Raw genomic sequence first — 72,089 nt, 5'->3', positions numbered from 1 at the left:
CCCACCTGGGAGGCTGGTGTACCTCATTGTTCTTCAGGATTGTGCTGTAGCAGAGCAGAACATTTTGGATAGTTTAGGAAAAGTTCAAAGCATCATTATGGCTGTTCCTCCAGATCTGCACAGCTCAGCAAGCCAGGCCTCCTGCCTGAGGATGCAATGCCTTGCAACACAGTGGCTGTCCTACCAAACGCTCAGGAGCCACAGTGAAGCCGTTGCAAGCTCAGTGCTTTCTGTGGCCTCCTCTGCGTATGTGGAAAGGCAAGGAGCCTGAAATGGTCTTATCCTGCCTCTGAAACCCAGGTGACCATTTGGTGAGGGGCCCTGTTGTAGGGCCTGTGCCAGGCTGCAGGCCTACGCTTAGGTTAAGGGCCTGGAGGTGCTGACAGGATTCACACAGACACTAGCACTTGCTTCTGACTAAAATCTGTAGAATTTGTGGAGAAAAATCCCGGAGTCTATGAGGGACTCTGCCATTGAGCTTAGACCACTGCCTGCTGATGTCCCAGTGTTCTCCTGCCTTAGCTCCCTGGGCTGCTGGGAAGGGCAGGTGTGTGGGCAGGGCCTGCCAGGCCTGTGAGGACATCCTATGGGGCCTACAGAACACACATACTTTTACTTCAAAGTAACATTTTTGCCAAGTAAATGCAGTATTCCTCAGGACTGTAAATACATCCCTGTGTAGTGTAATTAAGTAATGTGATAAACATTGTTCAAGCAGCTCGCTGTAAGCACAGAGCTGATGCACAGACAGGTGTCTTGCTCAGCATGGCTGTCAAGAGGACGGGACGAAGCCTTGCTGCGATGTCCTATCCTCCCATCCCTAAGGAGGTGCTCAGCCCTGCTGTGGCTGCCTGCCTGGCAGGCATTCCTCCTGTGGAGGCAGCCCTGTGCACCTCAGTGGTCATCTAGCTTGCAACAGAAACACACTCAATTCTGCATTGTAATGGTGCCTTAATGATGACCGAAATGTGTTTTGTAGTGGATGTTGACAACTAAATACTTACTCCATATATAGACATTCAGGTAATTGAAAATTGTTATAGCCTGGGTACAGTTTAGATGGCTAGAGAGTATCTTAGTATTGAAGGTTAAAATCAATAGAGTGTGTTCTGGTTATTTTTCAGATTTCTGTTGTATATTTAACATGGTATATTTGTATCATGGGCTCTCATTCCTGTAAATCTGAGCTCTCTTTCTTGAATGAACGAGGAGATAAACAATTGAGTTTGAAAGGTACTTTATGCAACAGAAAAGCAATTTTGTCCCTGGTTATCAAAGGGCAAGAAGCAAACTAACAACTGGATGCTCAGTGTTTATAACCCTTATGTTGCTGGTTTACCCTGCACCTTATAGGAGCTCTGTTTTTTGGCTGTGCATGTTCCCTGTGGCCAGGGGGCCCTGCTGCCCTGTGAAGGCGAGCTCCACTTGGCATAGGCTGCTGCTCTGAGTGTTCACTGGTTGAGGGGGTGCTGGCTGCTCTGGCTGCTGTTCAGACCTTTGTAACCTGTCTGGGAGGGTGTTGGAACCCAAGGAAAGCAAACGTGGCTGGGTTTGGCACAGACACTGTTTACGCTGGTAGTGTTTTAGCACCTTTGACTTTGTAGTTCTAGGAGACTTGAAAAAATAGTTAAAAAGTTATGACAGAAGCAATTGTTGAGATTGAAGTTGTCTGCCTAGCTGTGTGTCTCTGCAGTGGTGTAACTGAGCTGTGGCCTTGGATAGCATTTGATCCCAATAGCTGTGATTATACTTAGATGTATTTAATAACAGTAGTTAGTTAGTTGAAGTGTTTCATACTTTAACCTTAGACTTCTATTAAAAACAAAAACAAAACTTAATGCTAGGAAGCTTGGAATTGGGGAAATAATACTTAAAGTAGGACCTGGATGTGCAGATATTTGTGGAGGCCTGGAATAACAAGAAAAGCTATTTAAGGACCAATCTGAGAGAGAAAATAACATAATTGTCAGCAATATAGCTTTACCCAGACAGTGGTCCAAAGCAAAGTAACATTTTACTTGAGAACTTGAGATTTTTCCATCTGCCCTTTGCACTGGGGTTTCAGTTCCATGTGTTTTGAGAGGCCTGTCCTACAAGGATATCTGAAGCCCAGTGGCTGGCAAAGGCGCTGAAGCTGGGACCTGGTTGTGCTCAGCCAAGGGACGCTGCAAACTTGAATTTAAAAATTAAAATTTAAACTCTTTGTAAAAAACAAACAAACAAAAAAAAAAACATTATTAGAGCATTTTTTTTTTTATTACTTTATTTTGATTCTGCAAGAGTACTTTCCAAAGTCATAGAATCGTAGAAACACAAGGTTGGAAAGGACCTACAAGATCTCTAGTCCATTTCCCCTATCACCACTACTACCCACTAAGCTACTAAATCATATCTCGTAGCACCTTCTCCAGGCACTTCTTGAACACTGCGAGGGACGGTGATTCCACCACCTCCCTGGGCAGGCCATTCCAGCACCTGGCCACTCTTTGAGAGAAAAAGTTTTTCCTGATATCTAATCTAACTCTCTCCAGGCACAACTTGTGGCCATTTCCTCAAGTCCTATCACTAGTTATCTGAGAGAAGAGGCCAACCACCTCCTCATCACAACCTCCCTTCAGGAAGTTGTAGAGTGCAATAATGTCTTCCCTGAGCATCCTCTTCTCCAGACTAAACAATCCCAGCTCCCTCAGCTGCTCCTCATTAGTCTTGTTGTGTTCCAGACCCCTCACCAGTTTTGTTGCCCTTCTCTGGACATTCTTCAGGGCCTCAATATCGTTCTTGTAGTGAGGGGCCCAAAACTGAACACAGTACTCGAGGTATGGCCTCACCAGAGCAGGGTACAGTGGGGTGATCACCTCCGCACTCTTGCTGGCTACACTATTACACTACTACTCTATACAGGCCAGGATGCCATTGGCCTTCTTAGCCACCTGGGCACACGACTAGCTCATGTTCAGCCCAGCATCGATCAAAACTCCCACGTCCTTTTTCTCTTCACAGTCTTCTAGCCACTCTGCCCCAAGCCTATAGCACTGAATAGGGTTGTTGTGGCCAAAGTGCAGGACCTGGCACTTGGCTTTGTTAAACCTCATCCCATTTGCCTCAGCCCAGCAGTGTAGCCTATCCACATCCCTCTGAAGGGCCACCCTACACTCAGGCAGATTGACACTACGTCCCAACTTGGTGTCATCTGCAAACTTACTGAGGGTACACTCAATCCCCTCATCTAGGTCATCAATAAAGATATTAAACAATGTAGGCCCCAGTACCGACCCCTGGGGGATGCCACTTGTAATGGGATGCCAGTTGGACTTAACTCCATTAACCACAACCTGCTGGGCACGGCCCTCCAGCCAGGTCTTTACCCAGAGAAGAGTATACCTGTCCAGGCCACGGGCAGCCAGTTTACCCAGGAGAATACTGTGAGAGTCCATGTCAAAGGCTTTGCTGAAGTCAAAGTAGACTACATCAGAAGGAGATGAGGTTGGATAAGCATGACCAGCCTTTCATGAACCCGTGCTGGCTGGGCCTGATCCCTTGGATGCCATGCAAGTGCCGTGTGATCTCACCCAAGATCATTTGATCCATAACTTTCCCTGGAACTGAGGTCAGGCTGACAGGCCTGTAGTTCCCCAGGTCCCCTTACGGCCCTTCTGGCAGATGGGAGTCACATCAGCAGTCTGTATAATTCGTATCAGTAGTTGTTTCTTGACTGAAACATTACAAAAATTGAAAGCAAAACAAACAAAAGACAAAATAACAACAACAAAAAAGAATCTAAGTAGAATTACACTAGATACTTATGTCAGCTTTTTTAATAGGAGTGAAAAACTTTTTCTTATGAGCTGTGTGCTCTCAATAACAGAAGGTTTTTCACACCAGCTTCCCTTTTATTTAAAGGACAGCTTTCAAAATGTTAGCAACAAGTATTACCCATGTCTCTTTTCTCCAGTGTCAGCAACAGTGACACAGAAAAGAAAAATTAACAAAATTCAAAACTGCCTAGCAGTAAGTACTAAGGTAATAATATCTTGAAATCAGTTGTCTCAGACACAGTTCAGATACCTGTTTGAAGGTGAAGAAAAAATATTTTTATTTCTATAGTCATGATCAGTTAAAGCTGGTAAATCACACTTCTTTGTACAGCTACTTCACATAGTACTCTAGGCTCAAGTTTATCTTATTTTGGGCTGTTTTGTTAGTGGAGTTTTACCTGTGTGAGGACAGTGTTTAATTTGATTTCCATCTTTTCTTTGAAGAGGAGTAATAGATGGTTTTATACTTTATTTTCAAGTCCTAATCAGTTTTAGAGACTACTGAGAGTAAAGTAAACTTCTAGAAATGAAATTGTGTGTATGAGCAAATTTGAAATTGAGATCTACAAAGTCAATGGAACCTGCATGTGTTGAGATTCATGTAGACTGTGACAGGTTTAGTTTGATGGTTTTTATGTATTTCATTATGAGATTACAGCTTCTTCCTGATCTCTTTTTTGGGTAATGGATGCTAGGAAAATGCAAGCACAATACTATATGCTAAATATACTTTTTTTTTTTTTTTTTTTTTTTTAATAATTCTTTATCTAGTTATAATATTTTAGAGATTTTGTTAATATATGAAGATACTGGAACTGGGGTAGTACCAGAGGGCTCTTAGGATGCATCTGCATCAAACTATGGAGCTGCTATGTGTGAGAAGTGGTACTAGAGCAGGTCCTACAGAGATGCAGGTTCGTGTTTGGTAAACAATAATTACTAGCATTGCCTCAGCTTACAGCTCTGAACTAGTTAACAGGGCAAATTCCCTCAGTGTTCTGTGGCAAAGGTTTTGGGTATTTTTCAAAGAAAATGAATGCACTTTGCTTATCCTTTGTCAATGGTAGTTACAAATAGAACTACAATTTCATGTAATAGCTATAAACCATTACTCTAATGGTTTGACAAATACCTGTGAGGATAGACTGCAATATTTCATCTGAGAAAGGGCTGAATATTAAATAAATGTAACCTCCCATTGGGTCTTGCCTTAACCTCCTACTGGTTTTGGAAGGTGAATTTAAGAGCTGAAAGCATTTTAGATTAAATGTTAGGGGAAAGGTTCAGTAAGACCTAGACAGCAGATTAGCACTTTGTGCTTGTAATAACAGTCCTTTCCCTCTTCCCATTATCTCTTCACACACATCATTGCAAAGTACTGAATTTAACTTGAGACAGGTGTACAGTTGACTTGTACTGATCATCTAATAGATATTGTTGTGGACAATTAATGATATTTTTCTCCCCCCCTTTTATTTTTTTTAATACTATTTATGATGTATAAGACTAAGAGTTGGGATTTTCCTATTAACTATATAAACCAAACTTTTCAGTTCAGTCTTTAAGCCCAGTATCTCAGAGGGAAGGTTCTCAAGTCATGATAGCTTTTGCTTTAAAAGCTAGAAATAATGAGTTGTTTTTAATGTTTAATGTGGGATGGTATTAATGGAAGTAGATCAGGAGGTTTTAAACCATTTAAAGACTCTTTCCCAATCCAGAGGAAACACTTCCTATAAATTCTTCTTCTTACTGAAAAATGTTTGTGGCATTTGTTGATCTCAATTGGAGAGAGCGAGATAATACCAGTGTGAAATACTTCCGTGCCATTATGAAAAGAAATGAATTACTGACCATAGTAAGAGTATATTTTAAATGGTAGCAATATAGTATGGAAATACTTAAAGGCATATGCAGAGAGACTTTAGAATAATTCCCGATCATTTTAGTAACAGCAATAGTAAAGCAGCAATTGGAATAACAAACCCTTTAATTTTAAGGTGGGAAAGAGAAAAACATTAGAAGCTGTATGTAATGTCCCTTTTCATTCTATATTTTTATTTTCTGTCAGGAGAAAGCTATTTTGAAAGGATTATTCAGGTTGTAATTATTAGAGCAGACAGCCAATGAAAAGGCTATTTGTCTTTCTAGAAAAATGATGGTTATCAATTATGTCATAGAGAACAACTTAAAATATTTTGAAGTTGTTCAGGTGCTTTTCTGCAATCAAAGTTCAATAAGTAATGAAATGAACCCACAAACCAAACTGATAAGCAAATCTCTATCATTGAAACTAAATTGCTACTGTCAAAGTACTTGTTCACCTGCTAAAACCTCTGTTTTTCATTCTTCCGAGATGTTACAGTACCTGGCTTGTGCCTGTGACATCTTTTACAAGTTAGTTGACTTCTAAAATGCTTTGATAGATACAAACAGATCTAATGAGCAGATAACATACAAATTATCCTCTGTCTCTGAGTGAAAGATGTGTAACTATAGAGAAGCATGTAGATGTTCTCGCCGTTGAACTATCCTGGATCAAGCAGGTAGCCAGCTTGTTCTGCAGATGGATCAGCAGGCAGAGCAGGATGGTTCTGGTGCCCAGGTGCTTCAGCGTGTTTTTGTTCTTGAGTTGAGCCAGAAACCAATCTTTTGTAAAAAGGGAAAGCAATAATGAGTCGCTCACAGATGTCTCAAACACAATTAGAAGCTAAATGTCTTCCTACAGTAGCAATAATAATATCGCATTAAGGGTTGAAGGCCATCAACCCAGTCAAATGTGATTAAAAACAAACAAACACACACAAAAAAAAAATTACACTTTTATGGTCTATGTATTATTTATTACTTTGCAGTTGCACCAATGTTGGGCTAAATGCTTTCCTGTAAATGCTTTCCTGCAGCCATAATATTCTGACCTCAGCAAGGAGTGCCTAATTTGACAGGTGGTAGTTGTTGAGGAAGGAGTGCAGGATGCAGGTGAGGTTGTACTGGTGAAGTGATGAATATTACTTACATTACTTACGGATGGGATCCACCCAAGGGTACTGAGGGAACTGGCAGAGGAGCTGGCCAAGCCACTATCCATCATTTATCAGCAGTCCTGGCTATCGGGGGAGGTCCCAGTTGACTGGTGGCTAGCAAATGTGACGCCCATCTACAAGAAGGGCCGGAGGGCAGACCCGGGAAACTACAGGCCTGTCAGTTTGACCTCAGTGCCAGGAAAGCTCATGGAGCAGATCCTCCTGAGAGTCATCACGCAGCATTTGCAGGGCAAGCAGGCGATCAGGCCCAGTCAGCATGGCTTTATGAAAGGCAGGTCATGCCTGACGAACCTGATCTCCTTCTATGACAAAGTGACGCGCTGGGTGGACGAGGGAAAGGCTGTGGATGTGGTCTACCTTGACTTCAGCAAGGCTTTTGACACCGTCTCCCACAGCATTCTCCTCAAGAAACTGGCTGCTCTTGGCTTGGACTGGCGCACGCTTTGTTGGGTTAGAAACTGGCTGGATAGCCGGGCCCAAAGAGTCGTGGTGAATGGAGCCAAGTCCAGTTGGAGGCCAGTCACTAGTGGCGTCCCCCAGGGCTCGGTGCTGGGGCCGGTCCTCTTTAATATCTTCATCGATGATCTGGACGAGGGCATCGAGTGCACCCTCAGTAAGTTTGCAGATGACACCAAGTTAGGTGCGTGTGTCGATCTGCTTGAGGGTAGGAAGGCTCTGCAGGAGGATCTGGATAGGCTGCACCGATGGGCTGAGGTCAACTGCATGAAGTTCAACAAGGCCAAGTGCCGGGTCCTGCACCTGGGGCGCAATAACCCCAAGCAGAGCTACAGGCTGGAAGAGGAATGGTTGGAGAGCTGCCAGGCAGAGAAGGACCTGGGAGTGATGGTGGATAGTCGGCTGAATATGAGCCAGCAGTGTGCTCAGGTGGCCAAGAAGGCCAACGGCATCCTGGCTTGTATCAGGAACAGTGTGACCAGCAGGGCTAGGGAGGTGATCGTCCCCCTGTACTCGGCTCTGGTGAGGCCGCACCTCGAGTACTGTGTTCAGTTTTGGGCCCCTCGCTACAAGAAGGACATCGAGGTGCTTGAGCGGGTGCAGAGAAGGGCGACGAAGCTGGTGAGGGGCCTGGAGAACAAGTCCTACGAGGAGCGGCTGAGGGAGCTGGGCTTGTTCAGCCTGGAGAAAAGGAGGCTCAGGGGCGACCTTATCGCTCTCTATGGGTACCTCAAGGGAGGCTGTAGCGAGGTGGGGGTTGGTCTGTTCTCCCACGTGCCTGGTGACAGGACGAGGGGGAATGGGCTTAAGTTGAGCCAGGGGAGTTTTAGGTTAGATGTTAGGAAGAACTTCTTCACTGAAAGGGTTGTGAGGCATTGGAACAGGCTGCCCAGGGAAGTGGTGGAGTCACCATCCCTGGAAGTCTTCAAAAGACGTTTAGATGTAGAGCTTAGGGAAATGGTTTAGTGGGGACTGCTAGCGTTAGGTCAGAGGTTGGACTCGATGATCTTGAGGTCTCTTCCAACCTAGAAAATTCTGTGATTCTGTGATCCAAATACTGTGACAGTCTGGTTTCATATAGCCTGACCTTGTCCGTTCAGTGTTTTGCTTTCTCTGCTCTTCTTAGCCACTTCATTTCAATCCTGTTTTCACTAGTGAGGTAGCCAGCCCCATAGAGCTTTTGTGTGGGTACCTTCTTCCAGTTAGCTGTGAATAAGTCAGTGGGAGTCTAGCAGGGCTGCTGATGGAGCCTCTACAGGTGTTGGAGAGGAGTACTGCCTCCTCCTGTGGCAGCCTTTGCACTACTGAGGAGGATGCAAGCCTCAGGGAAGGAAGCAGCCATTGGAAAAGAGCAACCTGGTCTCTCAGGTTTGTCTGACTTCAGTTGACACCTCAGTGTCTTCTTGCAGTGAGGTGCTCCTGTAGCGGGGAGCACAGGCAGGAGAATCAGGGGCTGCAGTGGGAGTGTGGCTGGTGTTCAGTGTACTTTTGAAAAAGGTTGCAAGAGGAAAAAAAACACCGCAGTGTAAGAAGTAGGAGTGTCATATCAGAGCACCTGCAATGCTTTTTAACAAGCAGTGTGAAACGATGGAAGAGCGGCAAAACTTCTAAGTGCTTCCTTACTGGCTTTAAGGCCTGAAATACAAGATGAGGGAATTGTTTGGCATGAAATGATGACCCCGAAGAAACGGGCCCGGTTGCTGGGCTATATTGGCTTTATAGGAATGCTGAAGAGGGCATACAGTCAGGGGAGTGGCGCTGTATGTATTTTATCAAGTATAGCAGCATAAAAATGTTACGGTAAAAGAGAAGGGCTGTGGAACCATGTTGGGCAGAAACACTGTGCTCTAATAAAATTGTAGAGCTAAGATTGTGTTACCAGCCCCCTGCCCAGTGCTGTAAATAGTGCTCAGAAAATGTGAAATAAGAGTAGAGAAACTGCAAATTCAGGACAGGCAGTGACAGTGGGAGGCTACAACCAAGGCCCATAGAGGCTGGACCAGTACCTCCTTGGGATGTGAGGCAGAGAGGATGGACGTGCAAAGTGGCTGCTTCCCAGAGCACCCAGTGCTAGGACTCCGAGATGAAAAGGTGCAGTCCTGGACGTGGTCTGGAGTGGTGTGCAGTGGCCAATTCTGAGAGCTACTTGGTGATCAGCAACCATCATAGGATTAGGTGGAACTTCAGAGCTGAAGAGAGCACAATAAATATGTGCAGCATGTGGTCATGCACATTCAGGTATAGTGTCTGCAGAACATTGGGGCAATTGGTCAAATAACCCCCCCCCAAACCTTAAGGAATTGTGCAGGAAGCCTATAAGCTTGTTGTAATAAAGTTTTTAGAAACCACCAAATATGATGCATGCTAACAAGGTAAAACTACATCATCCCTAAGAGCCTCCCTCGATAAGAAGGCCAGGGGAGGGCATGGTAGCAAAATGGATGGCAGCTGGAAGAGGGAAAGCCTGCCTGAATTAGTAGAAGAGGAAAGTCCTGAGAACATTGCAGGACAAATACAAACAGGAAATTAAAAATCCACATAAGGAATTAGAAAAATGCCTTACCAAAGGATGCTTAAGTTTCTAGGAAAATTTCTGAAGCATATCAAACCCAGAAAATCCATGGGACCAGTTCATGACATCAGCATAACTGGGGGCATTCAGAGAAAAGGCTGGGGAGGAGATGCTCAGTGAATTCCCTGTGCCGAAGATGGATGTTGCAGCCTCATGTAGCAGAACCTGTATGTACTGAGGAGGTCTTCGGAGGAATTAAATTGTAAACACCCCAATGCCATTATCACCATTTCCTTTTGAGGTTTTTAAAGTTCAAGATGGGGACAGAATTTCTGGACCCTCTGTGGGGAGACAACATCTGTTGAAACATAAGGCAGGAATGAGACCTACCCTGGTAGGTCTCTTTTTTCATCCCATGTGTGTATGCTCATCAGCTAACAAATGGCAAAACTAAATTTTGTACTATTGTACATGCAAACTTGAGAGGTGCACTTTGTGCTGTTTTTTTCCTAGAATGATTTCTCAAGCACAAGCATGTCTTAAAAAAAAACCTCTGCTGTAGTTAATTTTGTGTTCTTTTCAAAAATCAAACTGCTGAAAATTAAAGTAGCTATTTGTGTTGTTTCATTGGGATTACGGGGCACAGGGCGCATAAATTTAATTGCAGAAATATTGCTATGAAAATAGCATTTATTTTTTGGTCAATATTTAGTTTGTAACCAAAAGAGTATTTTTCATAAACTTTTTAGTAGTTTTCTATCCCTTTCTCCCTTAGGCAGTGATGCAGCTTTGTTTTTTAACATTGTGTGCGGGCCCCAAAACCGTGTGATGGTAAAGCAAAATTTATGTTCACTAGTTATACATTCAATGTGGAATGCTTTGTGTTTTTTTTTTATTTGCTTTTAATGTGAGTATCTGTAAAAACCCTCAGGCAAATCACCAATAGCAAGTCTGTAATCTTTGCTGGCTGTTGGAATAAGTCCTTTTCTCTGATAAATGAGTAGATCTGTCTTTCGGAATCTGAGTCTATCTTAGTCAACCGTTTCTGAAATGTTGAGGGTCCCTCTGGAGCCGGTTCTTCTATGCCTATGGTTATGTATAACTTTTCTTTTTCCATGAGGTCTTCCTACCATGAGGTAGAAGTCAAGATTTTGACTCCCCTAAAATGAAGTTGAAGTTTGATTTAAACCAGTGTCCTCTGTAATGTTTACAATGTGGTTAGCATTTCCTCGGAAGTATAATTGTTTTTGTTAAAAGTGTGTGTAAAAGGGCACAGTACAGAAAAATCAGGCTAGATAAGTTCTGAATATTTTTATGACCTTTATTTATTATTTCTGGTATTCCAGGTAATTTATGGGAAACATAACTAAAATTGTTTTTTTTTTTGATCATGGTCAGCGAGATAATGATCAAAGTATATGGAACACGGGACTGCTTGGGTGATGTCTAGGAGAGTTGCATTGCCATTAGACCTGTTATCTTCAAGGTTCTTTGCAAGACACTTTGGAAAAACAGAGTAAATAGAGACTATTGAGAGTTGATTGATTATATTCCCGGGTTTCTGATAACTTTACAATCTCTAATTGTCTTTGATTTTTTGTGCTTTTCTCTAGTGTGAAGAATGCAAAACGAAAGTGCGATCAATTTTTGTTGCTCCATAAAAATATTTGCTCATGTGAATAGCATAAGCAGGCCTGGGGCCTTTGTGCAGGAAACCTTGTGAAATCGTTAAGAAAATTTAATTACTCCCTGAATGAGAAACTGTCTGACCCTGCTCAGCTGAGGGAAGCACACACGCATCTTGTGTACCATTACAATTGGTTTTTAATTGCTGAGTTTGTTAAATTAGAAATCTGTTTGGGCTGAAGATAAAGTACTGTATGTACTTAGTACCCATACGTGTTATTTTGGGATTGCTGTTTAGTTGCTAGGCTTCACGTTTCTTTTAGAGATATGGGATACTTCACATCCTTTCTCCCCATTTCTTTCTTTATCTTTCTCCCTTTTCCCATTTTGTTAGATGGTCTGTTCATGGAGTGGATTCAGGTGGAGGTAAGGGAATGGTGTGGGTGGCCTCTTGTGCTTATTAGCTGTGCCACTGAGTTTGGAGATAGGCACAAGCACCAACCTTGGCAACTGAAACTGAGCCAGTCATAACTTTTTGTCCACAGACCACTGGCAAGGTTTCTTGTTGTCACTGGTGAGCAGCTGGCTTCTGCCCCTGGTGGAGGATGCATTCTGGCGCTCAACTGTACTTTTCTGAGCACTGTTGTCATCAGTTGGGACTGCTCACACAATTCTTACATGATAAATCCTTTTGTTTTTTTCATCAGTCTCAGTTGCATGATCCTTTGATTTCACATTTTTTGTTCATACTGTTATTGCCATTTCCTGGGAGGCAAAACAAGGTGTCTGCTTAATCTAAGTCGTCACTTAAAAGCTTTTTATGTGAAACAAAGAAACCCATTTCTTGGGTTAATTGTATGGCCCTACTAACTGTATGTCCCTTTCCAGAAATGATTATTATGTTTGAAATCCTGTAGTTCAAGGTCTTTTTTTTTTTTTTTTCTTTCCCTAATTCCTGCCTTTCGATGAGGAATATGTAAAAGAAATGTATGAGCGTACATTATTTAGGCAGCTTCGTTATCCGTGCATTTGAGAATTCTCACAAAGCTTTCTCCTGTATCTGTTGGCAGGCTCACTGTACTTGCCCATCAGGTGGAAGAACTTCTCCCAGCCCCTGAAAGGAGATCGAAATAGAGCCATCCAAACTCAGCTCTGCTCTGCTGTGATTGCAGGGAAGCAGTTGCTCACCCAGCACGAGGGTGCTTGAGCTCTCCCTCCCAGGGTGGGCACCAGAACACGCAAGAAATGCTCTGACCTACACATCAGCTTGGTAATTTCTGCCATTTCTATTTCCCAAATGCAAGGCTGCCCTTCAAGAAGCCATTTATCACTTTCTTTTGAACAATGATTCCATGTTATTGTAGTTGTGAATAGTGCCTGGTCCCTGCTCAGTCTTTGAAAAGAGCTACTTTAAAAACTATACCTGTTTGTTGCATTCATCTTTCGCTAAAGCAGTGACCTTGTTTATATGCTCATCCTCCAGTTTATTTTCAAAATCTTTGATCTTCTTTGGTGTATTTGTTGGAGGAATGTCAGCCTGCAGTATCTCACATCATGTAGGATGTATCAGTTGATGAAGATACAGAGCAAAAGTACTTGCATTTTTTACACACATGGTTAATATCCTGAAAAGTCTACTGCTGAGCGACAGTAAGTGTAGCCAGTATTTGCCCTTATGTTTGTGTGACTTGTCCATGTATCCCTTCTTTATCCCAAATTATGCTTGAGATTAATCTTAATCTTCAGTAGGATGCTAGGTTTGGGGCAGCCTTCGCTGGGTCTGTTTCCATGTGGTAAGATTAAAAATTGTGCCAACTTTCCCAGCCCAGCTTTAGAGAGGAGATGGGGAAAGAGTTAAAACTCTGCCTCCCTCTTTCCACACCTTCCTATAAACCAGCAGGGGATTTGCTCTTTTCATGGAAGTGGAGAAGCAGACAAAACTTTAAATGTTGGAAGCAACATGCAAGCAAACAGTTGTTCATAATTCAGGAAAGAAATAAAAAGGGGAAGAGCTTATGAGGTAACATCAATGTATGTATCTTCTCCTTCTGGTCTCTTGGTCATTGGCCCTTTAGTCTTTTGCTGAGTCTTAATCTGCAAATAAGCAGAAGAGAAAAGAGTTCACTTAGCTATGGCTGATGGAAATTGGTGTATATTATACTTACACTGTGTGTACAAAGAACAGAAATGTCATCATACTTCTCTGTTAGGGTACTGTTATACCACTCAAAGTGTGCTTGATTGTGGTTAGTTTCCTGTGTTACAAGATGAGAAATTGGAGTTTTAGGATTTATGCAAACTTTCTGTTGTTGCACAAGACAAAATTCATACAAACGGGTGGAAGTGTTGTGCTACTTTGACTATTTCCCTCCCCACACACCTTTTACAGGCCAAAGGATATGCTAGTTACCAATCTGTGATCCCAGGACAGAAGGCAGAGCATGGCCCCTTTCATTGTGGATGATTGATGTAAATGGATTACAGCCACTTCACATACTCAGTAAGAACCAAAACATTTAAACATGTTTTTTGGTAGCCAACTAATTTTAATGAGATGGGATGAAACTATTGTCAATACCAGTAATAATTGTCTGGCCGTTAGTCGAATGGAATAGATATCAAGAGAGCATAAAAAGATGAAATAACATAAAGGATCTTGTTGCTTAGGACAAGTTTATTAATATCCATATATTAATGGAATAAAATAGCATTTTGTCTCTAGGTTAGTTGATAGTCCCGTGTGTGAGAATCCAAACCTTTTTCATTGTAGTTTATTTCATCTCTTCTATTGGTCTTGTGAACTTTGCCACGCAGATGCAGGGTGTAGAGCCGTAATGACTACTGTAGTTTTAGCTATTTATTAGGCACTGAAGCTGTTTAGATGAGGCACTCTTCTTTCTCTGTGTTACAGGGGTAGACATTGCTGACTCTATGGGAACTATTTTCTGTCAGTTAAATGCCTTTTGTGCATGATTATTCACTTATTTGGATACATTTTGTCAGAAAGAAAAAGGAAACTGAATAAATCATTCAAATTTAATCTTTCTGGATGCAGTATCCTACTCCTGTCCTTTGAATACTGTTCTAAAACCACATTTAGACCTACACTTAGGTGGCTGTATTAGAATTAGTTTTTGTCATTAAGGCTAGTTCCAAAGCAAAGAGTAGTTTTCCTGCAGGTGATCTTGCTGTTGAAACTCTGCACATTGCACCATTGACTTATTTGGGGTATAGGCACTAAGGCTCAAACTGATATTTTAACAGCTCACATTGCGCTATTGATTCCAGCAATTCAGTGAAGTTGCATAATTCAGTTTTTTTCCTAGCCACTTCCATTATAACATCCACATTCACAAACAAGACTTCATGGTGGAACAGATCCTTTTTTGTAAGAGTCTCTCCCTATTCAAAAGTCTGAATCAAAACCATCTTGTCTTATTGACTAAGAGATAAATTTGATGTTGCCTGGTCCACCTCCTTATACAGACACATTTTGACACAGTGTATTTGAGTGCTAATAATGACATTAGAAGATGTTGGAAAGAGATCTAATTCAGCATGCAGAAGTGACTTTGCTGTCATCTCCTATTTTCTGCACAATTGACAGCAGATACTTGGGGCTGAATTTTTCTTTCAGGTCAAATTTCCAAGGCATGAGACTGTCTGTTAGAAACAGATAAGACCAAAACCAATACTGAAGTACTTGTTGGAAGTGTTAGCAGTGCTGCGAATTTAAAAAGGATGCTTCAGTTTTCTGCACAGGACATGACACAACAACATATCTTTTACTAGCAGTGAAATCCAACCAGCAACCCCATGTAAGTTTTCAAAATTTCTTACTGGGAAAATTTCATAGGAGAAACCTTATCTGGGGGAGAATAAAAGTTGTTTATAACTACTGCAGCTGTTATGTCACACTCTCTAGCCAATATGCTCTGAGATTCTTTAAAGAAATCAAAGTAGATGTAGTACCCTCATGGTCTGAAATGGTAGGTAACATATCAAGCTATAATTGTCAGACAAATCTGTATTTGTATCTCATTTTTAGTATGCAAGGCACTCAAAAGTAGAAAAAATATGAGGTTTTAAAGCAAACAAACCCAAAATGTCCTCTTCCTCCTCTTCCCACCCCCAAGGAAAAAAAAAAAAAAAAAAAAAGAAAGAAAAAAACACTTTCCAGCAATGAGTGCTGTAGACATTTCAAACACAATTCTCAAACTGCATTTTGTATCCTTTCTCTCCTTTTCAGGGGAAAAAAAGAGCTGGGCAACTTTTAGTTTTCCACTGGTGGATGTTACTATCAAAATTAACTGTGCAAAACCTTGCTTGAAAGGCACCTGTGAAGAATAACTTCTGAACAACCTATTTCTGTGCAGCCACTCCACAAGTGGGTGAAGCACCATCATGCACTGATGATCTGAGACATCCTCAGCTGCATTTACAAACACAAAGCAATGTCAGGGCAACTCGGTGAATCTGTCAGCTCCATTCCTGATTCATAGTTTTTTTTTTTGTTTTGTTTTGTTTTGTTTTGTTTTGTTTTTTTCTGCTTTCTGATGTCTTTTGCCTTCCCTTTCCCCCAGGTAAGATGAACTTTTTCAAGTCATAGCATTAGCTAGCAGCAGTGGGTTTTCTAATGAAAGCTGTCCTTTATTCTTGCGAGCAGAGGAAAAGTGATTAGGTTGAATGTTTTTGAAATTTGTTTTTCTAATGTCATAAAAGTGTGTATCATAATGTCCCAAGTACTGTCATAATAAAGTCTATTTGGCCTTGTGTCAGCTCTCTCTGGGATTGGATGATACAAAAGAAACAGCGAAGAGCACTTCCAGATTATAGCAGTACTTCCTGGGTACATGCTGCCCCCCACCCTTCAAGATTGGTAAATCAAGACTGCCTTGACCAGTGGAAGCATTGTTACACGTTATAGCTCTTGGTAAATGTTCTTACTTCTCATTCTTCCCAGCCTATGTAAATTTTTATTGCCTAATTTCTGTAGCAGTTGTTTCCTCATTTTAGTTGTTTGGTGGATCAAGTGACATCCCTTTTGGTATTACTAGTTTTGCTTCTGACCCTGATTCTTGTGTTGGAAGAGATCATGAGCAGTGATTTCCCCTCTGTGTCCATGTCACCTGTCATTGTATACATGTCTATCACGATGTCCATTGTCTTCACCCAGGCTGAGGCATTGTGATCTATCTAATCATCTTTCAGACAGAATTTGTTTCATAGCTTTTACCTTTCCTCTTACTCCTTCTAGCAGGGCAGGGCAAACTGGAACTACACAGAAGTATTCAAGTGTCAGTATTGTATTTTTATAAAGACACGTTATATGAAATACTCTTTTCTCATATCTGGTCCTTTCCTAATAACTTCCATCGTTGCATTTTCCTTGTGAAATTTTGGAATATACCTGAGAGATTTTGACAGTGTTATTCAGCATAATCCCAAAATCCTGAATGGTGATGGCTGGCTCAGGCCCAACTATTTTCTATGGAAAGCTAATTCCCTGCTCCCACCCCCTACTGCCCCATGAGTATGTCTTCACATTTTTCTTCTTTTGAATTTAATCTGCTGTTGCATCTAGCACCTCGTCACTTTGTATCATAAATTTCTTTGAGTGTTTCACTGTTGCTAAGTTACTTGGGGCTGTAAGGAAAGGAGCATTTCCAGCAAGCATATTCACTTCCATATTAACTTTTTCCAGGCTATTTATGAAAGTTCTGTGTTTCACAGAATTGAGCACACATCTCTAAAACCCCACTGGAGATCTACTTGTAAAGTGCTGTGCTTCATCCTTGAAACAAAAGTAGCAACATAGGCTTATTCACCTCTGTTACGTGCATTCCGGAAAGCTAGCTTGGAAATCAAGACATGGTAGGTGCAGGATTTTTTGTCTAGTAATATGGCAGGAAGTCTCACAGGTGAAGGAAGTGGTTTAATTGGGAATCAGAGATTGCTTTCACAACCTGATCTTCTGACAATGGTAAAGAGTGACCAGTCATACACTGCGCCAGATGCTGTTGGCATGGGTTTGGTCTCTATTACCAGGAATTCATTGTGTGAAGCTAGATCTTTTTTCTCTTGGAAAATATGCTAATTTGAATTTCCTTATCCTAATTAACTGCCAAAATTAATTGCTTAAAATCAACTTTTTTTTTTTTTTTTTTTTTTTTTTTTTTTTTAACTGGAAACTGTACTGAAAATATTCCAAAAAGAATTTTGAAAAGTTGAGGTGAAGAGTGGTAGTTTGGCTATGTGTTTGCAAACATGACAACATGACCCCAACAAAGGGGAAGGGTGTCCTTTGTTGAGTAGTAAATGTGCTGGGGAGACAAATGCATTTTTTTCTCTTTTGTCACAGTAGGAAAAGACCGTGAATGTTCAAGAACTATGGTCTGACACAGCAAACAGTTTTCTTTCTTGTTTGTTCTTTCCCTGCTTAGGGAGGTGGGGTGGGAAGAATTTGAAAAATACTGCAATGTTTTGATATTTTAATAAACAATCCAGGAAATTGAAAGTTTTCATTGTGACAGTTTCAAGATGAAATGTTTTAACTCCAATATCAAAACTAATTTTTCAACTTGAAGCATCTTTTTAAGAGGCAAAAAGCAATCCATTGTGGAGATGGCCAGTCTTTGTCCTGGGTGATGTCCGGCACTGATAATCCAAAGATACATGTGCTCCATGCAGAAATACGAGACTTCTGGTTTTGGATTGTGATCATTTTTTTCATAATCACCTAACAGGAGTAAGGTGAAGACAAGAAAATTATACAGGCTTAAAAAGTATCAGAAGTAACCATTCTGGAGATTGCTACCACATAGGGCGCATCCCTCTAAGCGAGAGGGATGGGAGGACTTGGGCCTCACTCTGTGCTCATCAGCAGATCTCAGGCAGTCCCAATTTAGAGCAAATCTGCCTGCTGATGGTTCTCAATCATGAGATGTGAAGCTAACTTATGCATAATATGCCTATCAATTTTTATCCATCTCTAAGTAAAGGTCCTTTAAGCTCTTTTTCTCAAAATGCCTTTTTTTTTTTTTTTTTTTTTTTGTAAGTAACTGTGAAAGGTCGAGACTGGGTTGTGGTGTATGTAGAACTGGATACACAAGAGCAATACAGCATGTGAACATCTATTAAAATAGAAAATTTACCCACAGAAAATACGTTTTACAGCTAGAGGGTAAATATTTGTTATGGGAGCATTGAAGTGATTTTTACTAGGCCAGTATTTTGAGCTGGTAAACGATTATCACCCATTCAAATGGCACCAATATATCAAAGATTGAAATAGCTAATGCCATGCTAGGATATCATTTTACAGCCCTATAAATTTCAAATGTATTATTAGGGCAGAAAGCATAAGCATATTGAATATTTTTCATTCTATGGTAAGGAACAGAAATAGTTGGAAAATAGTTTTCTCATAAACATGGAAAATGTGACCAGGCTACTCCCAGAATAGTTAAAATGAAGTGCACAGGGTATGGCAAAGATGAGGTAATAAATTGTGGGAATGTGTTTTTAGTATATTTTGTATGTAATAAAACTTCATTTCTTTTGCGAGCATGTACTTACTTTTTTTTTTTTTTTTTTTTTTTTTTTTTTTTTTTTGCTACTGTTACCTTGCTTGTAATAAATTTTGCACCATACTGTGCAAAGTAAGCAATACAAAACCCAATGATCAGACTTGCAGTAAAAAAAGAAGTGATAATATCTTCCTACAGCTGCAGCGAGCAGCGGGCTACCCCCGTCTGTGTCTGGACTCTGGTCGAGCCCCAAGGATCTCCAGGCAGAGCAGAAATGAGGATGACCTGGTTCCAAAACCTGCTCCTCAGGATGCTGAAGAGCAACTTACTCAGCGTGGTTCAAAGTGGCTCGTGCTGTGCCTGGGACCTGACTTGCCTTCGATTTGATGTCCCGTGTTACCTCCCCTGTCCTTCGCCCGTGCCTGGGGACTGGCTGTGTTGCTCAGGGTGCCACGTTGCAGCTCTGGACTTGGCACAGCCTCTCTGCTCCTTCCTGGGCTGCCTCCTACTGACAAAAAAATCCTGTACATAACAGTGATGAACAGGGACAGCACTCCACAGCAGTGTGTTGCCCGCCATGGTGTTTAGTTGAGATTAGTATTCTGGCTACATGCTTGTCCCTTGGCCTACCACTGGGTTTCTGGGGAGCCCCCCGGCTGTGAAAAGCAAGGTGTTTTCTGTGTGGGCACTGTACCTTAGAGAGCAATTACCTGTGTGGAAAACACAGCTGGGATGAAGATTTGGACCTACAGAGGTGTTACCTCTTAAGACTGACCCCCCCCTCATGCTGGAAGGCCAAGCAGTGTGGATGCTGCTGGTGGCAGTTGCCTTGGTGAGGACTGGGGGCAAAAATGAAACACTTTTTTCCTTCCTATTAAAGCCCTTATGGCAGTCACTGCCTTTTTTGAAGGATGCCTTCTGTATTGATTAAAATTTAAGTTAGTGAAGGAACCTGAGTGCTGCTACCTGTGCTGGCAGTGTTGTGTTCGTGGGCTTGGTAACTGGTGGATCGTTTTCTAGTCATGCAGAAATGGCTGTATCCACTTGTCCTCCTCCTCCTCCTCTGCTTTCTCTTCAGCGAAACCAATGAAGTTTCTTAATATATGTGGAAAAATGAATCCTGATGAGTTAAACAGATTTAATTTTATTTATGATTACATTCACTGTGCGATCAATCCTGTGTTTGTTAAGGTGCTTTTTGCAATTTCTTACCTATTCTCATGGAATTGGTAACACTTACCTCTTCCAAAGTGAGGTGTTGAAAGATGGGCTTTTCTTGCTAAAATGTGTCTGGTTTAATCCCAGTGGTCTTTATAGAGCTCCCTGATCCTCATGCACCAGGTCATGGCTAGGTTGCAGCATCTAGAGAAAAGAAGACTGCAAGAAGAGCTGAACTGGCTCTATAGGATGTCTGCTCCCTGACACGTCCTACAGTCAGTCTGCTCCAGACCCAAGCTAGCCAGACAAAACCAGCGCACGCATTGCCCCATGTACCCCCCTCACCTGTCGTGAGCTGTAATTTCTCTGCCCCCAGGAGGGGACCTGCCAAACATTGTGGGCCCCAAAGCTCCTGGCACTGGGAGGGGGCCAGCAGCTGGGTTAGGCCGGGAAGTTAAAGCTCACTTTCAGGAGGAGAAAGGGGCCATGGATACACCCTTTCTTCTTTGTATTCTGTCTTTTTCCTTCTTGTGTGCTCCTTGCTCCCGTGTGGGTGCCTGTGGTGAGCGGGAGTGAAGGGTTTGCTGTGGGGACAGCTCTTGTGGAGGGTGTGTTGGGAAGCTGTGACAAAGCTGCGTTGTTCAGACTTTCCTGTGTAACCTTTGAGAGTTTCCATGGGGACTGACTTGATGGTCTTTGTACTTCAATAACTACATGTCTGTTTTGTGGATGCCCTAAACTTTGTCTATAATAAGACAATTAATTCTTTTGATATTTTGTGTTTTACAAGACTATTATAACTTTGCTTTTCTCATGAGTCATGAGAATGGCAATTGGTAACCCACTAATATTGCTGCCCACAAGGGTTTGTAATTTTAGAAGTAATCACTTTGTGGCTGATGTAAATTTTGTAATGAGAAATACTAGATTTATGACTGCAGGATTTCTCACAGACTGTTTTATTGCTTAGAGGAATTGCTTTCTCTGTTGGGAAAATCCATCATTAGATGTCTGCCTGAAATGTTTTGTGGAACGTTTATGCTTGGAGAATGCTAATGTAATCATTGAAACAATAATGATGATTTGAGATAGTATAATTGTTCCCCTTTACTTCACTCCAGACACTGAATGAGCTGCCAGTCAAGTTAGATGCAGGTTCATAAGGGGACTTTATGGCCAGAACGTGAACAATTGCTATGTCTGGTCTTTGGGTTCTTGGTCCACCTCATAGACTCATTCCTCGTTCCTGAAATAGGCACCTGGTTTCTGCACGTAGAGGCTGAGAAGAGTTGAATGGAAGAGTGCAAGATATAATGCTTCTGCCACTGTGATAATAACTGATTTTGAAGACAAACTTTACTGCTGTATTTTTATGTGGAACTTACCGAAATAATGTTTTAAGCACACCTGTGGGGCTGACTGCCTTAAGCAAAATGTAGGAGGGAGAAGATCCTAATGAAGGGTAGGCCTTGGAAAGATGTGAATTTCTCACATTCCTGGGGTTGAAATGTTTCTGGGCACATCTGCTCTATGTGGAATTTCTGGGGTCTATTTACCTTTTGTGATGAAAATTTTGGCACCTTGGGTTAGTTGATGTGTGTTTTGAGGCTTAGAGTTATGGCTTGAAATATGAAATGTGGGTACCTAATGCCTGTATCTGTTGTGTATGTGTGTGGCTGACTATGGCATGTGCTTTCCAGTGATTTTGAACAAGTTTCTGCTGCATGATGATGCTGGGTTGTGGGCACTACTTCGAGACATTGGAGATCCTCACACTGGCTCCAAGCAAGAGGTAAGTCAGCATGGCAGAACAGTGCTTGGTTTACTCAACCCTTCACATTAATCCCATGTAATGATGTACTAATACGTTGGCCTGAGAGTATTAGATGATAACTGTGTGAACACCACAGTTATTGCAGCTAAAAACAAAATCGTTCTGTATGTTTTTTTCTTCTGTTTATTTTTATTTTATTATTATTATTTTTTTTTCCACTGGGAGCCCAGTATGTATATGCTTTTGCATTTAAGTGAAGATAACTTAGGATTTGTATTTTAATTTAATATAAATCTGTCAGCTCAGTGCCAATAGCGTATCTCAGCAGAGAAAATTGCTGCAGTCAGCAAGGTCTTTGCTTCATGGTTCTATGTCTATAAAAAGAAACATAATGAGAGTGCGATCTTAGAAACACCATGCTTTGAAGCATCAACATATAACCTCTGGTGCTGGAATTTCTCTAAAATGTTTTTCCTACTTGTACTGCAGTGGTGCTCCTCTAATCATCTACCTAGTCCTTTTGCGTGCTGCCATATCTAGTTTTGGCCCAATACCTGCACTGAAATACAGGACTGAAGCCCTTGTGTCACTTCTCTGCTTTCATCAAGTTGCATTGTTGTGTGGATTAACATTTCTTTTTCATTTCCTACCTCCTGTGTGCAACAGGTGTATGTGGAAATATGTTACTGGAGAATCACCTGTGTGAGGTATTGGAGTTTTAAATCTTTGTCTGATTTGGCATATTTTTGCTTTTCAATGTAATTCATTTCTGTGCTGCTGATCCTATTCTTTATTGAAACAGCACATTTCTGCATGATTCAAGTTCGTTTCTGGAAACCAGTTTCAATAACTTTCATTTATTTAAACTATTAAAATAGTTTAAACTATGGAGAACAGTACTACTCTCGCTTCCTATTCAAATTGCTGCTCTAGCCATTGAAATAAGCTTGAAATAAAGTATCTTGAGTTCTGCTTGACCTGATTCAATGTAACTGTTAAAAAGTAGAATTACGGAAAAGATAAAGTCAGATGCATTCCCTATTTGGCTCAAGCTATTGAAATGGGAATGACATGAGTTTGCACAGCTATTAATATGTTATTAATCCTGGATATATTATATATTGCTTTTAAGTCTTATCTGAAGGACTGGATATTCTTTTGTAACGTGTTCTTTTCCTTTTTCCATCCTCTGACATTTTGTAGATGAGCTATTGCTCAATATGTAAAGTCTAAATGGCTGCTCTTATTCGATCAAGTACCATGTTATTGAATGTGCTACAAAGAGGCTATATCCTCTGCACATTAAGTTTTGAGTCTGGTGCTTATTACAGAATCCAGACTTTTCAGATGCTAAATATGTACTATATTTTGCAAGCTAAAAATTGCAGACTCCTGACAGTTTTGGGCTGCTGAAACTGTAAATGACTCTTACGTCCATCTCTCTCCTGCCCATATGGTTTCCAATGTTGGGCCCCATTTCTTTGTGATGCTAAATATTGCCATGGCTCCACGTGGCTAGAAAGCAGTAATACCATTACATTCCTGGTTTTCTGAACAGGGGCTCTTTTTATTTTGACTGTTGTGCAATATCCTTGCAGAAAGAAAAATAAATATATAGTTCTTAATGTCGTGATGGCTTATTTTATCTCTTATTTGCTGTAGAAACCTTCCCTTATTTTTAATTTGCCAAGGTGTGCTTGACCTTATTGTTGCTTAAGATTAGTTCCACCTTCCTTTCTCTGTAGGTAGGTTTTCAGGTACACGAAGGGCAGTTCCTAAATCATCTACGTGAGCAATAATTTCTGTGACAGATATACTGTGTTCATCAGTGAGATTGAATGCTTTCAATTTAGGGAAAGAAAAAATAAAAATGCTCCTACTAGGAACAATGTCAAATCTAATCTAATCTAAATGGTACATTAAAAAACTTGTATGTCTCCTAGAGTTCTTGTCTACAAATGAAAATACAGAGGCTCCCTTTGATGTTGTGCAGATGCTCTCTCCCAGAGGCAAGTATTGAAAAGGCTCACTTGTTTCACGAGGGTTGTGGAGGCAGGAAGGCCACCGGTGAGTTCAGCCTTATGCTTCCTCTTGGCAGTGGCAGCTGCTGGCTCTACAGGAGCCAAAGGATGAGTTTGGGCAGGAGAAAGGCTTTATCCAGCTCAGAAGAGCCCTTGGGACAGTCTCCAGGGGGCACTTTCAAGGTATAAGCTGAATCAGTTAAGACCGTTTTTATTCCCCAAACCAAGAGCGCTTTTCTATCTGCTCCTCTTCCCAGGACAGATGGCACGTGTGCATGCGTAAGGCTCTGGAACAGCACTGCTGGTGTGAGGAAAGTGAAGAAAGCCAAACTGAGCTCATGCTGATGCTCAGACAAGGTGAGCTGCTCCATAGCTGCTATTGCTCACTTTTTAGAAGACGTTCAGAACAGTTTGACTCTGTGGCCCAGTGCCATATCATGTGGGGATGCCTGAGTTAGCTCAGAAAGGGTTGCTTTCACTGTTGTAATTTTCAGTCTTTTTAGTGCAATACTATGCTTACATTGATACATGGTACTTCTCCTCGTATCATCATATGAAATATTTGGCTTCAAAACATAAGTTCTTTTAAAAACTAGCTCCTGTATGAGACAGGTGAGATGGTCAGAAACATTCTTTCTGCACTACCCCCAAACCAAACATCCTGTGAAGGGTAGGGAAACTGCCCTCCAGCATGCTATACTCCGAGGGTTATGGCATTTGCAGAGAGTGTGGCGTATTAAATACACCCCTGAATCAATGTATTTAGGTCCCTCTTGAACCATCCTGGCACTGCTTTCTGTGAGGGGCTGTCGGGTGGTGTGAGTGAAGGAGGAAAAACCAAGCAACAGTCTTGTTACTTCTGTTGCTTAATCCAAAATGATGACCATTACTAAACAGTGAGTACTGAGTATTAAAAAGATGCATCACACTTAACTGCAGTATCTCCTCACCTCCATGTAACTATGGAGTTGAAGAATGTTTGTTCATTTCTCCTCAAGATAATCTTGTAAGATTTTGCACAGAAACCAAATAATTAAATCCTCCTGTCTTCTCTTCAGAATACTTGCACCCCACCCTGCCCCTTCCTTTTAATTTATTCTCTTTCTGAGTTACACATTTGCGTTGACAGGCTGCTGATGAGAACTTTATTTCCATGGTCTAGTCAAAGTGAGGTAATTAAAAATATCTACTCCTGTTTTTCTGCATCCAGTTCGGCAAAACACTGGCAGCAGAGGTAATGCCTAGTACTTCACCCAATCCAGTGTTCAACTTGCCATTCATCAAGGTTGCTAATAATCAGGGAGCTCACTTGTAGAAGGAGGAAGGTATTAATTGTCATTAAAATGTTGGATTGTGTCTCAAGAAATCTGGGTTTTGCTCCTCACTGTTATAGCACATCAGTGGCTTTGGATGAATAAAATTATTTCTAGGCTGCATCTGATACATGACATGTACCAGAGCCCTAGGCTGTTTAAGTAGATGAGTTTTCTGAAATAAGGAACATCAAAAAAGTTAGTGGGGTGCTCCCCTCCCAACAAAATCAAACATTTTACTTTAGCAGCAATGCAGACACTAGTAACAGATGTGAATGCTGGGATTATTTGTAGAAAGAGGTCAGGATGAGTGAGCCTCCCACTTTCATTTTCTTAAAAATATTTAAAATGTGATCATCATACAAATTATATTGTTTAAAAAAGTTTATCAAGAACAGTTGTCACTTTTTTATTTCTATTTGTGTAGGTTATTCTTCATAAAATTGGCTGCATATCTACCTATGTGAGCTTTCCCGAGAAAACAGGACAGATGTAAATTCACCATTAGGTTGTTGCTTTTCCATCAACTTTTGTGGCTTCTGCATATGTGGGGAAAAACAGCTTAAGCTACATTTCACTTTATATACCAACATGAAATAACTATAGAAAAACATGTTACAATGCTAAATTTGCACATGTTATTTCATCTGGAATCTGGTTGAAAATGATAATAATAATTATACATAAACACAAAAAAGGGTGATTTAAAATAATAATTAAGACTACCTTTTTTTTTTTCCTCCCCATAGGATCACCATTTGTTTGGAAACCATTAATGTCTCAAACCTCAGAGCATTGCTTATGGGTTTGGTTGGTATTTTGCTTTCCATGTCTTGTTACAGAGAGGACTCCAGCCACATGCCCAAGGTTGTGTGAGGACTGCAGAGCAGGTTTAGGGAATGGAGATCTGACCTCGGTCTAAGCCAGGCCATCCCTCCTCCTTTTGATACTGCGTATAACAGAAAAGGAGCTGTATCTGCCTATTGGTTAAGATGTTTTCAGTAATCTTCACAACTGAAATGCATACCTATTTTGCTATCAACCACCTCAACCCTTTGCCAAGAGGATTTTGTTTTTGTTCATTGCTGCCCAGTGGGAGAGCAGAGTAATGTGGGGGCAAAGTGGGACATGAATTCACAAATTTGGCCTGAAGAAGTTGTGTTTCTTGATGCACGGGTGCTAACATTGCTTGTCCTTTTTCCAACTTGCTCGTCTCCATCTCCTTTCCCACACTCTCCACCAGACTTATGAAGGAGGCTGGACAGTGGAGGTCGTTAGCATCTCAGCCACATTTCTCAAAGGCAGCAGTAGAAATGATCTAATGCTGACTCTGTTTAAGGCTAAATTGTGCATATTTATCCTCAGCTGAAAAGGATCATTAGATTATGCCCCATGCTCATATGAAATCGATAGTAACATGTGCAATGAGCCTGTCCTCTCTTTTATGACATTACAGAATCAAGTATTTTACTCATAAATAGGGCAAGATATGAGGCAGAGTGCATACTTCCTTGAGCTGGGAGACATGCACCATAAATCAGGATATGTGCGCATAATTACAAGATACCAGAACAAGTCCCAAGGGTATTTTTAGCATTGTAAAATGTTAGATAGACCTGCTTTCTTGCAGAACATTATCCTCCTCATTTCTCCACTCCTAGGTACCAGGCAGTTTTGTTGGCCAGATTACTTGACACGGGAGCAGCGTGATAGATTACAACTGCAAGAATATACTGTGTTTAATTGTACAATCAGAGTTTAAAACTTCTGATTAAATTGTGCAAAGCTTCCAAACTAATTGTCTGAAAATGTCTTCAGGGCTGAACACTCAGCAAACATTTGGATCTGAAAATCAAAGGCCTGGCTTTTCTACTGGCATGGAGTATTTTGGGCAGGTAGCCTGACCTGGGTGAATGAGTGGCTGTGGGAAACAAAGAATAGTCATTGCTATAGTTGAATATCTGTATTCTTAAGTGTTTCGACATTAGAAATTCATTTTTTGTACGTGAAGTGTTTGGAAAGATTTGACAGGAGAGAGGAAGGACATGTTCTGAGTTTAAATATTTATATTTATTATTTTGTTAATTCATGTGTGAACATGAACTTGTTGGTAATCATACCTCATATGTTCTTAAGGCCAATTCCTTTCTGATCTCTGTTCTCAGGACAGCCTTAGCATCACTGTATTTTGGAGAGATGCCAGGGTTCTCCATGCACTTTGTCCTTGTGACAACACTGAGTGTTAGCTCTACCTTTTGGGCTGCCACTGTTGAGGATCAGCTTGATGAAAGCCGTAAGTGAATGCCCAGTGCTCAGGTTCAACAAGTGCCACAGGCTGTGTGACACAAGCAGCATCTTGGGCAGAGTTCTCATTTTGATGCATGTAAAACAATGAAAAATAAACAAAAAGGAGAGAAAGGGAAGGAGCTGAGATGGATAGCAAGGTCCTATCCGTTTGTACTGGCTGCCGGGGTTGCCATGCCTGAGAGGGCAGGAAGGAGGAGGGTGGAAAACAAACCAATGCTAATATGAAAAAGGGTGAGATCTACCTCAACTGGAGGGAGAGTTGTGCTCTTTTTCTTGTAAGGGAGCCATCTGTACAGCCCAGGAATGTGTATTCCCCATTGCTGCAGTGTTCGGGCTTAGGTGTGTAGTTCTTAGAGCATTTACATTATTTTTGCTCCTAAGAGCAGATCTTAAAACCTGCACTTTAGTCAACACTGAAGCTTACATCAAAACAGAAGGGAATTTTTTTTTCTGCATTGCGTGGTGCTGAATTTCTAAAAAACCAAAAACAACAACACAACCAACCAACCAAGATCAAACAAACAACAAGAAAACAAAACCCAACCAACCACCACCATCAAAAAATACCAAACAAACATTAACAAATCCAGATTCAGTTCTTCCTCACTTGTTTAACGGTTACAAGCCCTGTGCATTTGCACAAAGCAAAGACAGGATTCTTAGAAGACCCAAACAGTGGTTATTCCACACAATTTTTTAAGAGATTAACAAGCTTCCTTGAGTTCTCTTATGTGTCATTCCCATTTCAGTGTGCAAAGGAGCACCTTGGAGAGCAAGGTGCCTTCAGATTGGCACAGCCAGATGTGGTAGGAGGGGATGGGAGAAACAGAGTCACTGAGCTGTCTTCTCTTTCCTCGGGGATGATAGGAGAGGGACAATTGAGATAATAGGTATAAAAAAAATCGTTTCATCTCCCTCCAGAAGAGAATCTTTACAAAAATGCTGGCTTGCTCTTACAGTGAAACTCTCCACTGCTACTGCAGCTCCTGTAATCTCAAGTTTTTAAGTATGAATTAGTTGTCATCCTTTTTTGTCATCTTATTGTTCTGAAGATGCAAATATAAATGCCTTTTAATGTGTTTCTAAAGTTCAAAAAGAACAACCTCTGCACTGGTTTGATTATTTGAAAGCCTCTTACTCTGGTATACTTCTACTCTGTGGAGCAACTAGCTGTCATTTAGCTCAATTTAACCAACTTACTCATATAAATTAATTGCAGAATAAACCACAGGCAAGCTTCAGGTTTCTCACAAAGCTGTTTTCCTCATTTCTTCATTTACTGCAAGAGAATAATAGAATATAATATAATTCTATAATAGAATTTCCCAAATATTCTGAAAATATATCTATTTTAATTGAAAATTTCATGATTTAATTCATTCTTGGCATTTTATGTTGTCCTCAAATCAATTGTTATATTGGTCTTCACTTTTTATTTGAGCTGTGTGGGGACATTCTCATGTCTTAAAATGGTGAGACAATTCACAATGCCTAAACATTTACACATACTGGTTAAATGGTGTGGCTGGAACCAGTAGTTCTATGGATGTTTAGCAGATATCTTTAATCACAAATCTAATAGATGAAAGTAAAGTCAACTTCATGATATGCTGTGTGCTGCTAGAGATGGCTGGGTGATTTTTATTTATTTTTTTTTCTGGCTTTTTAACCTATTTGTAACATACCATAAAATATTTTTAGATAAGAGGTGCTGCACAAACCAATGAGAATATTAGCAATATGTGTTCCTAAAACAGACTTCGTCCGCCATGTAAAAATAAGTGCAAAGAAAATACTTTGTGAAGATATTAAACATTTAACAGACTTAAAAATAGTTATTTTAATAACTGAGTAGCTCCTTTCACTAAACAAAGAGGCTTTTGGAAGATTTTAATTATTTTGTTTTATGCAATGGTAATATTCTTCAGATTTTTCACGTATGCTGATAATAACATCAAAGCAATTAAAAATTAACTTTATGAAGAGAACTTTCTAACAAATCTGGCTCTTGTTTTTTTATGTGCAGAATCATTGTTTGACCCATATCTGCCTTTTAATTTTATGGTCCCATCTAGGTATAGTAGTGAGTTAAATCATATTAAGCCCTACTGATTTTGAGAAGAGCATATGGTTTTCAGCAGCAGTCCAGGGTTTCTGGACTTCTCATTATGTGGATAGTCTTCCAGGGTTCCTAGAGTTTGAGTCCTGTGCATCTCAGAGTTATCTGTGAGCAGGTGATACCAAAATGTTCATATCACTGTGACTAATTTCTGGGAGCCTGAAGTATCTCACTTTGGCAGTGCAGAAGTACTGGGTCTATGACTTTTGAATCCATCTACCTGAGCAGGTCTGTTTTTCACGTTTAAATGTATGCTTAGAGTAATAAAATGTATGTATCGAAGGAAGATGGTATTTTTTCCAGTTTTATATTACTGTTATTTATTTCAAAGAATGTAATTCAGGCTTGTTCTTACCAGGCAAATTGTAGCAGTGAGAAATTTTACATTAGTCCTAAAGTAGATGTTGAAAATAAGGGCAAGGGTTTTAAAGTTTTAATATGCATTTTGCAACAATCAGTATTTTCTATTTTGAGGGGATTAATGAAACTCTTTAAAGCTGTGGTTTGTGATGGCCTGCAGCATATTACCGAGGGCTCATTATCTTGTCAAAGCCCTTAAAATACAGACCCTGCAGGAGTGATGCTGATACTCAGTGCATTGGTATGGAGTCAGTCTTTTTGCATGGTGCTAGAAGGAAAAATGCTGCAATAAATACAGATGGAGAGGAAAATGCAGGACACTGTGAGACTCTACCAGCAGTGCTGGTTCTAAATTTGTTTTGGAGAAATTAGATTTGTTGCTCTTCAGTTTTCCTCCTGAAAACTCTCTTGTGACTTTATTGTCAGCTGAAGTGTTTATTGACTGAGAAGTGCTTGCATTTTCATGATGGATATGGCGATCCTGGTAAACACTTTGGGGCATTCGTGATGCAATATGCTGTGTAAGTGTTTGTGTCACTTTATGATGGAGTGGGCAGACACTTATTTAAATAAAAAGTAGAATAAAAAGCCCACGGTTTCAACAGCCATTAGCTTCATTAAAGCTAGTATAAAGATAAGAGTTAAATGATCTGTGGATATATACAAATGTCTTAAAGTAGAAAAGTACCACCGAATCCAATGCCATTATTGCTGGGACAAGTGCCAGTGTTCTCATTATTTTTAATGACTTCCAAACTGAGCCCTTAGTGACTGATGAGGTAAGCAATTTCAGATGGGAAACATGATATCCTCAGTGCTGAAAGGTGCCAAGCACCCTCAGTTGTTAGGGAGCCTGGCCAAGCTCAGGATGCTCTGAGGCTGCAGACAAACTGTAGGTTTAAGCCTGCCATGGCTGTATTTTAGGAAGGGGGAAGGATACATATTACATGGTGCAGTGCAGGAAAGCTGCATAGTGCAGCTCATGCAGTGATGAAATGTCTGTTTTGGAAGTTAAAATTACTGGACTGATGATCCTGTGATAGCAGACAAACTCACAAATCTGTCAGATTTAAAGCAAACGTTTAAAGTAATATATATATATATATATATATATATATATATATATGTATATATATATGTATGTATATATTTAGTGCAGTAGATTAAATGGTGGAGCTCTCTACCACAAGTGATACTTGGGAAGCCAGAAATATAAAGAGCTTGCAAAGATATTAGATAAATTCATGGAAGATTGGTTGAATGATGGCTATTAAAGCTGACAGCTGACATGCGGCCCTCAGCTCAGGAAACCCATAAATCACTAGTTGCTCAAATCTGGTGAAATAAAGCAGAAGAAAGCTCCTGCTCTGCATTTCATCACGGTCCCTGGACCTCTGTTACTGACCACCATGGAGGCAGGTCACTGTGTCAGCCTCCCCACGGAGCCAGTGCTGCACAGCTGCTCCTTCTCCCAGAGATTATTTGCAGGGTCAAACTTAGAGGTGAGAAGTCGTTATCTTCTCATTTATATTTCAGCTGGGGACCCTGCACTTATCACTAATGTTGATCTCGGGCACCCTGGATGCAATTCCTCTCCTGACAGGGCAATGTTGTGGGGATGGGCTGTGGGTTCAGAGAGGTGGGATGGGTGCCACAGCCCTGTGAGCGCTGCCGGCCCCGCGGGGCTTGGAGGGCTGGGAAACCCTGCGGGCTGCTGCCTGTCCTCTTGGTAATGTGGATTTTAAGAGCACTGGTGGGAGGGATGAGAGATGCTGGGAGTGCTTGTAAAATAACTCATTTCATTTCAGTTTCTGCTCTGTGGTGGAAAAACTCCACCCAAACTGCTTTCTTGGGATGTAGATTTGAGTGTCTGCTTTGAAAGTGGGGCAGAAGAGTGTCTGTGTACAACTGGGCATCTGTCAGTGACGAAGAAAATACCATTGCTCTGCAATTGTAGGAGTAGTTTCTGCAGCTGGGACCCATGCACAGGGAGTCACAGCTAGTGAAAATGTAGGCAAGCGGTCTGCTGTGTAAATTTTCACTACTCTCAAGTATAAGTTACTCTAGACACATAGTAATACCCATAATTAAAATGCTCCCTTGAAGTAAATAATTAAATGAGGATTACAATTATAAGTCACCAAGTGACACAGGTGACAGGCTTACCTAAAGTAGGACAATTAAAGTGTAAATTAAAATTAAATTTCTCTGTGAAATTAGAATATTATGCAAGGTAATTATCTAAGAGTAATAGGTTAGGTCTGTATATTGCAAAAATAAATCCTTTTTGAGATCTCCAGAGAACAGATTTTTCTACTGTCATTCTGGTTGTGTTTTTATTTTTATTAAAAACAAACAAACAAAAATTTCCTGATGGGAACAGAAGTCCAAGCAAAATTTTCAAGGTTCTTCAGGAAAAATAATATTTCAGAGAATATTTCAGAAATTTCGTTAAATAACTTTTTTCCCCTTATCAAAGTATTTTCTAATTTTGTTTTAGTCCAGTGGAAATATTGACCCCTGTGGGAGTGTTTGCTGCTGGAGAGATGCTCTCACACCTGGGCAGGGCTTGGTTTTTACCCTGTGCAATGTCAGCAGGAGGAAGCAGCACCTTTGAGGCTTCTCCCTTGCTGTGCAAGCAAGGAACCACTCTGTTACTGGCACCTCTGTGCACACACAGGGATTATCTAGTATACAAATTGCTTAACTCATTATTTAATGTATTTTACATTAACTTATTTTTTTTTTCAAGTATAATTTTGAGAATTAAAAGATAAGCTTTGCTTTATCCTGTTCTAAAATATATTTCTTCTCCAGGCAAGAAGTGACCATAGATCTTGGCTGTCCCTAGATCAAGGGCTTATGAGCTATGCAAAATATTCTGTAAATGATAAAGAGTATATTTTTTCAGCATTTTAAAGTGGATCAATGTTGTAGGAAAATGTCAGTAGCACACAAAATTTGGGTTTTATATTCTAAATTCAAAAGACCCTTTCAGAACAAAATGGGTTGATTTTCAGTTATTTAAAAAAAATTTTACTTTCTAATAAAACTTATATTGAAAAACACTGGAAATTTTTCAGTTGGGGGGGGGGTGGGTGGGGGGGAAGGAATATAGTTTCAAAATAGTGAATAAACCAAGACCCAGGAAGAAGTATTCATTCTCTTTAGATGATTTTTTTTAAATTGCATTTCTGGAGCTCAGAGGGAGACTTAGGATGTTAAAACAGTTCTCATGTTAACTTCAGGGCCATTACAGAAGTTTGTCTTTCTCAAGGCAGTAAGGCAGGATGTGTTATGGGTTGGAGTCAGAGTTACCATTGTGTGATAATGGCAAGGTTTAGCACGTCCTTACCTGGCTCAGTCGTCCTTCAGTATGTAAGTAGTGTAATTTAATTCACAGAATTATTTTTGTGAGTAAGAATATTCTGAATGTTTAAAGAATCTCATCGTGGCACCACAGCAGGTTACTGGCATGCAGCCTTGCTGTTCGTGGGCATTATGAGGGCTGGTCAAGCTGGGCAGTGGCACCTTGGGAAAGGCGTGCTGCTGTGGCTGCCTGGCACCTCACTAGCCCTGCTGATACTGCTTCTCACCGATCTAGAGCTATTTAGATCAGGCTTAGCATACACAACACCTGCAAGGGAATTTTTTGTTTTGTTGTTGTTTTGTTTCTATTTCGTTTCTAATTAGAAATTCTGAAATAACACTAACAACAACAAAAAATAATTTAACGAATCTGGTAATGCCTTTGATAGTTGCATGAGCCTGCTAGATCAAAGTATTAAAACACTACAATACTTTTCATATTTTATCAGATCCTTTTATGCTGCAATTTTCAATCTCTCCTAATCTCTCCTTCTTTTACCAGAACGAGAGTTTTTTCAACCTTTTACCAGATTTATTAAGACGACAAACAAGTATCTAATTTTGACAGTTTTGTTACTCTCAATTCAGAGAAAACAAACAAACAAACAAAACAAACAAACAAAAAAAAGCCACCAAACTTTATTTTTAATCTTTGAATATGAAGTCCTAAAGCCTGGAACAGTTTACATCACTTCAGATACTGTACTCCATTTAGTAAAATATTTAGTGCTATTATGGTAGTGTAAAGCATTAGACCGCAATTATCTAACACAGCACAGAGACTAATAGTTCTGCTGGAACACAATGGTGATGCACAATTGCCCTATTAAGATGGGAAGTCTTCAAGCACTGAGGTTATTAAAAAAAATTAATCACTGATACAGTCTTGATTTTGTTGGATTGTAATAAAAACACCTTATTTATGGATATAACTACTACTGTGTCAACTTCTAAAGAAGTGCTAAAAAAAAAAATCTTAATAGGGATTCTTCAGATTATGATTACTGTGGTCCTTTGCCTTATTGCAGCTGGGAATTCAGAACTTCATCTGTACTCTCCAGAAAGTCTTACTTGGGCTGGTTGTACTGAGGAGAGTTTTCAGGAATTAAATAGGACTGTTTTCACAGGTGCTTATGAGAGTAGAGATTTAAAGTATGCGAACAATGTTAAGTTACTGCTGTCTAAATATTCTTTTATCCAGATTACCCAAATGTACAACCAATATATTCACAAAATTTTGAAGACAAGTGTAAATGAAAGGTGGAAGGAAATATTTTCTCTTTTTCTACATTGTTTAGCTTTTAAAGCATTTAATAAGAGAGTTTGTACACACACCTTTTTTCCAGCAACAGGGGAATAAGAAACATTTTTAAAATAAAAAGTAGTCTGTTTAAAAAATAATAATAATAAAAAAAACGAGATCAGGCACTTAGGAGTTGCATTAACACTGGTAATAACATCTAAGTAGCAAAAAAGAAAACTGATTTCTTTTCAAATTGCTGGCATTCCTCTACACTTGTGCACACGAGTGTCAGTAGCATATCTGTTTATGCTTAAAATAGAGAGGCAAATGCAAAAACAACTGAACTAGTCAGCACTGAGCTGATTGTTGGGGACTGAAAGCTGCAGTTTTTTGAAGATAATTCTGTAACAATCCATACACTGAAAAATAAAGCAGAAAAAATCACTCTCCGCTGACATGTTTATTTTAGAAGCTCATAGAAAAGTTTGGGATTAATTTCTGAGGAAGTAAAGAGGCTGAGTTTTGGGCTGACAGTTGTTTGTGTGTAGTTCAAAATTAAAACGGGTTGTGAGTTTTGCCTATGGTGATTCTCAAGTTGTCCTGTGCTTGGGCAGGTTTTGGAGGGGTGAGGAAGGCACAGCTGTGGCCTGATCCAGGCTGGGTGTGTGACCAGTGAGGCTGAGATCCTGTGGGCACCGTGCTGTGGGAATCTGCCTTGTGGAGGGGTCTGTGCAGGGTAAGAGAACCAGAGATCGGAGGAAATGTGGAAGCAGAGAGGTTGAAGGAGTACAATGAGCAGAAAAAAGAGGGCATATGAGATACATGCAGAGACAGCAATGATTCTCGTGCTGAGTGATTCCCATCACTTTTGTCATGAGTGGTGATGGAGAAAACTCTTACTTTTGATGGCTATTGGGTGTAGTTAGACAGTGCTGACTGTGGTAGGTGACTCCTTCTGTTTCTTAGTTTGGCTGACTTGTCTCTCACATTGAAAAGTAGTTTTGTCAGTGAAAGTAAACGCACGTTGAATAAACATTGTTTAACTTGCCTTCTCCGAAATGCATGCAAAACATAGAGAATGTAAATTGTCTGCATCTGCCATTAACCCCACACCTTACTTTATGATAAAATTATGTTCTTGATTAATATTTAATAAGAATTTAAAAATGTGTGGGCATAACTATTAAAATGCTGTCTTAATGAGAAAATGATGCATTTACATCCAGAATTAACAAATACAACTCGGGGGTAGGAGGTATTGCTTTAGAGAAATGATATGAGTTAAATAAGGTACTTGAAATTAGCACATTAAAATGTCTTTTATGTTATAAATTCTTTCAATTATCTGTCAGCTTGATAGTGGTATATAAGGAGCTAGTTTGTATGAGCTATGGCATACAAGGGAACTGGGCCCTATTTGAAGGATGCTCTGGCACGGATGTATCTGGTGTAATGCAGAAATGACCACGGACCTCTGTCAGGCAGGGTCGCTGCTCAGTCCCTGTGCCTGAGGCAAAGACCAGCAGCTGGCAGTGACCAGCAGCTGGCAGCATCCACCTGTGGGCTCAGGCCTAGCTGACTGCTGTAGAAGACAACCCAGCGGCTGCTCACCTGCCCAAGTAATGCTACTGTATTAGTGCCGGCAGGGGATTCTTGGTTCTGCACATCATGCAAAGTCGGGAAGAAAATTGTAACTGGAAATATGGAATGGTGGCATTGAAAGAATCTGCTATAAAGGCTGGAAAAGCTTCAGCCTCTTCCTCCATGAATTCTGTTTAAGAAATCCCAGGCAGAATCCATCAGTGAACGCAATACACAGATGTTAATGTTTTCTGTGTTTTTTATAGGCAAGTTGGACATTATCCACCCCACTCCTTGGCCTCTTATTTGGGATACTTCCTAACAAGATTTACCTGTCCTTGTGCAATTACCTTTTACCCAGATAATCTGGAAGAAATCCTGTATAAAATACTATAAGTTTTATATTAGCAAATGAATGGAAAGGAGCATGACTTAGGAACTGATGGGCTTGATTCAGAAAATACTTGAGGGTGCAACACAGGCTACGTGGACTATTTGCTTAAACATGTGCTCATTGCTGATGTGCCCTTAGACAAGCCTGCAAAGAGACTGCAAAAGAAAGGCTAAAATGGATGAGTGTTGTAGGCAAAGAAGAACAAACAGGGACAGCACACTAAGTCTACTGTCAGAAACTACATATGAACAGTATTTAATAACACAACAGATACTTTTTTTATATATGTTTCCCATATTATTTTCATCCTGATAAGTTGCCCCTGGTGGAACTGGCAATTTAACTCCATTTTTAAAAGGAAGTGTCCTATTTGATCATTATGTTCTTCCTTTCCCTAAATATTAGGATTTTTCAAAACCATGGAGAATTATAAACTGATGAGGGATACTGTTTTTACAACCCCATTTCCCTTTGGCTTTTTGCTCACGTCTGGTCCAGCCTTTTTAGGGCAAATCTGGTTCCTTTCCTCTACAATACCAAAGCACTGATAACAACTTTATTTTAAGTGAAGTTTGGACTGAATCTGTACTTTGGCAAGTGGCTCTAGCTGTCTGTGCCTTGGATTCTGCTGAATCCTCTGGCTGCTGTCCACAGTAGCTGTTGCTGGATTTTGAAGCTCTTTTCTTAACTGGCCTGTTACATTTTGCTGCTTAAAATGAAGCCTGGCTTTGAACACTGGGCTTTCTGAAGCTTGATCTTTTGGAAATTGTGGCACTTTTACAGGTTTGTATTCTTTTGTTTTTGCCTGGTTTCTAGTGGAATAAGGCAGCTACAACCTTGCTGTTTGCCCAGTGTCAGTGTCTCCAGGTCCCTCTAAATTACTACTGGGTGCCTTGCTGCATTTCAGGCCCTGTTGATGTGGGACAGAGCCTCAGAGAAGCTGGCTACCCATGTGTGCTTTGCTGGTGTCTTGTACTCGCACAGCTAATCTTAGCTCTGCTCTTGACTCCAGCCTAACGTTGATAGCTAGGATATTTTTTTTAGGAACCTTAACTTGTTTTTTCTCAAATACCAGCTGTCAGAAGCTCACGTAGGTTTCATGAAACAGGTGCAGTTTTTGAACCGATTTAAATGAATAAGGGAGAGACATTTGGTAAATATTAATTGGCAGGCGTTCTGAGCAAGGACAGCAGACAAAATGGAAAACGCATGAGTTTGGGAGTGCCTGGCAATTATTTTTTTTTTTTAAATGTTTTTAAGAGAGAGAAACATTTGATTCTGCTTCTGTGGAGCCCTTCGTGAGGCTGTATCCTTTTGCCTCATTAGGTGGACCAGCATGTTTTTTAACTGTCTGTGTAGCACCTCAGTCATGCTCTCTCCCTCTCATCAGCATCGTTCTCATTCTTGGTTCCTTCTTGTGCTTTCTAATATTTGAAAGAAGTAAAAACATGGGAAATAAATGTGGGGATTTTTTCCCCAAATAATGTATGTTGCACAAAGATTACCTGAGAATTACTGAATGTGACTGGAATGTGAGTCCCAGACCGTTTTAAATGCTATCTTGGCTTTGGGAACTGTATTGCAGAGTTTCCCAGCATACAGACCTGCCTTACAACAGCTACTTGTAGGTGGAATTTCACAGGTGGAAGGTGGAGTAAGGAAAGCTTCCCTTTGTTCTCTGATCCTGAAGACTTAAAAATATTGTGTCTGGGTGAGGAAAAAAAAAAAAAAAAAAAAAAGGAGAAATGTTATTTTTACTACCTGGTGCATTAATACACATTTTTCAGGATCTTTGACATGGGAAAGAAGAACTCCTTGTGCCCTGATGAGAAGGAGAAGGATTGCATCAGTCTCTTTCCCTTGTGGCTTTTCTTCATTTGCTGACTAAATCCTCTGGTATTTGTGTGCTCAGAGCTTCAGGCAGGGCACTTGAGCACAACGTGCACGCTTTGGGGAGCGGGAGGAGCAGCGTGCTGCTAACAAGCCTCCTTGAGGTGGAGAGCCCGGGAAGAAGCAGGGCCGCGTGTCTGCCTTTGCTTGTGCAGCTGGACACCAAGGTAACCTGCACAGGGTTGCTGCAAGAGAGGCGCAGCAGTGTCATGGAGCTCTTGGAGTTCAAGAAAAACAATGAAAGACTTGCAGCTTTTCTGTATCTGCTCTGCATAATGGCCACTTTTTTTTTTTTTTTTTCTTCAGTACCTGGATGTGTGGTCGTCCTGGGATTTAGTGAAGGACGTGGAAAACAAGTGCATTGGCTCTACCTACTTCCTATGGGTAGCCTGAAAATGGAGCAAGTCGGAAAGAAATGCAGCTTTTTGGATCATTAAAAATCCATTTTCATTAAAAGCGAAGTATTGCAGTGACATACTTATTTATACATTCATTCCCTGTCTGTCTATGCCTTATGGGCAGAGTGAGAAGAGAGCCTTTTCATAACAGTTTTAAAGCCTAAATGAAAGAAAAGCATTCTATTTACCTTGAACTACTTGCATGGCATACTTCCATCCCCCCCATATTGGATGGCAATTACTCTGTATTCTTTCTTTACCAACACTTTCTTTTGTCCTATGTATCATTTGTTTTTTATCTATGTCTTCCACCTATCTATCTATTTCCTCTTTGTGCTTAGAGTTGGTTGCAAATTGTATTTGTGATGCACGGAGCTTTCAATCTGACTGTCTTGATATTATTTTATGCAACCGTGACTACCGTAAAAATTGGCTTTACTGCCTCTTTTGTGTTATTGATTCAAGCCCATTTCAGAATTAACTTGTTTGGAATGATCTGGCAATGTTATATGCCCCAGGTTCTCTCAGTCAAAATTCATATCTCATAACTAAATGCAATAAAATGTTCAAATATATCTAAACACAGTTATATTTTGAATTTAGATGAAAACCTTATGGAGTCAATCAAATATACAAGGCATGTGCAAGTCTGTTGTTCTGGGCTTACAAGTAGTGTATGGCAGAGAAAAGTACTCAGAGACCAACTTTTTCCTAGAGGTCCGTCCCTTCCGTGTGCTGTATGAAATGCCTAATCACATCATTCATGTTTCCAGCCTGAATTAGGTGGACATAATTTTGACATTTTGACTGTAGGACTGTATCTGTGATTTGAGATTATTACCTTAATTCATTTAGGGATTTGATCTTTCAAATTTTAGCGTTACGTTTGTCCTCGTGGTTAGGTAGAAATATTTGTGTGCTGACAGGCAGTAGGAACAGATTTACAGAAGTGAATCTCATTAATGGCTTGACTGGTCAATTTGCAACTTTCTGTTACAGAGAAAATTAAACAGGGAGATTTGTAATATGAGTTAATTGCAACATTCAAAACCCCAGACTTTATAAATTGTTCACTGACATCAGATCGCAGTCCTGAATATCTTTAGCTGAACAATAGAAAGAGTTATACCCAGGGAAGTCCATTCTTGAATAGATTTCCATTTGGATACACAAAACTGTGAAGTAGGCCCCATGATTTCAGCCTTTCTACCTTATACATCCACCCAGCCCGCTCTTCCCAGACTCCCTCCGTGAAGACAGCACCTCCTGGGCTGCAGACTGCAGGTGTGGTGCTGTCACCAGCAGCAGTGAAGGGACTGCCTGTCCTTAGCAATGTGCAAGCAGCACAAGAGGGTGCTGGTGGCATGGCACCCACCCCTGTGTTTTGTCCGGGTGGCGCTGTGCACATTGGGCACCCAGCACTGCCCTCCCCGCCCGATGGGCTGAGTCACGGCCCCACATGTACGGGATGCTGCAGCCTGGGAGCAGATCGTTCTGTTGGCTGCTGGAGGAAAGCTGTATGCCAGCTGCCCTTTAAAATGTTCTGGCAGTCATGGGTGTGGAATATAAATTCTCCATTTCATTTCATAGTTCTTTTCCTCGCTGATCTCTTTTAGTTCTTTAGTAATCTTTTTATTGTCTTTCAGAGTACAGAGACTTTCTTGAGTGTTTATTAAATGCACGGGGAGGAAAAAACTACCCAGCGTGAGTACAAAACAGATGCATGTGTATCCCGAGATGAGTGCATTACAGACAAAGAACTATTATCATTCTTCCCGCATTCACGTTTCCATCTACTTACGAGATATATACGTGTGCCTTGTTAGCAATGATGTTATAATGCAAAAGCTAAAGTTTTCATATCGGAGGAAACATATATTGTTAAATGAACTGAGAACATTCTCCCAAGGGTTAGCATTTCTCTTGTACGTGTGAAATCCTACTGAAATAAATGGCCCTATTATTTTAATTGGATCTTTTGGTATTAGAACATCCTTCTTTGTACTGCAGTAAAGAACCTTCTTTTTCTTCCTCCCCTGAAATTGTGAAATGAACAAATGCAGTCGATGCATTAAAACATTTATGATTTCAGTGTTGAAGACTATACATAGATATACAGATGCTCATACACATATAAAAATTAAATTCATTTTTTATGATGTATTCCCCCATTCTCTCTGAAAATATACAAATAGGGTTTCTACTCCTAAAATAGCTATGTTTATAATTTTGCCTTGTCCTTTTGACTGATGCCTTGTTTAGAATATTAGTGGTGACCAAGGCACTTAAAAATAATCGAACAACAGTAGTGTTCTTTAATCAGAACATAGTAGAATTTTTTCAAAAAGGATTGCATATGTTTAATAAATGAATTAAGCCATGGGTTCTAAAAATCCTAGCGGTTGTGGACAGACTTCAGTTCTTCAAGTACTTGGGCTATGTGCTTAACTCACGCTTCTGAGTGAGGGATTATACAATATAATAAATTAAATTGCTTTGGACCATTCTAATCTGTTTTGTAGAAGATCACAGAAGGAGGAACTCTGTTTTCACGTGTTGTGACCAAAAGCACAATAGAGTAGAAATTTTCCTGTGACCATAGGTTTTAAAACTAATTTGTTGGTATGTTTGTTTCCTCTCTCTTTTCTGCAGCTGTTCAATTACTAACCCGTAGTGCTGGTTGGAAAACCAAATATCTATTCTCCAGGGTAGCTACATTGTACTCCAACACTTGAAGATTTGGTTTCTTTTATAATTGGAATGAAATATTGAATTATTTTGGAAAGGAATTCTCTTGCTCTTCCATCTGAATACTAGCTGAACATGCTCATGTATGTATGCACTGTGTATTTAATATACGAATGCTGTAATAAAATAAACTTGGAAACAAAATTAATTTGCCTAATTACTTAGGCTAAACAAATTTTTATCATGCCAAAAAGATCAAGGAATGATTTGTTATGAGTAAAATAAGAGTGTTACATGGCTAGATCTCATTGGGTTTTCTTGTTTGCTTTTTTACCAGGTCTGCTGAAGTTTTAAGAGGAGAAATGAGCTCTTGTAACCAAAACCTGGACAGTGGCCCTCCTGGAGGGCACCTGTGTCACTGTTCAGCCCCACACTGAGGAAGGTCCTGGGGCTGTGCAGGACAAGGACTGCTCAGCGCTGCTCCAGCAGCTCTGGTGTGGGGCAGGGCTCTGCGGAGCCGTCACTGGCCTCTCTCACATGCAGCTTGTGGAGTGATGCTGCCTTCAGCTGTCATTGCAGTATGTGTAACCAAATATCTGCTGGTCAGCTGTTTATTACCTAGAAAAAAAAAAAATACAGCTGTAATGAGAAGCACTGAATTGTCTGGTTTTGGGGGCTTCTCCCCAGAGTAGAAATGCTGTGTTTTGTTTTTAATCTTTCCATGCAGATTACCTGCTATTTTGACCCAATTAACAAGAACTTGGTACTTATGAAGTACGTCGGAATCGCTCTAATGTGACTTGCAGCAGCTCCCCAGGACTTAGCGCTGCTCTCCCCCCTGCCCCGTTCCCTCCCAGGCCGAGCTGCTGCCATGTGCTGCCCTTGCAGGGCACGGGGGCTGCCTGGGGAGCCCCATGCCGTGGCCTTGGCACCGAGTGTCCTAACAAACAGCAGCTCGCAGCTGTTTCCATAACAACATGCTTGTTGGAAAATAAATATTTGCTCCACTTTCAGAATTGTCATTTTGCTGACAATTAATTTATATTAATTTTTTCCCCTCTTTGTGCTGGAGAGCGCTGCTGAAGTAACCCCGAAGTGTTTATGGCACGATGCACCGTCTGAGGCTGCCGCAGGCGGCTGTGCCCTGCCGCAGGGGCTGGCTGAGGAGGAGCTGGAGCTGGAAAAAGGCTCTCAGCCCCATCCAGCTGGGCCTTGAACACCTTCAGGGATGGGGCATCCACAGGTTCTCTGGACAACCTGTTCCAGTGCCTCACCACCCTCTGTGTAAAGAATTTCTTCCTAATATCTAAATCTACCTTTTTTTCCCTTAAGTTTAAAGCCATTCCCCCTTGTCCTGTCACTACACTCACAAAGTCCTTCCTCAGCTTTCCTGTAGGCCCCCTCTAGGTACTGGAAGGGTAATTTGATAACTGTTAATCTGCTTAATGTCAGTCTGATGTCTTTAAATTTTTCAATTACTTTAGGAATGCTGCAAGAACTAGGATTAGAGAAGATGTACTTGAGTTAATGAATGGGAGACATCTTCTGCTCTTGTTTATACATAATGGATGTTTTATATGGTCTGAGCCTGTAACAGATTTGAAAGCTGTACTTGATCCCGAGGATCTTCTTGTATATGGTTAGAGCAAGTCTAAACAAAGCTATCCAATCAGACTGGTAAATCCATATATCGATGCAACGTACTGAGATGACATAAGGTTCTAGCAAGATTAATATTACAGTTCTAATACGGGTTCTTTAGCACCCAATGGCTCTGTCAAGAAGTTCCTTATTTAATAATTAGCCTGCTGTCTGTATTGTAGTCTAACTACCGGAGAGTCAAGACCACATACCTAAGCTACTGCATATGGAATATTGACTTAAATATTGATGTAGATGGAGGTTGATTTTTTTTTTTCTCTGTGTGTGTTTGTGTGGGGGGCTCTTTTGTATTTTAATTTAACAAATTTGGAAGAAAATAATATTTTTCATCCTTTTAGGACTCTATCAACATGAAGCATGGAGATGAATAGGAGCATTTAACAAAGTGACTTGTATATGATGGACAACAGGGTAATGATCAGAGAGAGGGGCACATACAACCCAATTTGGAAATGAAATGGACAGAAAAGAGGTAGTGAATTCTTATGGTAAAACTTTCTGAAGTTTTGAAACCACATTTAAAATCTGTCCTGCAAATATGCTCCTTCATCCCCTGGCTTGGGCCTCCTTTGATTTGCACCAGGCAAAAATCTGTTGTTTTCTGCTGCTGTGAGGATGAGGAGCTCAGAAATTGGAGAGAGGCAATTGTGGCTGGGCACCCACCCTGAGGGAGATGAAGTGCAAGAAAGAGTCACAGTCGTGCAGGTGTGTTCAGCCTGCAGCTTGGGCATTGACTGTCAGACTTCTGACAACTCTGGGACTTGGTTTATTGGGGGATTAGATTTGGAGCTCTCCATAAACATTTTAAAGATAAATTGTTGAAACTTTTGTGTAAAGCATGTGAAGCTGGCTTGCCTCATCTCCAAGTGATACAAAGCTGAATTTTCCTACTAGGGAATATCTAGCCCCTGAATATCAAGGGCTACTTGTTTGGTTTCTGATTTTTAGTTCTGTCATTTTTTTTATTGCATTTTGTTTTTTCTTTTGTCTGTTATCTGGTCTGGTGATCTTGGTAAGGAAAAGCAGTGCAGACAAAAAGTGAGATTACTTTGGCATGTTCAAAGTGACCTAGAGAGGAAAAACTTTGGAGGCACTGTGTGCTGCAAGCTCTGTTGCCACCAGAGCACAACTGCAGCTCAGGAGAGGTGGTTTCACTTGTTGGTTTAAATGGTGCATTTATTTGAAATTTTGAACAGTACACTGACTGTGTTTGAAAATATCTTAGGGCTATACAGCCCCCAGCTATATTTTTCCTTACTGCAAGCATGCTTTGGAAAGTTAATAGAGAGCAAATAAAGCAGCAGCTCCCACACAAAGATTAGAAGAAACAAAAGGCATCATTTAAAAGCAAAAAGTTAATGATTGTGGTATTTGAAATATGCATTAGATGAATTTACATATTCACATAATGTAAAAAACACAAGTTTGTGTTTTTTGAGATTTCTTCTTTGGGGTCTATGTTTTTGGTTTATTTTTCTTTCAGCTGTCAAAATAATAGGTACATCCTTCTCCCGTGGGAACCTCTAGAGAGTGTTTGGTTTGGGTGTGCCCAATTGACTTCAGGAGGTGAAACTTCTGTTTGCTTTTGTTGATTCAAATTTCTGAGTGGAGAATGCTTGGTCTTCTACTTTGAAATCTCTTCATAAAAATCAATCTCTGTGAAATAATTTTGCTTTTAGCCACAGCATTTGTGCTTAAAAGCACATCACAACCTATCATGGGCATAGTTAATTAAGACAATAATTTAAGCTTAATGAACCAGACTTTCTCCCCAAAGTGGAAGGATACTTCTAGTAGGTTTGTATTTGTGATGTGCACATGACCTGTTTTTACCTTGAAAGCGCCTACTTTCAAAAATCTTGTGTCCTCCTTACCAGTGATTTTGGTCCACTGTGCAGTGTGATTTTTTTTTCCCTTTTCTTTCTTCCTTTTGGCCCCTTTTTCTCTTCTTCCTCTTCTATTTCTTTGTTCTACACTCTTTATATTTTGTATAGATTTCCCTCCCCTCTGGCATTTTTACCATTTTAAAACATAAAATAGGGCCTCTCTTCTCATTCTGCAGCTGCGACACCATCCCCTGCTGCACCAAATTGACACTTCCGCGAGCAGCGGCTCCAGTCAGTCACTCGAAGGCTGCTGCTTTCAGAAGTGTTGATTTAGTGCAGCAGGGGATGATGTGCCAGCTGTAAAACTCAGAGAAAAATAATAATAATAATAATAAAACAACCCTATGACAAATCTTATAGTAAGAGAGGAAAATAAAGTTTGGGGGGTTGGGAAGAAAATATGTGACGGGTGGGAAGGGGCACGGTGGGAAGAAGGGGAACAGTGGTCACTAGGCAATGGGGTGCCTGGCTGTTGGTGGGACAGCCAGGAGGGCAGCTCATGAGCAAATGCTTCTCCTGCTGCTTATAGGCGGTGCCTGAGGTTGAGAGGGCTGAGCAGTGCCTCCTTGGTGCTCCGGGGTTTTGTATTTCTCCCAAACTGGAGAGTTATTCTGGGAAAAATTACCGGTGGCAGGGAGTGGAGCATTCAAAGTTATGACTTAGGGACTGAGGGGTATCTGTGCTCTGGGGTTACTTACGTGTAATCCTTGCAGATTCTTGGACAGTAAAATACATGGTAATTTTATTCTTATGGATATATGCTGTGTGGTTCATGAGTGTAAAGGATGTATTTCTTAAAAACATACAGATAGCACATTGATGTTTAAAGCACATAAATGGAGAGTTCCTTCCAAAACAGCCCTGATTTTCCCCCAATAATGCTCCTAGAAGAAATAATTCACAACTTATTGATGTCAAAATATTTAATAAGTTGTATCTCTCTCTGCTGTAGAACTGATTCCTTAAAGGTCTGGATGGGCTAACATTTTCTGTTACAGTCTCCAGGTGCTCAAAGTTGAATCTGTTCATTCTGATTGATTTATTCTTGCTAAGTTCCTCAGGTGTTTTCATAAGAGAAGCACAACCCTGGCTTTCCATTCGCTCCTGGTTTGCGTGGCAGCTGCTGGTAATGCCCACTCAGGGATTGTGTCTGTATGGGTACCAGCGTGGTCTCACTGATGCAGCACATCTGCAGGGCACAGAGTTCATGCCCTCCACCAGCATCGCCTGGCCGTGCTGGAGGGAACTTTGCTGCAGCATACGGGCTCATCCAGCCCTCCTTGACGCCATGCTGCTACACAAAAGCAAACCCTACTGAGAGGCGCTTGCCATACCTTTTATATCTATTGTCATATCTATTTATATCTATATCAAAGCACCCCTTTTTCTGAGGGGGAGAAATAGAAAAGAAATTCTTTTTTTTTGTGATCCAGAATCACAGAATTGTCTAGGTTGGAAGAGACCTCAAGAACATCGAGTCCAACCTCTGACCTAACACTAACAAGTCCTCCACTAAACCATATCCCTAAGCTCTACATCTAAACATCTTTTAAAGACCTCCAGGGATGGTGACTCAACCACTTCCCTGGGCAGCCCATTCCAATGCCTCACAACCCTTTCAGTGAAGAAGTTCTTCCTAATATCCAACCTAAAACACCTGCTCGCACCTCATGCACACAGTCTCTCTGCCCCCCACAGGTGGTAGCAACAGGCTCAGACAGTCCCTGCATCCAGAGACCTGAACTGCTGCATTTTTGAGTGGGCACTCAGTCTGGGTGTGTGCAGACTTCCTAGAGAGAGCACTGTGCCTGGTGGAGACCACTACAGCCTAGCTAGCGGTAGACCACTGTTAGAGGAGGTGTTCGTATGGGTGGGGGGGAATGCTTCACCCTTCCTGCTCGGCCTGCCCACCGCGCTCCCTAGGGGCAGCTTTTGAACGGCCGGGGAGGGGGCTGGCTCCACCTACACCTCGTTCACCTCCCTCGCAAGGGCTGCTGGCTCCTGGCGGCTCCCTCGAGTGGGCTCGATGCTGGAAAAAATAGCCCTGCCTGTCCGATCCCCTGCTCCGCTGCAGAGCACGTCTGCCCGGAGGCAATCGGCTCAGCAAGTGTAATGGTCTGGAATTTTTGTTTTGGCAAGAAATTTCATATAGGTTATATGTACTGATTTCTATTTTCATTCTCAGGCACAGAATCAGTAAATAAATTATTTCCATGACCCTAATATTTGACTATCCATCAGTGATCTGAGGCAGTGAATGAAATAGGCTATCTGCTAAATAATAACATTGGTAGTGACTTAATCATATGATAAGAATAGGACAGATTCAAGATGGACATAATTCACCATACACCTCCCAAAGTATTTTCAGCTTTTTTTTTTTTTTTTTTTTTTTTTTTTTTTTGTGGTGTACAAGTCAGTATGACAGACTGTAATATTCATTAACGCTGTTCACAGTGTCATCTGGGTTAGATTAAATAGGAATTAGTGCAGGAAGATGTGTGGTTTCGACCAGTGATCAAAATAGTAGCTCTGAGCTAACTTGGGCTGTCCCTGTCAGTGGCAGGTTTGAAAGGTGCCAATAAATGTGTAATAAATATTGTTTGTTTGCTTGATAATGTGCAACGCTTGGCAGGATTATGCTGAGGATGGGAAATTTTACAAGAACTCTTGGAAAGCCCTTTTCTTACAAGTTTGCTTCATCTTGCCCAGGTTTGGGCTGTCTTTGAATTAATGGGATACTTAAAATTTATCATGTACTTAAAAACTGGATTGAGATCATATTTCACAAGTCTTGGGAAAAGATCCCGTTGTCTGAAAAGCATCTGCTTTTCCACGTTTAAAGAGATTCTTTGTAACAGGCTTTCACAATGATGAACTTTGTAATCTTGTTATTCATCATATTAATTGAAGAAGCTCCTTTCTGATAACCTTTGGCTGTTTATGATGTGTTACCAAATCATCAAAGGGTGAAGAAACTTCGAAAGAGAAAAGACAATAGATCATTCAGTCCATTTTTCTGCCAATGTAGGATTATTTCTCAGAGAACATTTTTTTAGTGTTATGTCAACTTTAGTTTTCAAAATCCCAAGTGAAAGCTTCCATATCTCTCCTTGGGAGACTATTTCACAGGCTAATACATCTCACTGTCAGGAAGATTTTCCCGATACTCTGTTGGGCTTAAGCTTTTTCTTTCCATTATTTCTAGTTATATCCCTTTCCCTTGATGGCTTTACACACTTGAAATATTTATAGATTATTATACTTTTCCCTTAAGAAGTTGTTCTTGAAACTTTCCTCAGCTATCAATATGCTTTTGGTTTTGAAAAACCCACCTAAGACCTTCTAGGCTGAGAATGACATTTACTATCAAACCATACTGTAGAAAAATGCTCACCACAGCATTTTCTTCAGGTTCTTTTTCTCAGGGTCCAAAATACGTATGAGATTCTAGCTAAAAGAAATCTGATAGAATGATTTTATCAGTGCTTTGAGAAAGGCTCCTTTGCTTTGCTTCTTGATGCACAGCTCTTCTGGCCGTGCTGAATGAGGACCCCCTACTGCTACTACTGCTATGCAGTTCTTTATCTCCTACCTCAGTCTTCTGCTCCACAGAAAACTTGCATCCCTATTAGTTTTTGTACTTCTGGAGCTTGCATAAAATTTGCTTCATTCCTGCAAATGTAACTGTTGTGGTTGGTACTCAGGATATTTCCAGAAGGCAAGAGGAGGGTGATGCTGTGTTATAGTCTGAGGTCCAGCTTGGAAGCCCTCAGCTGTCTTTTAGCTCCTTATTTAGGAAACTAAACCAACGTATGCCCATGCAGGAAAATGCAGAGAGCTGTGACAAGTTCCCAGGTAGACTTGCCAGCCTGGGCTGGTCCCACCTTCTCACAGTTCACGGTGGCAGAAGGGGGGCTCCCCGAGCCAGCTGGGAGCACGGCTGAGCTGGTGCACTACCCACGCTGACAGGCAGGCCCTTTTCTTCCCTGCAGCTTTCTGTGTTGTGCGAGGGGAGGCGAGAGTGTGCTGCTGGGTGCCAATGGATACTGGTGCTGTAAAGGCCTTCTACTGTCAGCAGCTGGAAAAATGTACTTTTTTTTATTTTTAGTGCAATGTAAGTTATTGTTATTAGCACTAAGTGTTAGTCCTGGCTTAGAATGGAGGGTAAGTGAAATGGTTTACAAGCTATTCACGTTCACAGGAGTAGCTGTTGTTGATGCTGTCATTTCTAGCTTGCTTCTCTAAGGGAGTGCTGCCTGTCTGTCAGCCTTCTCTAATTATTTTCAAACACATTGGGCATTTTCACAGCTGAGTCTGGTGGTGGTAAAGGTCCCAAAGACGCCAGCATCCCACAGTGGTCCTGTGCCTTGGAAGCAGCTGGGGCACGTTTGGTGGCCTAGCTGGTGGCACAGCGGGTGCCTGACAGCTTTGTGGCTGGGGACACTGGGCTGAGGATGGTTTTGGAGAAGCAGTGTGGGGAAGGAAGGCACTGTAGGTCCCTCACTTGTGGGTGAGTCATAAGGTAGTGTTTTTCCTGCTCAAAGAACTTGAGCCTTTCCCCAGGATTTTTTAGGCTGTTATACACCGAGCACTGGTCTAATCATTCGTTCCCTCAAATCAATAGTTAAACTTGCGATGATTTCTGCTGACATCATATACTTAAAATTCCAGCTGTGTTTCTGAACTTGAGATCTTTCTCCATGTCTTGTAGAGGACTACCTGCAGCAGAGGTCTGCCATCTTATGTAGTCCTGAGCATGGTGTTTCCTCAAGGAGAGTGTGAGGTGGGAGTGCCACCCCAGGTGCCACTGTTAGTCTTGGTGCTGCTGTCCACCAGGCCACTCCGTTTCCATCCATGTCACAGTTAAAGTCTGTACCTGGTGTGCTTATCCCCAGGTGTGCATCTCTTGTCCAGAACAGCAACTTTCTGCTCTCCTCTTCCTTTCGACTATTCCAGGGCATTTTCCCTAGATGTTTTACCTGACATTTACCCAAGATAACTTTTATTCCTTTTTCTGTACCTAATTTCTAGATTGTGCTGTGTACATTTCTGCTTTACTTATGCTTGTAATATTTTCCAGATTTACATCTTCCACAGCTCTTGACAGTGAGATTTATTGCCTAATGCAGATAATTCAGTGCCTTTATTTCTGTATTTAATTTTTAAGAGATTTTTCAAGTGTATTTCTTAAACAGGTATAAAGAACAATGTTTACTAGCAAGTTTCCCTTAGCTTCTTTTCATTGGGAAACGGAATAAAAGGAGTAATGATATTGCACTTCTGCTGACTACTGTGCTTGACTGATTCACAGGGTATTTGCTCTTAACATGTTGTAAGAGTTTAAAAAAAAAAAAAAAAGTGTCAAACTTTTTTTTGGCACCCAGCTACAGTAGATGCTGTTAGAAGAAACATATGGCCTCACACTAACAGTGTTAAAGCACTGCTAAAGTATTGCATGCATGACATTGACAAATTTCCTCCAGGCTTTTTGTTTTCTGTGTTATTAAGCATTCAAAGTCCAGTATTTCATTACCACTGATGATACGGAGAACCTTATTGACATTCTATCCATCTGTTCATAACATACATTATTAAACGTGAAGCAACTAGTAGGTAGGAGTGCACTTGCCAGCTGTACAATGAATTCTCAGCAGTTTGATGCCCTCTATAAATTTTCTAGTATTCTGCTAGTTTCTCAACATAATTTACAATGGGGATTTTTTTTTTTTTTATTGGTGTTGTGCATTGTACAGAGAAAAGTTGCTTCAAAAGAATTCTGTATTTCATAATCCTTAACGTGTAATCTTCAGTTATAGTTTCAAAAAGCCCAGGAGTATAATGTACAGGGACTATATCTGATATCAGATCTCAGTAACTACTATTTTTTTTTCCTCTAGGACCAAATATACCCCATTACCTATGAACAGGACAATGGGGCCCCAATGAGTCACCCTATTCATGTGTTTTTGGAACCCAGAGGAATTGGTTTGACTATTTACAGATTATAACAGTTGGTAGTTGAATGTTTTATTTTCATTCCCAGTTGGTACAATATGTTCACAGCTGATGCTAATGGCTTGCCCATTTGATATCACATATGGTCCACTATTTGGGCCTCCTGAAGCTTTCTTTTGTGGTCAGGCTGCTTTAAAACTATCATATATTTAGGTTTGTTCTGTCTGCTGAGAAAATGACCATGAAAGTCTGAAACTTGGCAACGGTAGAGAAAATCAACAATTCTGTTGATAAAGGCTTGAAGAACTTCTATTCGAATATTCAACAAATAATATTTTTATATAAAATTTAATACAAATGTTTTACTAGATCATGTGAAATTTGAAATGTCCTCTTTGTTCTTTTCCTTATCTTTGAAGCTGAATTTGAATTTCCTTTGAGTGTTTCAACACTTGAGTGTCATCAAGACTACTTTCATTGGGAGTTCATTTGCATTGGAAAACCATTTGTGTCAAATTTGTGTTACTGAAATCATTATTTATATCGTTATTGGGATATTAGATTTCTGGTAATATTTTACAAAAGTAGAAAACTTGAAAAAGTAATCTAATTTTTCCCTTGGTTTCTAGAATAAGGAGAAATGAGCTAAGAATGTGAGAACAAAAATTAAAATTACAAGTGTGTCTTTAGCTCTTATCCTATGATACACAAGTGTTTATACTGACTCTAAAATATAACTGATAAAGCCACAATCTCATGAAAAGATTATTTCAAAAACTATTGCATTTCCCTCTGAGAGGTAAAATTCTCATTTATTCATAGGAGTAGATCATAATAGCTCTAATTCCCTGAGAAGTGGGCATTGTATGATAATTGAGCAGGCTAGAACGTTAATTGTCCTCCACTTCACCTCTAGATGTTTAACTCCTTATCTAGTCAACCAGCAAACAATAATGCTCCCTTATTTGTGCCTTCCTGTTCAAATAATTTTTAACTGGGTAATTTACGTGAAATAAAGCAGAATAAGTGTATTCATGTGGAAGGGACATTGAAATTGTGTTAGATTTAACATATTAAATGCCATTTGTTGGTAAGATAGGGTTTTTATGGTTGTAGTTTTCAATCATACAATTCTCAGAATAACAACAAAGTGACCTCACGTGCAGGAGCACTCCTCTAACAGACAGATTTAGCAATTTGTACTGTATGGCTACTACTTTCTTATGGCCTCTGCTGTCCCTCGCTGATGCTAGTTAGGACAACACCTGTGTGAATGTTGGATATAGCATGCATACCTTCAATGGTCTGGTTGGATTTGCTGGACGGAGAGAGGCAACTTTCAGGGACAAGGTGCTGGCTTGTTTAGTTTAAGATGGTAAGGTACACTGCGCTTGGCTGGTTTGTAGTCTGTTGCTGGAAGTGGGTGGAAATGGAGCTCGAGTAGGAGTCTTTTTCAAGTGAATAAAGTCAGTACTCATCCTGGGGCACTACAGAGAAAACTAACATTTTCTCTACAGGAAAAAAGAAAAACAACAATGTTTTTGCAAGTGAAGCTAATAGATAAGAAGAAAAATTCTGTCCTCTATTATAAGCAATCTCAGGGATTCAGAAAATGACAGTAACACTTCAGCATGCTAATAGGTTCACCTACCTTGAAATGTCTTAAGAAAAGACTGAGGGGATCAAATTATTCAAATAATCACAGCCAAAGACTGGTGCCTGATGTGGTACAAAGCATTTCTTAGGGAAATCTTGGTCCAGAGAGAACTAGAGAGGCTAGCAACATGTTGTCTTTTGCAAATTATTAGATAACAAAGTAAGATTATGCAGGAAGAATTTGGACCTACTGGACACAAACTAAATGGTGTTCAGAAAAGGCAGTGTTTCTCATAAGTAATTGAAGTAAATCTTAAGACCTTGAAACAGTACTGTTGCAATGTTATTTTCTTGGTCTTATTTATAAAAGTCATAAGCCCACAAGCCTCTAGGAACAATCACTTGTGTATTGGCTTGTGGGTGTCTAGCAAAACCTGGGTATTGCAATGCAGAAGTGGTTGTAACCTGGACATTTTATGTACATGAGCATGTCCCCAGGGGTCCATGCAAAATTATATTTAGGGTTGGTAAGCCTATTTTGAGGACACTGTGGTAGTGCCTGCAGCCTCTCTGCAGAGCTAGCTATAGAGAAGCAGCAGGGTGACATGGTGGCAGCTGTGCTGCGTGTCATGGAGCTTGTGCCCACTCTGCCACCACACCAACACCTCTGAGGCAACTGTAGTATGGCCCCTGCATGCTGAACAGCATCCACATTCCTCTGCTGTGTTGGCTCCTGCCTTGCTGTGGCCACAGGGCAATTGCTGCAAAGTGCAGGACGCTCATGTGAAGGTGGGTTTCAGCTCGTTCTGTGTGTGCCAAGTAATCCTGTTAGAAAGAGGAGTAAAGCTGGGCATGGTCTGTGACTGAGGAGATACAAACCCAGTGGTCAGTGCTTAATAATGTTCACCCATGAAGTTTTCAAAGCAGCTGCAGACCTGTGATTTTAAAGTTGCCTCCAAATCCACTTGCTTTGCCGGACCTGTTGTGGAGGAGAAACCTGTTGCCTGTGTGTGTTAGAGCTATATAGGCCTGGTTTATAAACTTGAGCCTGAATTTAGTGAGATAGAAAATAGGGAGATGTATTGGGTACTGGCTTAGGGTATGTTTATAAACGATGCTTTCTGCTTCCATACAAGTTTGTTTTACCCAATTAAAAATTAAGTTGCGTTGTTCCAGGCAGGCTCCTCTGTACAATAAGTCAGAGTTATCCTCATCACTAAACCACTGGTATTTTGGATTACTCCTTAAACATTATATATCATGTTAAAATCCACACGTTTAATCTCACTTTTCTTTCCAGTAGAGTTTGGCTGTTATAATTTTATTTATGGTTGCCTAAAACAGGCTTTGCAATACCATCCAACCTACTTCAGGAACATACGTAAAAACAGGATCTTTTCTGATGAGCACTAGGAGAATAATATATATCCTGGGGGATTTTCCCTCCGCTTTTTAATATATATAGATATTTTAATTGTTTTAGTCACCCATGTGAGTACAGCAGCAGGAGCTTCTTCCTGTGATGTTGCTGCTTCTTCCTGATGTTCCTGATGTTTCCTCTGAAAACCTGCAGCAGGTGTGAGTGGCAGCATCACATCATTGCAGCTCTAAATATATTTTCTTCTCCTTTATCTTCTTCCAGCAGAGGAAGGACCTGAAGCTGGGGCTGGCTGAGGTGAAGGGCACATGGAAGTGGCTCGTTCGGCTGCAATCTGTACGCTGTGCACATTGAGGGGTGGGATGGACTTGATGGAGGCAGCTCCATCTTGTGAAGAGGTTGATTAGAAAAATGGCATCAAGTTGTAATTTATCATTAGTTCTGGATATATTCTGGGGAGTCCCCTCTTGTGATTGGGATTAAATTATGTGTGGTGTTAATGCAGAGTCTTCTGCAACAATGTAAATGAGTTGTTAACATGGCACTTCACAGCCATAATAATTCAAAGCTGGTAGCAGGCTTGATGGGTCTGCAATAAATGTTTTATTATTTAGGAAAAATATACTATACAAGTTGCAATGTGCCATGCTCATTCATGCTGTAAATCAACAAAGATCAGCAGACTGAATAGAAAAATGAAAAGCTTATTTAGGAACTGACACAAGCTTTCAGATGAGCAGGGATGGCTGAAGTTAACTGCATTCATTTTTCTTTGCTTGTCACAGTTGCCACTTGAATTTCACTGCTAAAGATTGTGGATAGTTTTGCTTTATGAAATTATATCTACAGAAACAGTATTTGCATTTATATAGGCTTAGTTATAATAAAGTTTAAACTTAACACACCCCCTTGCCTTTGCAAACAAACAAACTGATCAGCCAACCAGAAACCCCTGTTAAAATAATATTTATCCCTTGGTTTTTGTAGATCTGAATAGGAATCTGCTAAATGGGACCCAATGACTGCTGTAAAGACCTAAAACTGGTGAGCATGTGAAGCGCAGGAATGCAAAGCTATGGCTTCCCCTCCAGTTTCAGCTTTGCTTTAAGGCTACCTCTGTCCTCACATGGATTAAAAACAAAGCTTTCTTAAAAATGTGGTGAGTGAAAGCACAGATTGGGTGGAAGGGCTGGGAGACTGGGGATTAGCATGGTTATCATGGTGTGGTGATGGAATTCCTGAAACGTGTGCAGCTGCCATCCTCTCTTCCATATAAAAACAAAACAAAACAAAACAAAAAACGAGTCAAAGAGATCTCATAGTGAGTTTGCTTCACAGAGGAAAAGTTTTGCTTCTGAGCCAGGCATTTGTATACCAAGGCAAGTCCAATTAAGATGACTGAATTGTAAGTGTCATAAAATAGAGAAGGCAAAGGACATTTAATTATAGCTGTGGTGCCAGGGAGTGGTATAACAAAAGAAAAAATGTTCACCTACAACAGAGTGCTGCCTAGCACATTTGGTGCAATAGAGAGACAATATATGGTCTAAACATGCACTTTGAAATAGTTCAGAAAGCCATATCTTCTGATTTTTCATGTAGATGTTTTCCAATTATCAACACAGTTTAAGAAACAGTAATATATATATAGTTTTTTGTATCGAGACCTTCAACTTTGTTCAGAGGTTGAAGAAAAAGCATTATGCATTAAGACAAAAAGGTTGCCTAAGAAAATGTATTCGTGACCCAGAAGAATGTATAATTGATGTGTGTGGTTGTCTGGATAGAGGAATAACAATAGCAACCATTAGCGATGAGAGCTGGAACAAGTCAGGCAGTGAGGCAGGATGTGTTTTATAGGTCATCTGGGCTCCATTCAGATCTACAGGTTGCTATTCCTTCTCCATACTTGAAAGCATTTAATGGATTATTATAAAAGGAAAAGGATGGTATGCAATAATGGTTTAAATTGAAGCTGTGTGTATATATCACCACTGCGTGACTTCTAAATGAATGCTTCATTTTCAAAATTCTCCTATGGCATACTTGAAAGTTTGCCAGAGCATCAAGGAATTAAAACAATGAATTCAGCAGCAGCAAGAGTAAAGGACACTGAACACTACTGTATATGAAACAGTTCTTCTATTTTGTGACATAGACTGCTATAAATAAGGAAAGCTCACCAAGAAAGATTTTTCCAAATGTACTGTCTGTTCTCTTCAAGGCAGGTGAACTGTTTTTGATCTGTGTTTTTTTATAATATTAAGAAAAAAGAATTTTGGGAAGAGGCTTAACAGTCAAGCTATCAAAGCTGAAAGTGCGTGTTACAGAACTCAAATTCGAAATCCCTGCTTGCCTGGAAAATGGTTCTTTCATATCAAAATTGATATAAGTTACAGGGTGGAGAATCTTTTCTGCTTTGTTTCACATGAACATAAAAGTTTTATTCCTGCTTTTAATGGGTAGTATTTTACAAATGTAATGGAACATAATTTTACCAGGTTTCCCTGAGGGAAAGTCATGGCATGATTACACAGGCAGTCCCATCTCATTTAGTATAATGCTTACAATATACATGCAAATATACGTAGGCTACTCAAGTTAGAGGTAGATTGAATGGCATTCAGATAATCATAGAGTGGTGTAGATCCTGAAGATAGTTTTGCAAGAGGAATATGGAATGGATGTCTGCAGGCACACATACCCCCAAGTGATGTTTCCCTGCGATACAGAAGATTCCAGCTGTGCCAGATGAAAGAACCTGGCATGTGTACGTTGGGTGGTTCAGGCCAAACATCTTAGCTCGGTCCCATTTCAAACCCCATTGTTAGCATAGGCCAGCAAGTGGAGAAGGAAGGTAGATGGAGGAGACACAAACCCTTGTGGCTTGCAGTGTGCCCGGCAGTCAGGACAGCCCGGGAGAAGGAGCAGTCCCCTTCCAGGCAGAGCTCTCGTATCATCCCTTGGGATGTGGGGTTGCAGGGTGACGGGAAGGACGCTGAGGGGCTCTGCAGGCATTCAAGAAGATTCAGGCCAGGTCAAATAGAGGTACAGGGTGACATAGTTGTGAATTTCACACCAGTGAAGTCTGCTCTCCAGAGTCATTGCACAGGGAAATGTTCAGATATATGGATCAAATACATCTTTATTATAATAATAACAAAATGATTTAATACAGTGCAGTGCAAACTGCAATCCCAGCATGCTGGGTGGATATGTCAGGAAAGTAACTTGCAAGCAGAAATCTGTGCTATAAGCTAGTATGAAAGGTCTTACATTTGTGGACTTGTAGGGGTGCTCTTTCTGGCTTGGCTTATGCAACTGTGAAGGAGAAACCTGTAGAAAAATGATCTGAATGGCCTGTTTTCTTGCAGGAAATGATTGAGCCATTTTAAAACATTCTACCAGCACATGTGAATATAGCATATTCCCTAGTTCATGAGCAATATACAGTCTTTTCCTTGCAGCTTTATTCTGCAGAATTTGTGACGGATTCTCATATCAGACCTGTCCGTCACTTAGCCTGATGTAGCCAGAGTACCATCGCAAGATCAGAGAAACTACCCAGGTTTTCACTGGTGAAGTGCTGTAAGACTACAGCGTGCAGAAACCTGGACTTGTTACTGCTTCTTTGGAGATGCATGGAGGAATTGATCGTAACCGGCCTGGACTCAAAGCAGCAGCAGTTCCTAATGCTCTCCTGCAGGACTGCTGGCAGCAGAGCTGCCTCCTTCTCCAGGAGCTTGGGGCTGCTGCTGTAGCTGACATCTGGGTTGCAGGTGTGAGGACAGCAGTGGGGCTGGCAGCTGAAGTCCTCTTTGAGTAGGCAGATCCTTTCTCTTTGGGCTTGAGAAGGTCAAGGAATAATAAGGGCAAACAGTGGAAATGATAAAAAATGAAGTATGTAAGCTCAACACCTCTGTCTATGTTAGATTTCTCTTAAACTTTCCCTCTATTTCTGTTAGTAGCTCAGATCTGTAGAGAATAGTAATAGATATGTTAGTGCAATAGATGTATTACAGATATGAGCCTATATCTGCTGTGGAGAAAACTAAAGACAGCATTTACAACAAAAATAACTTTTTGTATTATAGTGCTGTCTGTTCCCTGACCCATTTGAAGTCAACCTGCTATTTAGTGTTCAAGGGAATATTTGTTTTATATATATATATATATATATTATATTTTATATATATATTATATATATATATAAATAAAATAAAATATATTTTATATATATATAAAATATATATATATATTATATATATATAAAAAACTTTATTTTCTTTGTGTTTGTTTGCCACATCTCAATTACTTATCAGTACTTGGGAACATGAATTGTATCAATTTTCTTTTAGTCATGTAAAATTTATCATTCAGATAAACTAATGCCTGAGTTGGTTTCAGGCTGCAAAAGTGTTTACTCTTCCTTGTTCAATAGTTAGTGTTTCGTCTGTTAGCCTGGGATGGGTAAATTTCAGAATGCACCTTATTTAACCTCTAAAAATGTATCTTGTTTGGTGACAGGGCACCCCAGTGCTACACCTGCCCACTCATCCTTTTAGAGGACAACATTGTCAGATGCTTTCCATCACAACCTTGTCTCATGAGACTACCTTGTTTGTCTGTCTTTTCCTATCCATAGAGATGTTTTCAGATGGGATATAAGACTGATATAAAGTTGTGTTTCTTTGTTGTTTGCTTTTCAAGATTTGCAACAGCTAAGTTGAGCGCTGAAGTTGGTGATCTGTTGGGTGTGCCAGGCTGTGGGCATGCTGTTGTCATTTCATTTTCCTCTACAAAAGGATGTCCGTTTCTGCTACTTGCAAAACAGCTTTAGCTGGTTTTTTTTTTTTTTTTTTTTTTTTTTTCTGTTTTTTGTTTTTCCCAAGACATTTGTGAACCAGGTAAGCAGTAAGCAGGCAATGTAGTTTAATATCAACCAGAAATATATAGTAGGGGAGATTTTTGTTTAAACAAGGATTGTTCCAATTGTAGGAAAATTCAGAAGAATGAAAAGTGTGAAGTAAGCGCATCAAAGCTAGAGGGGTTTAAGCTCCTCTGTGGATGATCTAATTCAGGAGGAGAATGGCCTTACTTCATGGTAGCTTAATCCTCTTTTACACTAAAGTCAGACCACTTCTCAGTGAGAATATCCACACAGGAATTTAATGTATTTTAACTTACATGCATTATTATCATGGGTTTAGTTGGCTCATCTTGACTTGCCTGAATGACCTCTTGCAGGGAAAAAAAAGACCCCCTCCCACCCCCGCCCCCAAACCAAGCAACCAAAAAAACAAGCAGCAAACAAACAAAAACCTATACACAGGTGTATGGTAGAAGCTTTATTTAAAATGTAGTCATGCCCATAACTCGATGTGGGTTTTTGGGTAACAATGTGAAGTGATAGGTGAGAACTCTTTCATAAACCACACTTACATACCCTGTTCCGACAGTGTAACAGTTAATTTCTTATTTGCAACTGCACTGCCCAGAAATATTTGGAAAGCCTCAGAATAAGTGCTTGATATCTGCTCACATGTTGGACACTACAACACCAGTGACTCTTCTTCGCTCAGAATTCCAAACTCTGGAATTTTGGGACTTGAATGTCAGCAAAAATAATCTCTGTGATTAGTCTTTGTGTAATCATCATCTGTGCTTTTTTTCAGTCCAAAAATATAAAATGATACCAATCACTTTGGAGAAATTTGCCTAACACAATGTCTATATGAGCAGAATCACAGAAGCATCTCTGAACTTGCGTGGAGAACTTGCAGTTGATACCTGATGGGAAGAAAGGGAGGAGAAACACTGACCAACCAGTTTTCCAGCATGCCTTTGGAACAGTTTTCTCTGAGGAATATTTTTAATGTCAGACAAATGGCAATGACAGGATAGGATAGTGCTGGAGGCATGTAATGGTGCAAAATGTTGGCAGAAACCAGGATTATGGAAGTCCACTTTTGAACAGCTTAGAGCACCACTGGCACACAGGGGCATCCCAGTTTTTGCTGCTACTCGTCTGATTCACCTGGCTACCAAGGCAAACGTAACGGATGATTTCTTCAGAACAATGCTCACCTCCTGAATGTTAAGTACCAGATATTTTGGGACACTGTTGACAACTTTGTGAAGCTACTGTGAATAGGAAGTCCCACAGAAACTTCCTGGTCTTTCGTACCAGGCCTTGGGGTTCAGCAAAATCACGTTGTGCTTAGAAGACGTTAGGCTGGTGAGTTGCCGTGGGTTTTTAACGTAAGGTGATCTAGCAAGGCTGAGCACAGTGGGCTGTTTCTTTCTGTGGCTGGAGAAATCTCTTAGTGAGAAGGAAAATACATTCAGAAATGTAGTGGGTGCACCAGAAATGCTGAAGGGCTGCTGGTTTGTAGGTTGCTGTTCCTAGAGGAGGGGAGGCACAGGCTGTATGGGTTACATTGAAAGGTCTGTGCTGCCACAGAACCACTACTGCTGCAGTGGATTGCCTTTTTTTCTAAGTTCCTTTTGTCACCATTTGACGTTATGGAAGGTGCAGCAGGCAGTAGAAGCAGAGCTCCCCGCTCAAACAAGAGGTACAAGGGGTTCTTTGCAGGTTGTTTAAATCTTTCTTCCTTGTTTCTGCAGCCTCATTTGAGCAGTTTACTTCACAGTGAGTTTGGCCTGAAGCTTAGAACACTAATAAAGCTGTCATATAAAAAGCATTACTGGTATTTGAAGAATTAAACCTGTATTTGAGAAGTTAAAGTTTGCCCTGTATTTTTTTTTTTTTTTTTTTTTTTTAGCAGTGTTTGTGTACCATGCCTTTTTGAGTTAATGCATAACAACTTGAGTCGGCTAAAAGTGTATGGCATTAATGAAACTGAGAGCTACATAAAAGACTAAATTGCTTTTTCTTTTTCTGTAATTGCCACTACAATAAAAGCTGCCTTTACTGTAAAATTTTTCAGGGTTAACCCCTGCAGAGCTCTCAGCTTGACGAGGGAGAAGTGTGATTAGAGGTGCATAGGGGAGGAAGAAGTGGGAGAACAGCTGACTACTGGTAATTAGGGATGTTCAAAGACTTTAGGCAGCAGAGGGCAAAAGTTGCAGTCATGCTGTCCAGTGCCCAGATGAATTGCAGTGTACTGAGTGAGGGTCATCTGTGGTCCCTCAGCCCAGTAGTTTTGGCAACCCTGTCCTGCTTAGTACCCTTTTCAGAACGCAGCTGAATGCTGCAGAAAGTGACTGGAAGGGGATGAGGGGACAGCTCTGGTTGTAATTCAGGAGAAAAAGGTGAAGGAAGTTTTTTGTGTTCTCTGCTATGACTACTGTTTTGACCAATAGCCATAGATATTCTAGAGTGAGAAGGCAAATGTGGCAGTTCCTTTATGCAAGACCTGGAACCAAACCTCCTGGTTTACAACTTTTTTTTTTTATATCCTGCCAAGGTTATATAGGTGTTGAGCCTGTATATCTACTGTTAAAATCTACTTTTGTTTTTAAAGTGTAATAAAAATACTATGTCATTATGATGAGAGACTGTCTTAGGTGGAGAGATTGAACATAGTATTTTTGGTATTCCTGTGGTCAAGTGTTGCAAAATGCTAAGAAACACTGCTGATAAACGTTGCCCCTGCTTTCAGTACCCTATGTCACCTGCTCTGTGTGCTTTTCTCCTTTTCTTACTGTTAGAACAGAAAATACTTTTAAAAGCATGGAAAGTAGTAGACTTTTAAAATGTCTGAAATACCATTTCATCTGGAAAGAGGTTTAGAATAAGTAACCTGCCATGTTAGAAAAGGTTGCTAATTATCTGAATTTCACTGTGGTTTAATTAGCGGCATCTACGGTAGAGCATGGAGGTGGTGCTTGTCACCTGCCATGGAAAATGTTGTCTTTCAGAAGAGGGTAAATTATGTCAACCAAAATACAGCCTGATTTTAGATGTACAAAAACATTCCCTTTAAGCTCTTTTGATGGGCGTATCTGAGTAGGCCTTATCAAGGGAGTGAGGAACTAAGGTACTAGTGCCCTGACGATCTCTGGCCCCATCCTGGGCAGGTCTGAGAGCCACCAGCATCCTCAGTGCTTGCTGTGAAAAGAGACAGATCTCGCTAGAAAAGGCTTTTGGGGTGCTGCTGGATGGGCACACTGCTCTCAGTGGCTCCTTACAATTAGAGGAGAAATGAAAACAAGCGGGAGTGTCAGTTCATGGGTATCAGAACAATAATGTACTATCTGTGAACCAGGTGCATGCTAGCAGAAGCAAAATATTTCTGGTTAAGTGTGCTTCGTCTTGATGTTATGCTTTCTTTGTTGTCTTTGTTAGCTGTGTTAATAAATGCAGTTTGTAATTCCCTTTTAATATATTTTATAGTTAAGGGAATTGGGTATAGATAGCGGTCATTTGTTATGGACAGCTTTGTCCATAGCAGCGTAATGCTTGGAAACACTGGAATCATCTTAATGAGGTGGTGGGTCTGAGCTGGAAGTTGTTGGGGTCAGCAGAAAGGTGGCATTTGATGTCTCTTGGATCCAACAAAACAAGGCTGAATCCCTGTCTAAGATGAGAATTGGTAATGTTTGTGTAATCCAAGATGTTATTTTCTTGCCTGCTCTGTGCTTCTAAGCTTATCCTTTTTCCAGAGTAAGGATTCAACAGGTTGGGAGGCAGGGTAGGTACAGCTGAATTATGGAGTAGTTAGTATTTCAGTAATCATCTCATGTTCACAAAGATGTTCTGATCTCTTTGTTTAGAAATGAAACTATTCTTATGGCAAGCAGTATATATAATGTATTTCTGCTTTGTAATGGAGGAGAGCAAAGCGGGATGTTTATTTCTATAACTGCTATTTTTATTTTTTTATGAAATTTTAATTCTTAATTATTACAGAACAAATTGTTTCAAAAATACGTTTTTTTCCATAGACAGGATTACATAGAAAAAGTGTTTTGGCCTGGCCTTTATGACAGCATCCATAATGATTTTGAAAAGAAACAGCTAATATGCTGCTTGAAGGTAAATTATTTTTCAGTAATTCAATGAATAAAGTCAAAGCCATGCAAAAAAAAAAAAAAAAAAAAAGGCGGGCGGGAACTGATTAAGAGTATATGTTTATCACAAAAATATCAAAACAAGAGACAATGTGGCACTACTGTGTAGTCTTTTTGTAGTCAGGATATTTATTTTTGTAGTCAGGATATTTGGGGGTTGGACCCACTGATCTTTCGAGGTCCCTTCCAACCCCTTCAATTCTGTGATATTTTTCCACAGCGTGTGCGTCCTGCACATAGGTACCAGTCCTGTAATAGGCTTTACCCACTGCACCAGGTGGGGCTGTGGAAATGGTGTGAGTGGAAACTTGATGAGCCCTACACACCAAAATTATTTCCTTCAGGCAATCAAGGGGTACAGAAACACCATTATCACAGGATAAATATTTTTCAGAAAATAATCTACCCATTCTGGCATTCAAGTTTTCAAAGCAGATTTACAAAACAAACCAAAGAAAGAACCTGCAAATGAAGATGCTGAGTAGCAGGGACCCAACAGAGAGGTTGGTTTATGACATTATCATTTTCATTCCTTTTCTGTTAACTTTTCAATTCTATCTGATTATCTTGTCTTTCTGTTTCTCTCATTTCTCTGTCCCACAGGAGTGAGTGACCTCAACATGGTTCCCTGTGCAGGAGCTGCTTGAGGCTCCGCAGGTGCTAGTTGTCCTTTCCTCTCATATCATCTAACTGATAATATAATAACTTCATCCCAGAGCATGTCTTCCCAACATGCTTTTACTGCAGTTTGCAACCTCAGTTTCAGACCTAAAGAAGGGCTTATTTGCTTGTCTATTTTTCCCCCAACTCTAATAGCTGGTCTCATAAAAGATATTGCCTCCTCCCACAAACCTTGGCTCTCTAGCCTATGTACATGCTTCTTTGGGGAAGCGAGCAAGAAAACAATCTCCTCAAGCCTGGAATTTCCTTGTGAGAGTGAACTGTAGCCATTGAATTTTAGCATTTTTTTTAACTAACAGTTTTACTGATCTCTGCTCATCTGATTTGAATATGTGAATATGGACTTGAGAAGGGAAGCTGAAATATCTCCAGGGCTGTCCAGTTTGTGGCCAGCTTGAAAGACACTGTTCTGCCAGCACACCCACACAGCCCAGCAGATGAGGACTCACAAGCTTTGGCCAGAGTTGAATGAGAGGCTATGAGGGGTGTGTGAGTCCCCATTTGTGTCACATCATAACGTCACACCCAGCAAGTGATGCCACGTCCCTGGTATGAGGGCCTCCTGTGAACAGAGGAGCCGCAAGGCTTCAGGCAGTCCCTTGCTGAGGGGAAGGCTGGAGGCACGAGGACAGGGCACTGCTAGGCCCTGCTGCAGAGCTCCGGGCATGAGTTGCTTTTGGGAAGCTGGCTGTGGCATCACTCGCACAGAGCTCAGCCTTAGGTCAAAACCCTCCTGGGATTTTCCCCCTCAAAAAATCACCGACCTGTTTCTGAAATCAGACAATAAAATACAGTGTGGCAAACCAAAGCAGTGGATCTGGCCCCACGCTGGGTCACCCTTGGGGTCATTCAGTGCAATCACACTTGATCGTGCTGAAGAAGCGATTTGGAAAGTGCTTAATCCGTATTTTTTGGAAGTGGCTTCATCAACTGATTGCCTTTAATTCCTGATACAAATACTAATGTAAGAAATGGGTGAAGTTTAACTCACAGAGATGCTTCTCTCACTCATGAGTAAGTCTGCGTTCAGCTGAAAAACCATCGGACATGTACAAGGTAGTAAGGAAAGCAGATTGATTAAACTGACCATCCTCATTAACTACTTCTGGTAATATAAAAGCTAGTAGCATTGCATGAGACTGAGGTGATGAGATAAAAGGATATAATGTGTTATTATCTCTCATTGCCCCCATGTGTTGTTATGGGACAGTCAAGGCTCTACTTAATTCAAAACATAATGAGACATTTATATAAATGTCTCCATTATCTTAAGTAACATTAAAACAGGGTCATAAACACTCTTATTCAAGTCAGCAGCCAGCCACACAATGTAGTTTGGTCTGTAACTCTTATATGGACAGTTTTCTTTGCAGTAGTTTTAGCAACGTCTTTGGCGTATGTGGCATTGCCCAGTGTGAGGGGGCAAACAGAGCACCCTGGTGCAGCCAACGTGTCCCTGTGAAGGGGCGCTCTTGACATGTAGCTCCACTGTTGCTGTCTAGTCTTCTGTATTTGTCTTTTATGGAGAATACATGGGTATATTCCTAATTCTGCCAATTCAGTGTTTCTCACAGAAATGCCTCCTTTCAGAAGTCTGTCAGAGAAGCTGGTTTTGGGCACTGGGCAATGCTGTGCTCACTCCCAAGGCAGCCAGGAGGGACCTGTCTTCAGCTGGAGCCAGGCCCCTGCTGGGGTGAAACGCAGGTGTGGAGGGGCCGAATTTAATGTGTATTGATCACAGGGAAGGAGAAAAAATGTAAAGGAGGATATCACTGGTACAAGGTGAGCTCTCAGCTAGGTTGTTTTGCTTACTTTACCCCATACTATCTGGACCTGTGCTATTTTCTGTATGTGGAATGCTCTTGGGCTACCAGTCCCCTGTATGCCACTATTGCATCTTGTCACTTTCCAGCCTTCCTCTGTTGGGGTTTGTCACAGCAGCTCCTTGCCTGTCTTTCATTGCCTCTGGGGATGTTCAGTGCTCGGTCCAGCCCAGCTGGTGGGGACCAGGTCCTTGTGTTACATTCATGCTAATTGTGCTGGGCTGTAGAAGCTTCGTTTTCTACTCCTTTTTGGATGAAAACACTCCACAAGAACAGCCTCGCTGGGCAAGTGGGCAGGGGCGAGCTTGCGGGGTGAGCAGGGGGAGCCCAGTCCTGCGCAGGGCCCACAGCCAGCACGCAAGGCCCCGCGGCTCAGCCGGCACTGCCAGCCAAGACACGCCAGTATTTAAGCCACGATGGGCAAACAGCGGGGCCGAGACAAAGGGAGCAGCAGAAAAGCTGGTGAGCAGGAGACAGCAGAGAGCAGCATGGAGCCACGCTGGCGGCCGCCCACACCACAGGGCCAGGCCTGCGAGGAGGTGCGTGCTGAGGCTGATAGCACAAGCGCTTCTGGTGCGGAGCCCTGCTCTGTGTGTGGGCATGTTGCCTCACTTGGCAGCCAGAGCGCTAGCGAGGGTGCTGGGTTTGACTTGGAGAGCACAGGTTGGTGGATGGGCTCTGGGAAGTGCACATTAATCGCTGCTTTGCAAACTGTTCCCGTTCCACAACCAAGCCCGTAGGCAGCGCGTGTGCTGCGGGGCTGTGGGAGCTGCCTGGCGCCGCTGCGATGCCTGCTTGCATCTGCACACATCGTGCTGCCGAAGTACGTTATTGGGTTTTAACCCGACGGCAGGGAAGCCTCCAAGCACAGCTTAAAAAGAATAAAATTGCGGATGTACTTTAGGGAGCAAAAATGATCTCCTTTGGCATTGTGCTGTTATAACAAATGCGTGTATGTGATTTATCCTAATTAAAAAAATGACAGACATAAGCCAGAGAAACGTCTGTAAATGACAGAGTCTGGTCCTGTCTTTGTTTATCACCATCATAATGCATTGCTGGCCTCCTAAAATCATTAGCCTTTGTTATTTGGTATCAGCCACAGGCTTTGGATTGAAGAATTAAAAGTGTGCAATAGTGAAACAGCGTGAGCATTTAGAAGTGGAATCAGCGATTCAGTTATGCTCAATCCTTCTTTATTGCTGTTTTGATTTTATTTTGTCTGTTTGTTTAGCAGGCAGGAGACAGTTTTTCTAGCCTGCAGTTGAAAAACAGAAACCTGGAGTGGTGATAAGAATTTTCCCTTTCTTAGAGTGTATTAAAGGGTTATCCACTGTATAAGGCCACCTCTATCGAATTAACACTGGCCGTTTCCCCATGTGTGTCGAGTAAGTTTTCAGATTAAAACAGACCTCTGAAGGGATATACACGCGTGCATTAAAGAAAGATGCTGCGATATTCTGTATCAAAAAGGTTAAACTCATCGGATTCTATGTAAACACTCATTTTACCCTAGCTAACCTGTTAAGATTTCATTTTGCTTCATTTATCTTGTCCCTTACCCTATGCTAAACCATCCCTAGCTTCGATGAAAGAATCATGTCTCCATTCATTTCCTATCTTGCTGAATTGCCTTCGCATTTCCTATCATCTGCACATAATCCTATTCTCTCCATTATTGTCTTAATACCAAGTACAGCACAAGATAATGGATAGGCACTGTAATAACAGTGTGGCCTGTAGGAGCCCCTCGAGGGAAATATCTTTGACGCTGGTAGAATATTAATGCATCCCAGGTTCCTGATCTTCCTCTTTCACTTCATCTCCTGTTTTCTAAACTACATAATGACTTTCATATACATGACAAAAGCATTAGAACAGAAAAAGACTCATTGATGAGCAGCAGGGCTGTGTGATATTAAGAAGCACTGTTCTCAGTTCTTTGTACATTTTTTGACCACCATCAGAGACGGTGTATTCAGGTAATTTCTGATTTGAATAGATACAAGCATAAAGAAGCATTATCATATTCTGTTAATCCAAATGCCCATCACAGGCACTGCATGAAAATAAATTAAAATGTAATTCCTCAATAATGCATCTGTCTACAGGATGATTTTCAGCAGATTAAAAACAAACAACTTGATATCACTTAGAAAGGCTAGTGGATTGTTTTTGAGATGCTTAATCATCAGCAGATTATGAATGGAACAGTAAATCAAAGCAGGGTATTTTAAACAATGTAGACTGTGTTGTAGCGGCAATTTACTGTACATAATTTTTTAATAAAAGGAAAAAATTGATTTTTGAGCGTAAACATTGAGTCCTGTGAGAATTTAGCTGCTATTATTGAAAAGGAGAATGTTAAAAATGTTATTCTTGTCATGTAGAAGTAATAACCTTTCATTTCTTTTACAAGAAACAGAAGTTTGCTCCCTTCAGGACTGCCTTTAGCCTAACTCCTTTTCTCTCTCTTTTTTTTTAGGACAAATTGTATCTGTTGCTATTGTATTTTGCTAATGTACTCCTGAATTATTCCCTCCCAAACCAGGGTGTATACCCTGGTGAGGAAGAGGAACTCCTCAAACTCCCCTTTCATGCCAGAAAGCGATTTCCAAACTTGCTTGTGCTGTGAACTCTGGCTTTTAAACATGAAGATCCCCCTAACAAACCAGCCCTCACCACTCGTCCTCGAGGAGTGGCTGAAGTGGAGTCTGGCTCTGTGTTTTTGGTGGGAGTGCGGCTCGGGCGCTCTGCAGCAGCCCTGCCTCTCCCTCCTGGTGCCAGCTGCTGTAGGAGCAGAGCAGCTCCTGACCATCCATCATTGCAGATAATATCTGAGGAGAAATGGGGAAATTATTTCAAATGAAGGAGCTGAGTTAGGAGCAGGAGGTGAGCAGCCTGGTGCTGGCTGTGTGCTGGAGGGAGAGAAACTGACTTGGGAAGAATTGAGGGTGAGAGAGAGCTAACGTACAAAAGTGCTGAGCAGATGCGTTTTGAGGTTTAAAAAAAAAAAGAAAAAATCAAACAACAAAAAGATTCTTGAAAACTAATTACACTTTAAATCAATGGTTAAGACAGTCCTTAGGAAATGCACAGGTATCCTGTGCTCTAAGAGCGCGGCTGTTTTCCCATGTTTCCCGCTAAGTAAATGCTACACGGTGCCTTCCAACTTCTCTGCTCCATCCCGGCCCGGCTGCCAGGGCTCCGGGGAATCCCAGGAAATGTCACGGCGAGTGACTGAAGCCATACTAAAAGAAATCTGTCCCGAGAGGAAAAGAGGAGACAGTCTGTCTATTCCTGGCCTTACTTTTGTTTTATTTATGCCCTAATTTTATTTTCAGATGATTCACTTGATTTATTTCGCTGCTTTTAATGTTGTTTCTTCTGTTCTGAACTCGAATGGTACTGTGAAATAGTCTAATATTGAATTATGGTACTTCTGCATTTTAAACTGTGCTCAGTGGGGTGGAAAAACACATGTGAAGCTAAGAGACATTGCGTAGTACATCAGAAAGCTGAAGTTGTCCCTTTGAAACCTGGTAAAAACTATGTTAGCGAATTCCGTTGCTATCATTATAAATGCAATGCCTTCTCTTTCACATGTGTTTACTTGCCAAGAGAAAAAATGACATCCTGTGTGACACTGGTAGTGTGGGATCCCAGTCTAAGAGACTGTAAACAAGAAGAGGTGAGAAAGAACTCTGCTCACTACTTCAAGAATTCGCTTGAAAAATTGTCATGGTCTAAATTTAGGTCTGGAATCAAAATACTATTTTTTTTTCCACTTCCTCTTCAACAATGGGTCTGGCTTATGGCTTTTATTGTGATTCTTCCATGGTTACCCTACAATGGAGGACAGTAATCAACTTAAAATAAGATTTTAGAAACCAGACCCCCAAGTCTTCTGGCAGCCCTGGGGCAGCACCCTCCCTGCTGCTGTTTCAGGGGCCGCAGCCTGAGATGGCTGCTCTCCCCAAGTGGGGTGGTGGGGGTGGTGGTCTGTCAAGTCCAGTTTAAGCTCCTGTCTGCTTCATTTGTATTTATTGCTTTTACTGTGTCAGTAGTACTGTGTCTGCTATTACGCCCATTGTAACTGAGCATGGTAGGAATTATTATTCATGTGGTGACAAGAAGAAAATCCAAGACTCTAGCAAAGCTTTGAGACCCAACGTGGTAGTTTTTGCATGGACTCAGAGCAGGAGCCAAGCAGCTTAACATCTGTAGAGATGAAAACAACAACAACAGAAAAACAGGCCCGGAAAAAAGGAAATAATGCCGTGTATGTGTGTGCATGTGCACACAGTACTGAAAATTGATGGGCATTATGGTCACAGTCCTCAAAAGAGCTGTACCTTTGATCACCACTATCAAAACCAAGAAAAACTTTGAATGTCTTCAAACTACCTTAGAAGAAAGATAGAAATGTGTGTCCTTGTTGTCAGGTTTGGGCACAGGTCAAGCTGAACCAGGCAAGGCAGCAACCTGCAGCAGCCGGGAATTTCTCTGCGACCCGAGACCATGTGAATGGGTCCTCCCTGGGACCTCGGGTGGCCGTGGCTTGGACTGGGGAACTGTGCTTAAAGAAAAATACATGCTGTCTTCCGAGAGCTTGAATGAATAGATTTCAATTAAAACCCTGTTTTCAAATGTATTTCCAATTGTGTTTTAATTAGGTCCCTGTGATCTGTCCCGCTGCTGGGTGGTCAGGCTGAAGGCGGTGGGCTTGTAGCTGCTCACAGTTGCTGTCTTCAGTTTTTGGGGCTTTTTGTTCGAGGGAAGCATGCCATATGTGCCTTTCAGAAACCTCCAATTCACGTGGCTCCTGTTTGTTTTTTCTGACTTACTAAGTACTGCTGACTGCTGCTAGGATTTTCTTCTCTTACTTAGAACCACCTTCAGGATTTTGACCATAAATGATTTTTTCCGATTTTCCTTTCTTTTTTTTTTTTTTTTTTTTTTTTTAATATCCAACTGGTTGGGTTCATGTCATCAGTCTGGATTTACAGGAAAAAGTACTGTCTTTGCAGGGTTCAAATAGAGCTTTGCCTTTGGTACACTGTATTCTTCCTGTAATTGCTGGCATATAGCGAAATTATCTTTTAAATTGAATTCTAACAATTAAGCTCAATTTTAGTATTCAAATACAATTTTGTGAGACAAGACAAACTCTGCTTACCAGCCTTTCCTCGGCATCTCTTGATGAGGGGTTAAAAAAAATATTCTGAATTATATAGCTGAACTTTGCAACTAGCAAGAGGATTGAAGTGGATTTTAAGTTTAGTTTAAATATTATAACATTTTACAGATTATTGTACCTCTTCTTTTTGAAAGTGTATTGTTAGTAAAAAAAAAAAAAAAAAAAAAAATCGAATAGACCAACAAGGCATTTTCTCTGTTCTATGTAGCTGTACTTCCACTATTAAGAAAAAAATGTTCTCCATTAGATTATCTGTGATACGACCATTTTTTGTATTTTGAGATATCGCATGCATTGTGCTTGAAATATACTTGAAAGGATTTTTTTGTGACAGCAGCCCATGTTGTTTCTAATCTTAATCTAGGCATCACTAATTTCATGTTTGCAAGTAAACACGGTAATGAATGAAAATCCTCCTAGAATTGTAATTGGTGCCGCTCTTTTGTATTCTGGGTTTCAAATCTGTGTGTAATTGTCAGTGCCCTATAGAAATGTTAATTATCTTGAGTAATCCTGTTTGCCTTGATCAGGCTGGAGCAGTGCTAATCAGTAAGAAGGTGACACCCAAGAAAGTTAGAAAGCAATATGGCATTAAAGTGATGTGGGGAAAAAAAGAGAGGTACGGTTGTAGCTGGGATGGGGATGTTAGGTGTCTGTAGGGAAAAGGAGCTTGGGCTGACAGGCAGAGAGTGGGTTTTGGGTGGTAGGAGGAGGCCACCTAAAGGAGTACAATTTGAATCAGCTGCAAGGAGGAGGAGAGACCTGGGGAAGTACTGCAGGAGAGCTGGGACCCCACAGCAGCATCTCCTCCCCACCCCATACTCGCAGGGGTTGGTGTCCACTCCTCTGCCTGCCTGCAAGGGCATTTGGTCGTGGTGCAGAAAGGGAGAAACGGGACTGACTGTGGGAGCGTGATTGCTCCTTGAGCACTGCGTGCACTTCTGGTGCTGCGACAGCCAGCAGGAAGGACTTGCTCATGGATAAACCGCAGTGCCCCTGTGCAACTTCCTTGTGCATGCTCCCACTGCAAGAGCAGAGAGCAGTGGCTGCAGTCTCTCCCATGGTCATTGCTAATGGCAACCTGGCCTCTCTTATAGCTGGTAGCTGCAAGGACGCTTGGTGCAGCGGTGGCAGGGTACTGGGACAGTGTCCGGGAGGCATTGGTGCACCAGGCTCTGCTATCCGTAGGACACGTGGGTGCATGCTCAGCAGGTGGGCTATGCTGTCACCTGTGGTGTCGTCTCCTGCTCACAATGCCAGTTCTTCTAAATCTGC

This window comes from Netta rufina (genome assembly GCF_964035555.1).
Source record: "Netta rufina genome assembly, chromosome: 8".
In the NCBI taxonomy this organism is placed as follows: Eukaryota; Metazoa; Chordata; class Aves; order Anseriformes; family Anatidae; genus Netta; species Netta rufina.
Note: the sequence above shows the minus strand (reverse complement) of the source record.